Raw genomic sequence first — 72089 nt, forward strand, 5'->3', positions numbered from 1 at the left:
CGTTAATCCTTTCGGTAAGGAGGTTAACCCCGATGTACTTTGTGGATGGCCCGCAATATGGACAGGAGGGTGTTACCTTCTTAGCCTGATCCCGGGAGGGACCCTGGAGGGGCAAGCATGCACACACACACACACACACACACACACACACACACACACACACACACACACACACACACACACACACACACACACACACACACACACACACACACACACACACACACACACACACACACATCCATTTCAGCATTCCACAACTGCCTGAACAGCGGCAAACCTTTCTTGAGCCCTGAAAAGTTGATTTTTTTCCCTTCTTTTTCAAACATGTATTCATTTCACAGCATCATTCTGCATGTAAAAACAAATCAATGGGGGCATTTACGTTTGGGGTACTCAAGTTACGGGGGTTTGACTTTCCAATCTGATAGAGCTTCAGCCAAGGCTGAATCGATAGCAGTGAGCTATTAAGAGATTCCCTTTTGCCAAATTGGAGCGATCCTCCCTTGACCAGGTCGTACCCAGGGCTGGGGCACACAAAGTAATAGTCTTGGGGTTTTTTTCTGTCTGCCTGATTGTCTGTCTCTTCCTATCTGCCTGCTGTCTGTCTGTCCGTCTGTCCATATCCCCCCACCACCACCACCACCATAGATGACTCATAAACACGCCACATGGATGTTGGACCGCCGTGTCAGCCAAGCCGGCTATGAATTATTGACACCCAGACAGAGCCAGGGAGTACATGCGATACGTTGCCCTCCTCATCACCGGGCTATTGCTAAATGTTCACTTCCCACCAGATAGCCCCGAGGTGACGGCAATGCCACGCAGATAAACAACATGCTATATATCCAGTAATCCAAAAGTGAAAATCATTACCATTATTATTAGTAGTAGTAGTAGTGGTAGTCGTAGTAGTACTAGTTTTTTTATTTTTCTCCCCTTTTTCTGCCCAGTTGTATCCGGCCAATTACCCCACTCTTCCGGTCGCTGCTCCACCCCCTCTGCCGGTCCGGCAAGGGCTGCAGACTACCACACGCCTCCTCCCATACATGTGGAGCCACCAGCTGCTTCTTTTCACCTGACAGTGGGGAGTTTCACCAGGGGGATGTAACACGTGGGAGGATCACGCGATTCCCCCCCAGTTCTCCCTCCCCCCTGAACAGGCCCCCCGACCAACCAGAGGAGGTGCTACTGCAGCGACCAGGACACATACCCACACCCGGCTTCCCACCTGCAGACACGGCCTATTGTGTCTGTAGGGACGCCCGACCAAGCCGGAGGTAACGGGGATTTGAACCGGCGAGCCCCGTGTTGGTAGGCAACAGAATAAACCGCTACGCTACCCGGACGCCCCCGACATACAGTAAAGTTGTGCGGCCCTTTGATTCTCTACAAACAGACAGGAAGTCAGACGGAGACAAGAGAGGCACTCCCTGTCCAGGAGGACTCCAGATTAGTCAGCAGCAGGGGAATTCTGGGTAGCTGCTTTAATACAAAATCCTCCGACATGGCCGTCAACCTGGGGGCGGAATAATTCAAAATGCAAACTGGGCCCCAAACAATATTACTGTTTGATTCACATGCTGGTAGTAATGCACGATAATTTGTGCTGAATGTCCTTGACGGGGGTGCACACAAGCTGTTTGGAGATGTGTGTGTGTGTGTGGGGGGGGGGGGCAAGAAACCACTGCCACAGAAACCAGTGAAACCAGAAGTCTTTTTGTGGCAGCCAATCTACCGCTTGTGTGCATGTGTGTGTGTGTGTGTGTGTGTGTGAGAGAGAGAGAGAGGAACTAGAAAGTGTGCATCACTGTGAATAGGTTATTTCATTTGCAGTGACAGAAACAGCAGATGAGCACATCGTGAGTAGAGAAGAGAGAAGAGACGAGAAGAGAAGGAGAACAACCTAACATCCATTACACAGTACATGTAGTGAATACATTAAAAGCACATAAAGTCGTGAAGCGTTTACACGTCATGATGATTACCTCTCCTTGTCTTGGCGACTAGAGGGGGACGACGGCTACAAACATTATACAACTTTAGTGGCGTAGATGTTCGACTTGAACGACAGCTATAGGCTTATGTAACAACTTCTGCCTTCTTACCAAACCGGAGATGGCAGCTACTGGAGAGACCGGCACACTTGTCCGAGTAACCCAACAATAATGCAACCAGCATTGCGGTACTCGACGTGTCTGTACAGTTACTACACCAAAGAAATTAGTCGAAGCAACCGAATTAGAGCAATGACGAACCACGTCTTAACTAAAGCATTATCACCGTGTTAGTACTGTTAGTCTGGTAACTGATGCTTTCGTGCAATATGGGTTATAAGGCTGAGCTATGCTGTTTCAGAATCGACAGCACGGTACATGTGCAATAGTCACAGTGCAAAGGATGCAATGTAATGTGAAGCCAGTTGGGCCCATCGGTCATGCTGGGCTTAAACTTGCATTGCTTGATAGAAAATTAAATCAAGCAGTGTTCGCTTTTTCATGACTACTCGGAGGGAGAAAAAAAATCTCATGCAGCTGACAAATAATATAATTTACTCTGATTTAATGGCTTCCTGGACCGACTCTGAAATCCCCCGAATATTACTCGGCCATAACAGGCTGCATCTGAGCACTGACCGGTGAAAAGGAGACATCCTGATCGACCCAAGACTACTGAGAAGCCTATGATTTTTGGATAATATGAGTGTCAGAGGAAGCTGCCATTTACATATCACATGACAGAGCCTCTTTGGTGTATCCAATCTATTTCCAGTCTCCTTCTTCCTATTCCTTCTCTTCCTAGACCCAGCTCTGCTCATTTTCTCTCCTCTCCACTCATCATGCTAAAGGGTAAATGAGGACATATCAGTCTCACAACTCCCTTGTTCTCTCATTTCCTCCTCACTTCACCCCTTTGTCTCGCGGTCTCCTACTGTCTGTCTGTCACACCAACAGGCTGGACCACCACTGTGTCACTGCTGTACACTGTGAAAATGTGATGTAACACTGCTGAACTGGCTTTCTGATGTCAAGCTGTGGTGCACATACTAATCAATACTTTTCACAGGACAATGGCTGGCGTGTGTAAGCTTTATAACCCAGTTGATTGTTGGCTTACGCTTGTGTACGCAAAATCAAAATATGGAGGTATAGTGTGCACCGTGGAAAGGCATGGGGTAAAATGTAAACAAATAATTCGAGGCCAAACGTGAGTAAACTTAGTCTGTTAGTCCTTTCATGTGATTTAAGTTAGACGCCATTAAAAATGTGACAGCTTGCTGTTTGGCTTTCGGTGAATCTTTTGAAATTGAAGTTCACATAACGCCTCATCAGACAACAAGAGGCTAACCAACCTGGGTGAATGAGAACATTTTTTTTGCATGTTTGGGTGTGCAGAATGGCACAATGAGTAAGTCAGCCCAGCCTCATTAACATACAGGAGGACGTGGGATTCAACCTGCAAGTATACTTGGTCTGCTGCAGACCAAGTATACTACCAAGGTCTGCTGCAGGCTTCATAGACGCTGTGTTTTATCTGACCTCTGCTATGCTCCCCCTGTGGAGGTGGGGCAGTGAGAACAGGGCCAAATAAACTGTGACTTTATATTCTTGATGCTATTCTTATTACTACTAAGAGTGATCAGACCATTTGTTCAGGTGAGAATTCCTCTGAACTAGTGACGCTCATACGAATTTAGCACACAGTGTTGCCCAGGCCAATTTACAGCGAAAACAAAAGTATAGTAGAGCTTGTAGTCAATGACCCCGTCCTGTGAGAAAGGCAATCCCGCAAGGGTTGGATGCATGTCTCTGCGTGTGCCATGCTGTAAGCCTCTATTTTACTCTGTGCAGCAAAATGCATATCCAAAACGGCTTTTATTTAATCAGCCATCTGCAACAGTTGGAAGAACATGCCTAAGCCTCCCCTAGCGTGCATATAAACCTGCATGAGCCCTCACGTGAGCGGCGCTTCCCCTCTCTGGATTATTGCCAAATCCATTACCGCGCACTCTGATGCAAACCACAGCCTATACGGGCTATAGGCAAAGACTTGGCTGTTGTTGCCTATTGATTCGACGGAGAGCATGTGAATTACATAATTCATGTGACTGACTGCCTGACTCCTCTGGTTACACAGAAGTTTTAGAGAGTGAAAAGTGTCACAAAGCTGCAAGAGTGTCACTTTCCCCACTTTTCCGCGGAGCCGTCTGTATTCGCTGATTTGAGAAGCTGCTGACGCTGCAGAATCCTACAGCCAGCTTACACGGTCCACCTTGCACCTCTTAATAACTTCCTACCAGCAAATAACTCCTCACACACTATAAAGCGCAGACAACACGTCGATGGACAATTCCGCGAGCAACTCTGCCCAACCTGCCCTCGGCTCGCCCTCCTTCTGAGACCGCCTTTCTGTTGGAGCGACGACGGAGGGACTTGCACGTTAACCACCACAGACCAGTTCATAACTTCCCAATAATGGTTTCACGCCGTCTTCCTGACGTCAGGCGATTTCCCCAGTGGGCTTCTCCCTTTCCTCCCTTTTCCCCAAGACTGAAACTTGAACCAGATGAGCGGCCGCCTCATTACGCGACACGAGACCTGTCATGATAGCACGCGATGATAAAGACCGACAAAACATGGTTTAAAAGTCGACGGGCGGCCCGAGACGGACGGAGAACTTACGTATCTGCTGATGAGGGTCCGCAGAGTGCTGAGGTCCATCCCCATCCTGGTCGCCTCTCCTCACGGGACACTTCTTATTACCGAGGCGCGTCGTTTCCTCAGCGCCTGTAGACGCCTAGCTTCTTTCTTTCTTGCGTTTTCTCCGCGACTTTCATGATTGCTGCGCCCCCCCTCCTCCTCCTCTCCTTCTGTTCTTCTTCTTCTTCTTCCTGAATTAAAGGATCGCTCACTCGTCCCGCAAATCCTCATGGAAAAACTGGCATTAGGCTACGACGATGGGCTCTCGTAGTTTTTTGTTTTTTTGGGGGGGGGGTCAGTTTCTATATACATATATATATATATATATACATATAAGTGCAGAAACAAGTTTAAGGCTCCCCTTCTTCTGAGACTGTGTTTCTGAAACAAGATCTACACTACTATAAAGTCTCTCGCTCTCTCTCTCTCCCTCCCTCTCCCTCACTCACTCACTCACTCACACACACACGCACACACACACACGCACGCACACACACACACACCTACCCTTCCTGCGCTCGTAATCCTCTTGCTCTCGCCGTGGGGGAAAGGAGATTTTCTGTCATTTTACGTCACGGGGATCCAGGTGGAGGGAAGATGAGAGCGACTGCGCACTCTAGCGTTGTCTGGAAAATCATCGCAAGTCTAATGATGAATATCCATCCATGCCATTATCCAAACCGCCTGTCCTTACTCAGGGTCGCGGGGGTGCAGGAGCCTAACCCAGCGGTCACTGGGCGGCAGGCCGCCAGACCATCACAGCCCCCCCCCACACACACACACACACTTAGGGACAATTTAGTACGGCCGAGTCACCTGACCTACATGTCTTTGGGCTGTGGGAGGAAACCGGAGCCCCCGGAGGAAACCTGCGCAGACGCGGGGAGAACATGCAAACTCCACGCTGAGGAGTATACTGAATAGATAATGGCGTTGTTGTTCCATGTTTGCAGTCCCCCCCCCCCCGTTCTCTCTCTCTCTCTCTCAGTGTCTGTGTGTACGACACGGGTGCTTCACTGGAGATTGTGGACGAAATGGCAACCTAAGAGGTTACTCGGGCAAAAAGTCACTTCTTGCCACCACATATAAATTATCATGATGCAGATGTAATGGCACATTTGGTATTCTATATAGTCTATTACTTGTGATGCGTTGCATTATTTCTGTGTAATAACGCTCACGATTTATTATTTTAAAATACATGTTCATTTGTTGTGGCAAAAAAAAGAAGAAAGAAGAAAAGTTGTATTTGTATAAAAAAAAATAATCGTCAACCGTAATTGTGCGAGGTCGGAACTGTTTTTCGCGGCGTTGTGTTTTTAGGGGGACAATGTTTTCATTCATTTGTCCTTTCTGGTGTTCCGCGCTAGCAACGCCGCCGCTGGAGACGCTTTTCGGCGGGTCCGGTTAAAATGGCGTTGTCGACAGCGAGGGAGCGCAGCTAACACCAACCGTGGTATTTATTCCGTTGATCTCGAACGAAATATCAACCGCCGCCGCCGCCGCAATGGCTGCCCTGGACCAGAAATCACCCAACGTGCTTCTCCAGAGCCTGTGCTGCAGAATCACGGGGAAAAGCGAAGGTAACCACGGAGGGGTGGGGGTGGGGGGATATGATCTACGGTTGGTCGAGCCAGCCGGCCGACATCCGTCCATGTCGGTACGGGTCAGCGTGTAGCTGGCGGCCGGAGAGGTTAGCTTAGCTCAGCTGGCGCCGTGCTGTCCAGCGCGTCCATGAATAACCTCGTTTTATCTCGTACCCAGCTGCCACCACGTAACCCTCTCGAACGACACGTAAGCCTGCTAAAACGTTAGCTTTTAAAGTAGACCCGCGTTTGAGGCGAAGGCGGCAGCGCTTTCACCCCGGTTTCTTGGCCGTCTTCAGGGGAGCTGTGGTCGGTCCTGCTCACCGGCTGCAGGCCCCATCCTGGAGGAGTGCGTCGCTTGCTTGTGAGGTTGTGTAGGAAGAAAGCCAGAGCAATCCGGTGCTTCATTTTAAGTGAGAGTGCAAATACTAACCCAAACATTTCATTTTTCAATATCCGTTGAGCCGCTGAGGGAGAGAGATTGGTGGATGGCCAAGTTGATTCTTTATGCTCTTGTTTAAAGAAATGTGTCGCCACAATCTGTACGTTAAACTACAAGAGTACCTCCATATACATTTGCATTATTTGTTTTCATTTACTTATGGCTGCACAGATGATCTTACGTATAACATTCGTGCGTGCATGTCATGTAAGGGCCATGAATTATCTGATGGACACCGAGCTAATGTAAAGGGGCATTTTCTCTTGAGATTACAACGGTATTCATCCATCAATCTTCTTTAACATGCTACTATCATTTTTATCAGATTTTGTCTCATTTATTACTTCACACCCTTGTAGTTTACTGACAAGTGCCCCCCCCCCCAATTAACTCTGTTTTGCAAAGTTATGCAATGATGTACCGTTAATTTCCTAAGGTAGTTCATTGGTTATAGCCACATAATCCAAGTCAGGGTTGTAGGGGGGGCGGAGAGTTTTCCAGCAGCCAATACTATATAGAGTGAGAGGCTCCCACTTCTGACAAAATTAAAACGGGCTGGAAGAAGCAAAACCATGACTAAAATATACTGTAATTGCACAATTTGTGGTTATTATTGTCTCAAACCCACCTTTGTCTTTGGTCGTAAGTCCTTTTTGATCATCTGTCTTCAGCTGAAGTTGCCCACCAGTTCCAGTATGCAGTGCGAGTCATTGGAAGTAACTACGCCCCCACTATTGAACGTGATGAGTTCCTTGTGTCGGAGAAGATCAAGAAAGAATGTGAGTTTAATTTGAAGCAACACTATCCCCAACTGAAACAAATTCAGAATATTTTGATAGGAAGCAACAGTGTTTTTTACACGGAATCACACATCTTTAAATCCACATGTAAACACTGTTTTCGGCCCATTTTAAGGGGAATCCACTCCTCGTCTAGACAGTTATTTAGGCTTACTGGGTAGGGAAACTGCTGCACAGGCATTTTTAACCTCCATCATAATGCTGTATGAACAGGTAGCAGGCCAGTTGCAATAAGTTAACCTTCAGTTTGCCCAGAACTGGGTTTCGACCAGAATCATTGTATTATGTTATGCCACAGAAAAGGCTCTGTCTTATCCAAAATACCTTCTTATAAAGAATCGATGTCAAATATTGAGATTGGGATCATATGTGTTCCATAATGTTAATGTAGAAGTATCTTTATACAAGCATGCTATGGTTCATGACATGGTGCTAAACAAATTTAACTACCATTAACTATCTTTTGGTTAGTTCTTCCTCAACACATGTACATTTAGAACATTCATCATAGTTTATTTATGTGCCTTATACATAATGCTTATACTTAATGCTTTATACATTAAATATACTTTTGTAAATCTGAGTAGACCAGAAACACCAAGTCTAAATGAGATGTTAGTGCATCACAACATTTAAGCAAAAACCTGCTAGGGCAATGGCAAATTCTCTGGGCGGCCTTACTAAATATGGGCAATACTTTGGGAACACTGATATAGTAAAGTGAGTCAAATCTTATATTTCACCTGAGTATTCTGTCTGTGTGGGTGATAACTCTGCATCTTTGTCTCTCAAAGAGTAAAGTCTGTTACATCTCAGTAGTCTTCAGCTGTTTATCATGTCAACAGATAGTTTTCATATGTCCGCTCTGCCACTAAGTATCGAGAGCCCTTCTTTTTCTTATACTGTTGCCTCTGTAGGAAGTGTCGTCGTCTCGCCAGCTAAACCTTACTGCACTGCAACAACAAATCCCAACAGACTATCAAAGTAGTCAAAGTACAGCCATTAGTGGTATTGACTCAAGCTTGGATGTAGAAGACAGAACTGAAAAAGTCAGTATTTGTCTTTATTTAGTCTAAGACGAGACCCTGACTTACAGGAACTTGGTTAATGACATTTTAGCAAAGCTAAAGGGGGAGTTGCATGATCACGGTTAAAAAAACCCCAATCCTGTTTACTCAATGCTGCGATCAATATAATTCCCTAGAATTGCTGGGGTTTTTTATGTTTGTGGCTGGCAAGATGCTAGGATGCTGCGTCAGTCCCAGTCGTCACACCCTCCTGATAACGGATTTTATAATGCTTGAGCCCGTATGATCATATCCTCATATTAATTCAAAAGTGTTCATTGTAATCCATGTATTATCCACAAGGACAGATGATGGACCGTTCTTTGCTACTCAAATTAGGGATGGACGGTATTGGATTTTTGCCGATATGCCGATATTTTCCAACTCATTTTTGGCCGATGCCGATATATGCACATATTTTTCCACCTAATTTCAAAGAACATCACGTTTCTCCTGTAGTAGACTAAACTGAAGCTGTTACACTGACCACGAAAGCTGCGGGCATCACACTGCTGATCTCTATTTTTACACGGCTGGTCTATTTTTTTTTTCTATGTAGCCCTCCAACAGACGAGTACAATCTGTTTAAACGTGATTAAAATAAATACGTCATTGTACCAGAGGCAATGCAATGTAACCTTGTGGGGTTTTTTTTTAATTGCACATTAAAATGCTAAATCAATTAAATCAAATGTGTATTTATGATCATGTAGTGAAAATGATCTAGTTAGTTAATTTAGTAAAAGTTAAAGCATTTGCCTCTTAACTTACCCATTTTCCAAAGTATCCTACTTAAAATCTCTGAAAACTCCTCAGAAAACATGGGCTGGCGCGGAACAGATCCCGTTGGTATAGCAGGTTAAAAATAAAAAAAAATTCCACCTACGTGATGTGCTGTGTCCGTGCCTGGGCATGCCGCTTGCACATAATTAAAGCGTCGTCATATCGGCATTTTGGGCCGATGCCAATATTTCATTTTAAAGCCTTTATCGACCGATACCGATGACATGCCGATGTCATTGTTTAACCCTGACTCAAACCTCTTTTTTGTGTTTAGATTGAGGGAAAAGATGCGGTAATGCGGTCTAAACCAGTGTGAGCATTTGCTGACATGTCACTCAGTCTCCGTTGACTCTTATGTGATGTGATGTTGACGTGCTAGGCTTGTACTCTCACAGTTGACTAGATGTTTCAGCTGACTGAGATGAAAGAACTGAGTGCAGCTTTTTCCCCCACTGTCACAAATGTAGTAGTGAAATGTGCATAATTTTCCCACCTTTTTAACATTTGGGTTTACAAAAACTTTGCATTGTAGCTTTTGCACATGTGCAAAAAGAGGCTGGAAGGCTTGCTGTAGGAGACCTTGAGAAAATGTTCAGAATTGTCTTGTCAACATCCAAGCCCTGTCAAGAACAGGAATAATGGTTTTACCCTGTTGCTGTTCCAGTGCTCAAACAGAGAAGAGAGGGAGATGCCGCTCTGTTCTCAGAGCTCCATAGAAAGCTTCAGACTCAGGTTGGTATCATTTCTGCCTTCATTAATTCGGTCTAACAATCCAGACTGGATTGAATTGTCTCTTTGAAAAAATCCTTAAAGGAAGAGGGTAAAATTGATGTTAATCCTTTTTGTTTTGACAGGGGGTTTTAAAGCATCGCTGGTCTGTCCTATATTTGCTCCTCAGCCTCTGCGAAGACCCCCGCAAACCATCCAGCAGGGTGGGATGAACACATACAAACAAACTCATTTAATTACTCAGTCTAGGCTCTTTCATTCAATCTACATTTGCATGCCCTGTTACTGTGTGAACAGTCTTACCATATTCATACTCAGCAGGCTTCATTCTGCAAAAACAGGGTTTGGTTGTCTTCACATTCAGCACACAGTATTATGGTGATACGTCCATTAATTAAAGAATAAAAACAGGGATTTCTAAAAAACAGCACAGGTAGAAAATAAATGTGGAAATAACAAAGAGGAAACTGCCAAGCTAGGGGCAATCAAGGGGCTAGTTTGTTCAGATTTATGGAAATAATCAGATTGGGAGAAAGCTAATGCTTTAGTTTTGCTGCAGTTTAGTATCATTAAAGTTTAAAGAATGTGACATTGCTTTGACTGCCTTTTCATACAAGCTTTTCCTCCTGACTCTGCTCTCCATCATTCCCAGGTGGGCAACTATGGGGCGCTGTTTGCCCAAGCGCTCCCAAGGGATGCTCACTCCACTCCATTCTACTGTGCCCGGCCTCAGAGCCTGGCCCTCAGCTACGGGGAGAGGACAGGGGCCTCCGGTGGCACCACAGTGGTTGCTGGGGCCCCTGGAGCTGGGGGCCTCTCGGGTACTTTGGGGACAAGTGGCATCTCTAGTTTAGGAGTGTATTCACTCAACGGACCGACGCCAACGCCACAGTCACTACTGTCCGGGTAAGTAGATGCACGTAGGCCTACACCTGCACAGAGACACACACGCAGGTTAATGCTTCAGAGGTGTTACAGCCACAACAAATACACATTTGGCTCAGCCTTGTGACCAGCAACATATAAAGAGGGAACACCACAGAGCGTTGCAATTAAACAGGGAAATGAATTTATTTACAAAAAGAAATAATACATTACCAAAACCGTGGGAGACTGGAGGCCCAGCCAAACAGAACAAAAGGGTGGGGAATCCTGGGCCAACCAAACATTGGGCCGTCAGACCCAGAACCCCCTAAAGTACCAAAAACAGTGAATAACTAAACTAACAAAATACAGCCACTAAAACTGGACTTCCAGACCTCCAGCCTCAGAAGGAAATAAACACAAAATAAAGGGAAAAGAAACTAAAGTAGTTAGGGGTGGGAATCTTTCAGAATCTCATGATTCGATTTCGATTCTTGGGGTCACGATTCGATTCAAAATTGATTTTTTTATTTTTATTATTATTATTATTATTATTCAAAGGGATACCCGATTCAAAATCGGTTCTCGATTTGGTACATAGGGGTGCTAATTTCAGGATCTACTCCAGTCCGCTGTGCGCTAAGAAAGGCGGTGTGGCGAATGATGCATGAAAGCAGACTAAAGTGTGTATAAGATTATGTAGTTTTTATATGTGAAAAAGTTATATCAATTGATTGCAATAATGTGAACACAAAAAGGCAAACCTAACCTTTCTCAGTAAAAAACCGACGCGATGGTATGACGTACTTTGGCTCAGTTGTCTGGATCATAAATCTAAAGCCTTCGTTGTTGACTATGCTGTAGGGGTGCAGGTCTTTGGAAATGAAACAGGCGATAGAGCTAGTTATTTGCCCGTTCAGAATTGGCTGGAAGTTTGGTAAAGTGGTGCAGTGTGCGTTGGTTGTTTGTTTATGTTGCAAGAGGTCATTGCTGCACTTTTTTCACCTCTGGGTGATGGTGTATGATGTGAGACCTAACATTTGTAGTGTTCCTGAAATACTTAACTTGCAAATCTTGCATATTGAATGAGTCATGTCGAGCTCCTTCTTTCCCGGGAGATTGTAAAATCCAAAATGCGCCCAAACGCTTGCTCGTGATGGGACTGGCTGAATTTGTTGCCACTCCATTTTTGGAAAGGCTACCAAGAGCCAACGTTAGCAGTGACTGACTAGACACTGTCATGTTTTCCTGAAGCTGGAACAAGTGCGTGGCAAGTCAACACTGCCAGCAGCGAGGAGGCTACTTAAGACTGGAAAAACAAGTTTTTAAAAATGGATTTTTGGGATCTGTGAATCTATTCAGAATCATAGAAGATAGGAATCGCGATTCATACATGAATTGACCCCCCCCCCTAAAAAAACTAGCTACTTTGTTTGAGGAGCGCCACCAACTCCCTCTCTTGCAGCCTCTGTTATAAGCGGCAGGGCCGCCCACTAATACCACCAGATCAGGAACACCTGAGTGAGAAGGGAGGGGAGCGAGGGAAGAACACAACAAAGGGCAGCGGGTAACAAGAGTGTAGGATGAGTGCACTAGCTGTGAAAGCATAAAACAGTATTTTTATGGATCAGCCATTTCAACTAACTGTCTATTACATTAGTGGATTCTTTCATCGTAACTAAACCCACCTCTTTGTTCCTGATTTACTCCTTTTGGCCACACTAAGGCAGTCTCGCCTGAAAAGCTCTTGGAAGAGAAGGGTTATGTATTTGACACTTACTTCTAGGCAAAGACAGCTTCAGTTAACACAAGGAAAGGAGCCTGTCCCTCAGCAGTGTTTGGTATAAATCTGTTTATGATGCTATTAGTTTAGGAGGAGCATTTTATTTCATTTATCAAGATAGGTAATGCAAAAGTCCTCCACTTTTTTCTTTTTTTTTCATAATTTATTTCTGATTTTTCCCTTTTCTCCTAATTTAGTGGCCAATCAATCCCTATTTTAGTTCAAACACACACCCCCCGTACTGCATGTGTTTGCCAACTGCATCTCTCCGGCAGGCAGTCTCGAAGGGGACGCCTCACCACTTTCGTGACAAGGCGAATCCAGGCCGAACCACTGCTTTTTCAGACACACACAGACGCATTCATGTGACAAACACTAGCCGACTCTGCCCCCCTCCCAAAGACGGTGTTGCTGCTTCATCGAATCCGGCCATAGTCGGATCTGACGAGACTGGGGCGCGAACCCCGGTCCCCAGTGGGCAACTGCATTGACATAAACCAATACTTAGACCGCTACACCACCACGGACCCAAAAAGTCCTCCACTTAATAATGTCCACTGAGTTGTCTCAATGCTCATTTTGGATGGGAGTAGACTTTTTCATTAATCTGAGGATATAGAGTTTTTATGGCACTAAATAATGGTTAAAAATACCTCCAGAATCCACTATTGGGGCTTTAATTAGACATAGGTGTTCATTTCCAAGTAGACACACAATTTGTTTTGGTCATGTCATTTGTTTTTTTCTTAAACTAAGCCTTATTGCTGTTGAGTGCATCATCTTAGACTGTTAAGGAAATTTGGATGGTGTCATTGGAGGGATATTTACTATCTATCTATATATATCTATATATATATATATATCTATATATATATATAGTGTCAATTAGAACTCAGCAAAATGTTTGAAAAGGTTTTATGGCTGATGACACTGCATCCTGAAGGGAAACCGTAATTGTCAAGTTATTAATTGGTTTAATTTGCTCATTAATGTGCTCATTACTAATTAACAACAATTTATCAGAGTTGGTGTAACTGTCCACTCATAGGATGGTTTTTGCTGGTTCCAAATTACAATTTAACCTCAGGTCAGGTACAAAGGTGTTTCTAAAGTTTGAAAATAGGGGCTCAATGAGAAAGCTTAACAACACATTCTAATGGTGTAAGGCGGTAATACAGATCATTAAAAGTATATATTTGTGTGTGTGTGTGTGTGTGCGCGCGCGTGCGTGTGTGCGCGCGCGTGCGTGTGTGCGTGCGTGTGTGTCCTAGACAACCTCCCCAGTCAGCAGCGGGTGGTGCTCAGTCATTGGGATCTCGTTTGGCCTGGGCTCTTCCTATAAGCTCCTCTCCCTCCTCTGCCCTTGCCCCACCAACTTCACGGCCTCCAGTTGGACCTCCCACTCTCTCCAACAGGGCCCTCCGCCCACGCAGAGATGGAGACCCTAATTGTGAGTCCTCGTTTGGTCTATATGAGTTGGCGCGTTGTCGTGGATAGTTGACAGTGAAGCACAGCTTAGGTGTTTTAGGCTTCATTACTTAATTTATTCTTATTTTCCCTTGTTTTCTCAGCGAGTTACGTAAAAATAGCGTCTGCCGAAACGCCTTCAAGAACACAAATACACCACTTCCTGTTTCATTTTTGTCCAAAACTGGAAAATCTGCAAGCAATCTTTATCAGAATTACAAAGAAAGTGGTCATTAAAAAATACATCAATTGTGTGCTTAGTATTAAAAGTTCATGCTGATGCTTGCCAAGAAAAAGTATGAAAGTTAAGAATGACTAGAGCTGTTTTCCACCGTTGTCCTGTGCTCTTCATGTCTTTGGTCAACCAATTAAAGATAATAACTTGTCTGCTGACAGTTCCCCATGGCTCCATTAAACGTACAGCTGTGGACCTCCACCAGAACACCATGCTAAGTCCTTTCATCCTCTTTGTCACTTTTATTTCCTCGTCCTTTGTGTGTCCAGCGGAGGTGAGTGAGGCGGCGCTGGTGCGCGACATCCTCTATGTGTTCCAGGGCATCGATGGCAAGTTCATCAAGATGAGTGCCCAGGACAACTGCTACAAAATAGACAGCAAGGTACTCTACAATGAAGTCTAGTCAAGCAAATCAACAAGCCCAGGTTTTGAAGTTCTGGCAAATAGAAAGTCTTGAGTAGAGACAACATACTAGCTTGCAGATTTAATGTCTGGTCCACTGTTATTAAGTCATTCCTTGTTAAACTTGCATGTATAAATTAACACTTGCCATATGAGTTGACCATTGCAGGCTGGAATAGAAATGCTTAAGTCCAAATGAAACTGAAACTCTCTAGGTTTATCAAAACAACCATAAGTCAGTGTGTTTTTTTTATTTAGAAATATAATGTTATTTATACTGTCCTCTTGTTCAGGGGTAAGACTTCAAAAGTAGTCTCTCCACTGTTGGCCTCGTTTTTTCACAAGAGTAATACCACTGGTGTTCCTCTAAAACCTTACTCCCGAGTATCCACCCTTTTAAAAGTTATAAAGAGACTATCACTTTACCAGCCTCGCAAGTACACAGCTGGGTGTCTGTAATGCCAAACTATAGTAACAGAATTCCATATTTTTACTTAGAAATAGCTGTCGTCGAATGTCACAGCTCCCCCGTGACCAATTTGCAGTTACCATTTCATTCCCCCCATCTATGAGGTAGTAGTTTGATATGGTGAGACTTCAAAACTACTGCCGCTGCCATTATCGCAAGATGCAAGTTTTGTAATCAGACCTCCTGTTGAGAAGAAAACGGCGTTAAAATTCACCAGCCACTTTTCCTATTACTGGCCTGTCTGATAAATTCCTGCTGAAGCTGGTAAAAATCACTTCTTTCACAGCATGTTGAGATGCTTATTGAACTGTTCGCTATTTTTGTTAATTTATTTTAATTTCAGAGGCTTTGCGTTTCATGTCACACAGCTTTTCTTTTGGAGCACTGCCCCTTCTCTCTTTCTCTGTCACACACACATACTGATACAAGCGCACATCCAGAGCGAAGCTGATATCAAACCTGCCGTCGCTGATCTGGTACTAAGAGCTTCGGAAAGATTCAACAGATCAATAAGATGCTTTTTGGCTCCCTGCCATATTGACCAAACATTTCTATTTTCTTCTCTCTCTCTCTCTCTTCGCTCTGTCTTTGTCCCTCAGCCTTTTGTGTCTCTGCTGTCAATCGCTCTTTTTTATTGCCTGCCAACCCCACCGTCTCCTCCTGGTAGTGATATGTTGGGCTGAGCTCCATTAGTTCTATTCGGCAACCTTTCCTCGTGTTCTCTCAGCAGTGTTAAATGTAGGCTTACGATCAAAGTACCGCGACAAGGCTGTTAGACAAGATATCACTCGTGCCAAGGATCCTTTCAGATCAAGAATACCTAGATATTTTGAACTTTGAGTCTTTGGCTACTTAACCACTCTGTAAGTCACGCTGGATAAGTATGTCAGCTAAATCAACGAAACTTTAATGCATCTGTTTAATGCATTGTCATTACTGAGTAGATTACAAATGTTGTGTGCAATAAATCTAAGGGAAGATAATATAAAGATTAATCCGACATGTAGTTCTTCTCTTTGTATGGCTGCGGTGGGACAGTGGCTCTCCAAGTCTAATCCATTACAGATAAATTCGACCTGTTCACATTGTAATCACCCACCATCTTCCACAGTAGTGGGTGGTTGATGGGGTTTATAATTTTGACCTTTTTAAAAGGGCAAATAATGCAGTTAACCGCCTGCAAAAATGCTGTGGTGGGAGGAATCGGTTCTGCCAGTTTTGTCAAAATCTTGCTTCTTTTTTTTTTGTTATCTGAGATGATACGGTACTGCGTAGAAGAACAAAATTTTAATGTTTCTCAGTCATCAATTTCACAATTTCATTAGGGCAGAAAGGGCCAACTGGTGCACTGTAATCACTTTAAATTCAGTGGATTCGTAATGCTATGTGTGTGCAAGTGAAGGAATTATTAATGTTTTGAGATTCACTTTAACACCCAACTCCTGTTAAGTCTATCGGAATATTTTCCCAACTTCTCACCTGTTGTCACCTGCCTCATTCCACTTTTGCTGTATGTCAAGTTGTAATGTGCACTGTCTCCCCTAGGTGGTTTTGTTCAAGCCTCTGAGGGACATCAGCAGCAGGTTAGCTGAGCTGGGCTGGCTCCACAACAAAGTTAGGAAGTACACCGATGCCCGAAGTCTAGACCGAGCGTTTGGATTGGTCGGACAGGTGTGTGTGGGTGTATTGCTTTCACTCGCAGCAAGACAGACTGCCTTATTTGGTGTATTTATCATGAGAATGTGCACAAGTACTTATTAATCATCCTCCATGTTCACATCTCTCTCTCTCTCTCTCTCTCTCTCTCTCTCTCTCTCTCTCTCTCTCTCTCTCTCTCTCTCTCTCTCACCAGAGTTTCTGTGCCTCTCTCCATCAAGAGCTCAAAGAATACTACAGGCTCCTCTCTGTGCTCCACTCCCAGGTAACTCAAGTTGGAACACAGAATTAATGACAAATAAAGAAAAGAAAAGATGGATGCCTTACAACTGGGATTCCCAAAGTGTGGTTCACACACTGCTTAGGGTGCTCGAGCTGCCTCTAGGGGGTGCGTGAAAGGAAAAATGTAATGGTGGTGTAAGGGTACATTCACACATGCGTGAAATTAACATTGGCGAATATTCGCCTCCTGTTCACTTCTGTTCTATGTGAGCGAAGGAGCGAATAAAACATTTGCTTCCAGTAGCGAAGGAAATTTGCTTTGGGGTTCAACTTAGGTGAACTTTGACTAGTGAATCCACAGCCTCAACCAATAGCAAGGAAGTGTGTGTGGTTGACCCCACTTGGTGTCACATCCTGCTCTGCCCACATTCAGCATGACGATACGAATTTCGCCTCGGCAGGCGATGGTAATGCACCTGCACTCGCGCATGTGACTGTAGCCTAATTGTTCTTTATGTGGTGGAGCATGTGTAACTTTATAGCAGTTTGATTCAAATTACTGGTATTCTAATTTCTGTACCCGCTCTGTTATGTGTGGTTAATTGTAATTTAAACGATGCAATTTTTTCTTTAATGCGGCTGAAAATATGACAGCATTTGTCCCTACCTTCTCTCATGATGGGCCTATCTGGCTCTGAACCTGTGCGTGTGTCCTCACCCTTACTGAAACGTTGTTGCAGTGTAGTTTCAGTTTCATTCATATGTGAGTGCATTGTTGTGATCTCATGAATATTTTGTTATGTGTGTTGTGATTATTTGTGCATAATTAAACTTGATGCCTTTAATGCGGCAATAAATAGGCTATGTTGGGTTTTTTTGTTTTTTGTTTTTTTGAAGGTGTGGGGAATTGGGGGAGTGCGTCAGCCCGGTTGGAATGTAGAAGGGGATATGTTGCCGAAAAAGTTTGGGAACTGCTGCCTTACAGGAATAATGCAGATATTAATTTATGTGACCAGGTGGTTTAACACATCTGTTTAAATGAGACTAATCAACTCAAGGTTACCCTGCATTTTGATTTCAACAAACATCACATAGATGTGGTTCAAATCCCCGTGTTACCTCCGGCTTGGTCAGGTGTCCCTACAGACACAATTGGCCGTGTCTGCAGGTGGGAAGCCTGATGTGGGTATGTGTCCAGGTTGCTGCACTAGCGCCTCCTCTGGTCAGTTGGGGTGCCCGTTCGGGGGGGGTAGCATGATCCTCCCACGCGCTATGTCCCCCTGGCGAAACGCCTCACTGTCAGGTGAAAAGAAGCAGCTGGTGACTCCACGTGTATCAGAGGAGGCATGTGGAGTGGGGTAATTGGCCGGATACAATTGGGGAGAAAAGGGGGAGGGGGGTCCAAAAACAAAACGAAAAAAATCACGTTGGTGAGCAGTCACATAAAATCACCTAAACAGCGATATGATCTTTTTCTGTTTTCACAAAATAGTTGGATCAACAGTGTTGAGTAAATATTACAGATGTCGCCTTGTGCCACATCTCACCAGAAAATCCACCCACCTTGACCAGGCCACATTAAATTACAGATTGTGTAGCATTACTTCTTTGCTTGTGTGTGGTTGTATATGCCTTTTCACATTTTCTGTGTGGGTGCGTCTGTGTGTATGCTCTTGTGTGCGTGCATTGTAGCTGCAGGTGGAGGATGACCAGGGTGTGAACTTGGGAGTAGAAAGCAGCCTCACCCTCAGAAGACTGCTGGTGTGGACATATGACCCCAAAATCCGACTCAAAACGCTGGCCGCGCTCGTCGACTTCTGCCAAGGTAGGCCAGGTCTGGCTGTGTGCTTTGTGTCTGTGTGTGGGTGATGGAGTGCGTTTGGTTGGGCATGGGATGCATTGTGTTTGCGACTAGAAAAACATGTTTGCTCACGTGTTTCTCTGTTTGTGAGGCTGCTGTGTTTGTTTTTAGCTGTTCATCAGAAAAGAGGATTGACATATCAATAAAATTGTTATGGTGTATCAATTTTTCTTTATTAGCTTAAATTCTGTGTGTGCGTGTGCGAGACTACAACTGTATTTGTGCCCACTTGTTTCCATATGTGACCCATCTGTTTGAGAGCCCATTGGAAAAAAAATGTATTGATAACATTTTAATGGGAATATTATTTGTTTGAATTCTTTGTTTGTTTGTCTTTTTGTTTTGTGTGGGTGCGCGTATGTGTATTTGTACATCTTTGTCTCTGCATTTTGCTTTTGTGCACATTTGTGTACCAATCTACATCTCTAAATATGTGTGGAACTGCTTTGTGTGTGCGTGTGTCCAGGTCGGAAGGGGGGTGAGCTAGCGTCAGCGGTACACGCATACGGTAAAACAGGAGACCCCCAGATGAGAGCGCTGGTCCAGCACATCCTCAGTCTGGTGTCACACCCCATCCTTAACTTCCTGTATAGATGGATCTATGACGGAGAGCTGGAGGACACCTACCATGAGGTACATGCACACACAGGAAACGGGGGCTGAAGAGGTGACACTGGCTGCAGGTGAAAGAACAGATCATTGCAAAGTTTGGGTTGGGGTCTTTCAAATTGGTTCACTGTTGGTTGTCCATCAAAGCAGCAATGCCGATTTGACTGTAATACCACAGGTTAATTTTCCGCCCCTACTTTTTCAAATCACTGACCATATAATTAAATTACAAGCCTTCCACTTTTCCATTCCCATTTTGAATGTGTCAGAGGAAACTCAAGGTCAAACAAGGGTTTTCAATTTGGACCTTTTTTTTTTTTTTTACTAGAAAGTCGGTCCACTAACCGGAGTCATTCATTTGGTCTTCTATACTGAGTGAGGGAGAAAAGGACAAAGAGAGAAGGACAGAGAGAGGCAGCCTCTCAGATAAGGAGTGATGAGAGCAGGATAATGGAAAGTCATATGATATATGTTTCTTCACCTCTTCTCCTTGCTCTCCCTGCCTTTCTCGTGCGCTCACTCTCATATTATTAACACCCATTATTTTCAAAATTGTGTCATTGTCAATGTTCCCAGAGTTAACTGCGCAGTCTCTATAAAGTGCTGAGTAGAGAGAGAGCGAGAAAGAGAATAATGTATATCATAGTTATAGTTAGCACACGGCAAAGCACCAAGGAGAAAACAGACACGTGCAGACAGTAAGACACTATTTGTTCAAATGATTAAATGCCTATTCCTCAACACAAACACAACCAAGGCAAGAAGATCGTTGGCCGTAGCTCAGCTCAAACTCCGACATAGATTTTTAGCACTTTTTTTTTCTTTTAATAATGAACGAATGGGGAAGTGGGATGTAGAAATAGAACCATAGTCTTGCTGCCCCATTAGACTCGGTTTTACCATGATTTAGTTTACAGATTCTGAAACGCTGAAGATGGACTGGCCTTCACGGTGCCCATTAGAGATCCCAGAGTGAACCTGCTGCCCATTGGAGTCAATAGACAATCTAATAGCATGTGACGGGTGATGTCACTTGTTCAGTGACTCAGCTTACAGCTGTTAAAAGCCGCTGCTAGTAACATGGCTTGCATCGACTGTTTAAAACTGAGCTCAACAGGAAGTCCAGCTGTTGATACACTTATTTCAGCAGAGATGCTGTTGTAAGTTTGTTGTGTTTAAAAGTCGTAATAATCAAATTGGAGAGTGAGGGGGCGGTGGAGACTCATGAACAGAGCAGGAAACCAAAGTTTGTTACAACTTTCTGTATTGAATTGTGTGTGTGCGTGGTACAGTTCTTCGTTGCATCGGACCCCAACGTTAAGACGGACCGTCTGTGGCATGACAAGTACTCCCTCAGGAAGTCCATGATCCCCTCATTCATCATCATGGACCAGGCCCGCAAGGTACACCAAACACAACCACACACGTCTAGCCAAGATAGGAAAGGTGGAGGTGGTTGGTTGGGATCAGGCTGTCTCTCTGATCAGTGAGGGAGGTAGAATTCATGCTTGATTTGTGTGCGTGATGTGCACAAGCAGTAGGGATTACACACTCAAAGCAAAGTTGGCAGATTTATCACAGGAAGTACGTATATTATCACAATTGCATAAGAACATAGAGATTTTATCCAGGACTAATGTCTGTCATTGAAATGACACCATATATTCCAGTTTTTCACCCCAACATTTATTTAAGTGTGCATTTCCTCTTTAGAATATTTCTGGTCAATGGTTGTCCCTGTGCTTCCATAGTACCTTTTTATTTGAGGTGCTCTAACTACCGATTGACATTGACAGTGCAAACGATGACACTATCTTGGTAGTGGTACGTTGACACTGCTTTCCCAACTCCTCTAAAACACTCATCAAGTCTGTTCTGAAAAGTTAGCTTCAGCCCAATGTGTTTCAGATAGACAAAAAAATCTACACCCTCAAAATCATGATGTTCATAGAAAACTTTGTTTCCAGACTGTAAACTTTAAGCAAAAAGCCACTTCATGTTATTATTGTGCGGGTTACAATGAAATTTGTTCTCTGCATGTAACCCATCCTGTTGTATAGGAGCAGTGGGCAGCCTCAGAGCCCGGGGACCAACTCCAGTTCTTCTTTCCATTGCCTTGGGGGTTTTGGAGGGATTTTTGTATTGTGCATATGCTGTGCAGGCATCGTCATGTATCGAAACACCTGGGTCATGTTGGCCTTAATGCACAATGACACCCCATAAATACAACTTGTCTTAACTGTGTTAGTGCTGTGGCTAATAGCACTATTCATTTCATTACTCCCGCTAAAGATGTTGCATCGAGACAGTTATTTTGTGGTAACAGTAGCACTCCTAAATTAAATAATAGGGTTGTCACGAGACTCCAAATCCGTGATTCGATTTGACTTTTGATTTTAAGGTCACAATTAAATTTTCGATTTAAGCTTTTGTTTTCAGCACTGACAGCTATGCCATTGTTAGACCATCGAGTCTTGATTTTGTAAAGATCAACAGATCGTTGGTTTTATGCCCTGACAACTGTCTTACATTTTCAAATTGTTCTTTAAAAAGATAGGCTACATGGTATCAAGTGTGGTATTACTGCTGTGTAGTGAATGTACTACACAAAGGCCATATGGTCAAATTTAGATAATTGAAATGCAATATCCATCCATTATCCAAACCGCTTATCCTGCTCTCAGGGTCACGGGGATGCTGGAGCCTGTCCCAGCAGTCACTGGGCAGCAGGTGGGGAGGCGCCCTGGACAGGCCGCCACACATCTAGGGACAATTTAGTACGGCCAATTCACCTGATTACCTGGGACGACCCCCAAGATTGGACTACCCGGGGCTTGAACCCAGGACCTTCTTGCTGTGAGCCGACTGCGCTAACCACTGCGCCACCCTGAAGCCCTTAAATGCAATAATGATAACTTATTTCACCAGTCAACTGGGAACAAAGTAGTTTTTCTGTTAACGACATGTTCATTGTTGACATAACTCACGGGGAAGGCGAAATGTTGCCACACCGGTGACTTCAGGGAAGCGGGAGGATTTTCCAGTTCTGTCATTTCTCCGTCATCTCTGACTCTGGCAGTGGCCATGGTGTCTCAAAAAGTGCCGCTGCAGGCTATCGGTAAGCAACGCTGTGTCGTCTTTGAAGTGTTCCCCCCCCTTCTGGACATGCACCGGATGCACGCAAGAAGGTGGAGGTGGAGAAAGAAAATACAGGGAGACTCGCCGAGCCTACTTTTGATTTTGACCTTTGAAATCAAAAGCTCATTTCAATTGATTTTTGATTTAGAATTGAAATCATGACACCCTTATTAAATACCCTGGTTGCATTTCATCCTGTTTATATTCAGGTCGGCCTTTAGAGTCCTGATGCAATGTGCTCACATTGTGCTCACATGTGCCCTGTCTTCTCTCTCCTCCTCTCCCCTTCTCAGGTTCTGCTGATTGGTAAATCCATCAACTTCCTCCATCAGGTGTGTCATGACAGGACGCCCCCAGGCAAAATCACTCCAGCCTGCAAGTTTTCAGACACCCCCAAAGATGGTAGGTCTTAACGCTCTCACACCAAGTACTCACGTGCTTATTTAATTACTTGTGTGTCTTTTGTCGTCTGTTAAAATTGCTCCCCCTCTGTCTCTCTGCTGTTGCAAAACACCTCTTTACAGTCGCCGATAATGACTTGCGCTGTCTGCCTGCATGTTATCAGATCTGGCTCGGTGTGTGCTGTTCTCTGTTTTTATCATTGTAATGTGCAGGTGCAGAGCAGGCTTTGGTTTGTGCACCCCGGGTGCCAGTTCCTTTTCTGTATTTATTCATTTTTCCCAGTTCAAGAATTCCCTCTATTCATTTATGTCAGTACTGGATAATACTGGTTATTATTATTATAATGGCCCATTGGCAATGCTAATGTAGGGTTGGATTCGAAAGTGGGAAGATAAAACTTTTCATGATTCTCCCAAGGGGAATCATTAGCATTTCATCAGACCCAAACTAATGTATAAGTGTTGTTCTCACAACACCACGCTTCACAAACATGCACTGCAATGAAAAATGAGGATTATTTAGCCTTGTTAATCAGATACAACTCGTGACATGATCATGAAGAACTTATATCAACCCGCCAGATTTGTTTAGCTTGCAAAGCTAAACAATCGTGTGTGTGTGTGTGTGTGTGTGTGTTTGTGTGTGTGTGTATGCACACATACACACATAATATCCATCTATCCATTATCTAAACCGCTTATCCTGCTCAGGGTCGCGGGGATGCTGGAGCCTATCCCAGCAGTCATTAGGCAGCAGGCGGGGAGACACTCTGGACAGGCCGCCAGGCCATCACAGGGCCACGCCATATTTAACCTCAAAGAATTTTGATGTAATATTATTATAGCATTATAATATAATAACCTTGTATATGTTATTAGATTATTATTCCAGATCATATGACCATCTTTTTTTGGGGGGGGGGGATTTTCCCCCTTTTTCTTCCAATTGTACTGGGTCACTTACCCTCCTCTTCTGAGCGGTCCCCGGTCGCTGCTCCACGCCCTCTGCCGATCTGGGGAGGGTTGCAGACTACCACATGCCTCCTCTGATACATGTGGAGTCGCTAGCGGCTTCTTTTCATCTGACAGTGAGGAGTTTTGCCAGGCGGATGTAGCACGTGGGAGGATCACGCTATTCTTCCCAGTTCCCCCTCCCTCCTGAAAAGGCTCCCCGACCGACCAGAGGAGGCGCTAGTGCAGCGAGCAGGACACATACCCACATCCGGCTTTCCACCCGCAGACATGGCCAAATGTGTCTGTAGGGATGCCCGACCAAGCCGGAGGTAACACGGGGATTTGAACCAGTGATCCCCATGTTGGTAGGCAACAGAATAGACCACCACGCTACCCGGATGCCCCATATGACCATCATTTACTATATCCATATATGCCAAGAAAAGTTTGGTATTTCCCTATGAATAATTCACAATGCCCCTCCATTTCCATGCAAATGACATGTCACAGTGCACCATTAGCTTGCAGTTGGTGTGTGGGAAGTGGGTAAATAAAAGAGGAAATAGAGAAAACAAACACACCAAATATCCAAAAGTGTCATTTGCATTGAATAGTTCGAACAGCTTTGACTTGCATTTATAGTATGACCTAATGCGACATTGAATAACAACTACTTTAGAAGTACTCTTATGACTTACTACTTTATTATTCTTAATGCTTACTACTTTAGAAATATTCAAGAGTAAAGATGACGTCTTAGTTTAAGAATAATGACAATACTGATAAGAGCAGTTTCAAGTGCATTGATCAACAAGGGGCCATTTGTTTCCCACAATTCCTCCTCGCTGATGTCTGGTTTATATTGGCAGCAGAGTCTCTAACTCCCCATTGTATTGAAAGTGCTTGATAGAGACTAGTGGGCTGGCATTGATCAAGGCTTTTACTGCTCACTGGCCTTGTCCTCGTAGTCTTTTGATTACGGAGAGGAAATGGGTATATTTAGGCATATTCTATTGACTTCACACTCCTGTAGGACTTCATTTTCCCCCTAAAGGCATTGTGCTCTCTCTGTGTCTCTATCACATTGGCTCCATCAAGCTATTTTTATGCAAGGTCGTCACTTCCTCATGAACCAAAAAAAAAACATGATTGAACCTGAGTTTTAGCTTTTATGTTGTATCTCTTGGGAAAGGTCTCGTAAAAGCTTGTTCTGCCATATCTGCTTGTTATCTTCAACAACTTCACATCCTCTGCCTTGCCGCTATTCTTCAACTTTTGGCTGCTATAATGAAGCCATAAAACGCGATGCACAGTATTGTATTTCCTGACATTAACCATTAAAATGAGGAAATCCACAAGATTTTTCCTTGGATTCGCTGTTGTCTTAAGTATGCCAGTGACAGAAAGTATCTAAAAAGGACATTTGTTTCATGGAAAACTTTAGAATTGTAACTTTAACCTTTGGATGGAAACATAGCTGCTGTCTCTTCCCGTTCCTTTGCCATTTCTCTCACAGGCCTCTTGTTCCAGTGTTCTTGGTTGACCTACAGGGGATATTTCAGTTGAACATGGATGAGGTGTGCGTTGATCTCAGCAAGTGCCCCAACTTCAACTCTTTCTCTCTCCCCCTCTCTTCCATTCTCATCTCCTTCCCCCAAGCTGCAGAACTGTTGTCAGACCTGGAGGGGGCGTTTCAGGAGAAGATCGGCGCTGCCTACCTTGACACCAGCAAATACCTGCTCAACGTTCTCAACCGCAACTACCTGCTGCTAGAGCATCTCCAAGCCATGAGGAGATACCTTCTGCTGGGTCAGGGGGACTTCATCAGGCACCTCATGGACCTGCTTAAGTTAGTACTACTTACACAGACACGCACGTGCACACAAACCTTTATGTTGTGTTGTGATATCTGCCTCTTTATCTGATTTGCTTTTCAGTTTCAGTCAACATCTGGAAAGTTAAACATATTCAAAACCTTGAGGAAATGACTTTCAGATATGTTTATCACATTTTGCATCCTACCTTTTAATTTCAAACTTGATGGAATAGTAACCTAAACAGCAGAGTTTCTGAGTGCGTCAGTCTCGCCTGATAAACGGAGCTGTAAGTAACTGTCTGTGTCATTTTTCCAGTGTTGCGTCATATGCTTGATAGTAAAATGGTAGGGTTTCACTTTGTTTTGAAAACGAACTACAGCAGCACTTGTTAGCACTTGCCTGCTGGGTTTGTTAACTTGCTTCTAGGTATTTCAGAGGGGAGTCATTTAGGGAATCATGTTGTCACAGTTTGAAGGACTGGTTGTGTACCTTGCTTCTGTCTCAGACCAGAGCTAGCTCGTCCTGCCACCACTCTCTACCAACATAACCTTACTGGTATCTTGGAGACTGCAGTCAGAGCCACCAACGCCCAGTATGATAACGCAGAGGTCCTCAAGAGACTGGATGTACGCCTGTTAGAGGTAAGGTTGTATAGAGGCGCGTGTGTGTACGTACACTACTAGAGACAAAATGTCCTTATGGGAAAAATAACCTCTCCTCACTCAAAACAGGAGTATCTTACTTTGATATAAAGAAATGTAATCAACATAATCAAATATCAGGTACATCTGGGAATATATATCCGATTCTCGTATTAATTTGTCATGTGAGAAGAGAAAATGTTTATAGATTCATTGATTCAACCCACGAAGCCAAGCAAGTAATGGGGCTTTGGTGTTTCAACAAGGTGTGCCACACTGTCATTTTTCTTAAATATGTAATTGTGGGTTGGAATCAGTGTTCTGTGTTTGTTCCCTCAAGGTGTCGCCCGGTGATACAGGCTGGGATGTCTTCAGTCTTGACTACCATGTTGATGGACCAATCGCTACGGTATGCACACACATTCACCTGCTGTCTTGGAAAAATCTTTGGATTATTTCTATCCAGAAGGAAGAACTAGCTGGCATTTGAAGAGGTATCATTACTCTGACGTTTGCGTGCGTAGGTGTTTATTTCTATATTCATGTTATTATATTTATGTATAGGTTTTCACCCGGGAGTGTATGGGCCACTACCTGCGTGCATTCAACTTCCTGTGGAGAGCCAAGAGGATGGAGTACACACTGACTGACATCTGGAAGGGGCAGATGTGCAACGCTAAGCTGCTCAAGACCATGCCTGGTAGACGTCCTCATACATACATACACACCAAAATAATGAAAAACCAGTGTTTTTCTGTCCATGTGTGCGTGTATCTGTCCTCTGCTAATCTCGCATACTACTTACTGGGCTTGTCAGCCTAATCATTTTTGTGCACAGTTATGACTGTATGATCAAGGACCTCTCGTGGTTGCGGTGATTCAAAACCTTTGAAAAACCTGCTTTACACCGCAATTGAGTGCTACCTCCTCAGCTGGTTTTTCACCTAAGTCCAACCACCAGAGAAGGGGAGATACGCAGGCAGTGCCTCCGTATTTTCCCTTCTTCCGGTAGGTGAAAAAAGGAGTGGTTTGTCACCAAGTCCGAGCACTGGAGAAGGGGCAATACGCCTGGCAGAGAGCTGCACTCTACTGAGGGCACCCTTCTAGTTTAATGTGATTAAATGTCACTGTTGTTTAACATTAACAGTACCACGTCCAGGTGACGTGGCGGTCTATTCCGTTGCCTACCAACACAGGAATCTCCAGTTCGAATCCCCGTGTTACCTCTGGCTTAGTCGGGCGTCCCTACAGACACAATTGGCCGTGTCTGCAGGTGGGAAGCCAGATGTGGGTATGTGGCCTGGTCGCTGAACTAGCACCTCCTCTGGTCAGTCGGGGCGCCTGTTTGGGGGGAGGGGGAACTGGGTGGAATAGCGTGATCCTCCCATGCGCTATGTCCCCCTGGTGAAACTCCTCACTGTCAGGTGAAAAGAAGCAGCTGGCGACTCCACATGTATTGGAGGAGGCATGTGGTAGTGTGCAGCCCCCCGCAGATCGACAGAGGGAGTTGAGCAGCGACCGGGACGGCTCGGAAGAGAGGGGTAATTGGACAGGTACAATTGGGGAGAAAAAGGGGGGGGAAATCCAAAAAAAAAGAAGAAATTAGCAATACCTCCCCATCCACTTGAAAATTTTCAAATCTCTCACACATTGTGACTTGACTGCCTTAGACAAAATTAACTTAATCAACCAATTAATTAATTGAAATGTTTGAAGTGTGGCTCCTGTATTGCCATGTTGCTGTTGGAGAGTTCTTTGTGAATTGTTCTGTGTTGAAAGTGATATCGCATGTGTTTTTCCAGAGTTATCGGGGGTGCTTCACCAGTGCCACATCCTGGCCTCAGAGATGGTCCACTTCATCCACCAGATGCAGTACTACATCACATTCGAGGTCAGACAACTGGTTTAGTATATTTTCATCAAACTATTTTAGAAAATAGTCTTAATTCTGAAGTTGCCATGGTAAAAAAAAAAAGAGCTGAAAAAGAGCCTCAAAATGTTAAAGAATTAATCATACTTATGAGCCATAGCCAATTACCCTCTAAAGTGTCTGTACCTATATTCATTTTTTGTTGGCAAATTTTTGTTTTTCTAAAAAGATGGCACTTTCAAGGTTGAATACTAATGAAACGCCACCCAGAGGTTACATTACATTGGAAAAAAATCAGCCAGTCTTAGTCACATGATCTGCAGCTCACTGCATTTTTAGCCTAGAAGTATCTTCAAGTATATATTCAGTTGGCATGTTAGTATTTACTTAGATTAGTTTTTTCAGTGTGTGTATGTATGTGCTTACATGTGTGTATGTATGTGTGCGCGCAGGTGCTGGAGTGCTCTTGGGATGAACTGTGGAACAAAGTCCAGCAGGCTCAGGACTTGGACCACATCATCTCTGCCCATGAAGTCTTCCTGGATACCATCATCTCTAGATGCCTATTGGATAATAACAGCAGGGTAACTTTTTTATACTGGGGTTGATTTGTCTTTTCTGAAGGAAAAAAAAGAAAAGAGACCAGTTGAGTGGAAATGCACAAAACAATTCACCCTCAAAGCTTGCTGCAGGTTAACGCATACACAGGCAGGTACATTCATACAACACACACACACACACACACACACACACACACACACACACACACACACACACACACACACACACACACACACACTGAAATTCATTCCGCAGAAGTAGGTGAGTTGGAAGTTGTTAAGTTGTTTTTTTCTTTCTGCTCAAATTTAGTACTTTCATCCCAACCCCCAAACCTTTTCACACTGTCCCACAATCCCCATTGACTTCTCAGCCTCTCTCTCTGCTCTCTCTGTCTCTCTCTACTCTCTTTCTCTCTCTGTCTCTGTCTGTGTAGTCCCTGTTGAACCAGCTGAGGGCCATCTTTGACCAGATCATTGAGTTTCAGAACGCCCAGGACACACTCTATCGCTCGGCCCTGGAGGAGCTAAGTCTACGACTGCAGTTTGAGGAGAAGAAGAAGCAGAGACAGGAGGAGGTAGGGAGAGAGTCGGGTGGATGGAAAGTTATACAAATATATAATATGCTCTATAGTGGGTTCCTTCATTTCTATGGGGAAAAGTGAATGGGGTTTTCACATTAAATGAGGTCTGCAGTCACAACAAGCACCGTGTATATGAGCGTTTTGTTTAGTGATATAAAGTAACCATCATGTTTACAGGTTTTAAGCATAACTACTATTTATGAGTAAAAAGCAAAGGCTTGGCTGAATGGTGAAAGGTGTTTATGTGAAACTTAGTGATTTGTCAGCAAGTTACTTTTCTATATTATGTAAAAGCTTCAAAATTCACAAGACTACTTTACTGGCCAATTTCATTTCACAGAGCAAAACATCCAAATCTTGCCAGCTGGCGTTGACTACAGATCTTAATTGAGGCCTTTAACTGAAACAAACAAAGACAAATTTCCCTAGAGAAAAAGCCAGTGGAACCCATGGCTCAGAAATGAACACTAACTTACTTGGGACACTGTTACTCTCATTAGTGGGGCCTTCTGGGTAATGCTGCTTCACAAGAAGTGTATCTCCAATCACAGTGCAAAATGATGGGATGGGGCAAAGGAAGAAACTTATGTGGAGGTCCTTTAAGTTAGTTATTCTCTCTTACAAGGATGATGAACTGATCTGTACTTTTGTCACCTGTCTTGTCACTTCAGGGGGTGTGGGGAGTGACAGGTGAACAGGAAGCGGAGGAGAACAAGAGGATTCAGGATTTCCAGGACACCATACCAAAGATGCGCTCACAGCTCCGCATCCTCACACATTTCTACCAGGTATTTATCGATCGATCTATATGCCTATTTCGTTAAGCTGGGGACAACAGCCAACAACACCGGGGCTTCCGGTGTAGCTGCTGGCTCGCTTCAGTTTCCTATGAAGACTTCCTTTTCCGTGCGCCCGTCATTGTTTACAGTCAGATTAGCAACTTGAGACGCAAGAATGGAGTTGGAGTTGAGAGATGACGTTAACGACCGGATTGTTTCACAAGTAGTCTACCCGAGTTGAATGTTTCTCCACTCAATATACAACCACCGAAACTTTTTATAAGTGTTTTAGGTCCAGACGACATTTCGGCCAATGCATTCCACCTCCTTCGCTCATGCAACATGCAAACAATGTATGTTCCTGTAGAAATCACCGCCTATTCAAACGTGATTGGTCAATACTACTCAGAATAAAACGGAAACCAGAACGCTTCCAACATCACAATCTTTTCCTGTGCCTACAGATTCTATACAGAATCTGTTCTGTCTGTCTGTCTGGATATGTAAACATCTGTCTGCACTCAGCAGGTAACTTTGTAGTGAAGACCAGTCGGTCTATGTAAACATGCAGCTACCACATTAATGTCATACCCACCAGCTGAAGTCACCAGGGAATCAAATTTTCTCCTCATATCATAACTGACAGCAGGGCTCAACCATCTCAAGAATTTCTTCCTCTGGAGCCTCAAGTTATGTGTTATTCTCCCATACTATGGAGTAGCCACAAGTGCTCCCCCCATGACTGAAATGTTGGGGCAGTGGGTTTTACCCGGTTTACAGTGGTTGCTTTAATGGCTGCCACCAGGAAAATCTGGAGAAGATATGACTGACTTCTGCTTTCAGTTCAGTTGCCCCGGGGAGAACTCCCAATAAAGCAACCAAGAGGTTCTTGGGGATTTGTGGTTTGAAAATAGAATTGAGAGCTATATGAGTCTCGTCCCAGTATCGCTTCATTTTGTTACATGACCATAAGGTGTGGACAAAAATTGGGATCTGTTTCCCCACAGTTTCTGGTGACCCAATCTGTCCTGTTATGTGTGGCGTTCCAAAATATCTCGCTATAAGCTTCCATTTAGATTCTCTCCAGCTATTACCGGGTGTGATTCGGAACACATTTTCTCCCAAGTCTCCACAGAGATTCCTTGCTGTATTTCTGCTCCCCACTTTCTTTTCATGTAAAATGAGTCATCTTATTCCATCGATTTGAGAGTACGATAAGGATTGGAAATCACCTTCCCATCAGCGTTACCAAGCTGGGTGCCAATAAAGTATTGCTGATGGCGATTTTATTTTATTAATTTCCTCTTGTCTGTTAATAAAGTGTCTAATTTGTAGATACATGAAGAAGTCAGTGTCTGGGAGGCCAGACACCTCTTTAATCTGAGCAAATGACCAATGACTTACTGTTATTTGAGTCTATTAGGTGATGTGTATAGATATACAATATAAGACCGTATCTAGCCCAGTTTTTAAAACCTAAATCTAGTTGTAGTGGTGCAAAATATAGATATGGATTTGTTCCTTGTTAAGGTCGTGAGGATATGAGTCATTTTTATGTTTTCTGTATTTTTCTCCAGATGGGAGCATGTTTATTTGTCCATATACTTGCTTTGCATGATCCCAAGGGTATATTTGAGGATGGTATTTGTTTGATTGCATGTTCGCATTTTGATTCTCAATCATAGATGTGTTGACATGCATGTTTTAAGTTTTGTTTTTGTTGAAGCCGATTTTATTGTAACTCTGCTCAGCCACATTAATCATGCTAGGCCAACTAATCCGAACCAGTGGTGCGAAAAGTCCCTTTAGCTCAACATGTTTAGTTGTGAAGGCGCTTGAAAGTCTGGATCAAACTGTGAAAGTTCATCACAATGCCTTTTAATGATGCCATGACTATTGTGTGACCCTGGCACATCTTTAAAAGTAATCTGTACACAGAGTTGATGGTGGGAGTTTCTCTAATGTGAACTGTCTGTTTTCCATTCCTTTCATTCACACCACCCACCCACCCCGTGTCTGTCTCTCTCAGAGCATAGTACAACAGTTTCTGGTGTTGCTGACGACCAGTTCGGATGAGAGTTTGCGGTTCCTCAGCTTCAGACTGGACTTCAATGAACACTACAGGTCAGTGGTCCAAAGCCTCTCCTGCACAACAAGGCACCGTATAGTCTCTTACCTGTTAAACCAACAACCAGTAGGACATGTGGCGGTCTTTTGGGTGTATCTTTCCTGAAACAAGTCTCGAATCCACTTTGTCTTAAGACCAACTTGGTCATAACAAATGCTATTTGATTTCAAACATTATTTGTCCTTTTTGTGTAACAATAATAGGAATAATAATTATAATAGACTACTGTACACACTGTAGCCCAAACTGCTTCACATAATAATAAAAAAAAAAAAGCATAATAGATGGCCTTTGTGGCTGCGTTTAAACAAAAGTTGATGTGTAACCTCTGGCCAGCTAATAACTACATCAGTAACCATGGTTACTGATTTAGTTTGCATCCACGATGTTTTTGCCGGGATATCACTTAGATTTCACAAATGCATCCTCGTGACAATAATGCTTAGTAGTGTTGCATGTTTTCCAGTTGTTTTAAAGGGTGCTGTGCAAAAACGTGTCTGAATCCCACTGCAGGGCCAGAGAGCCGAGGCTGCGAGCCTCGCTGGGTGCCACTAGGGGGCGGCGATTATCAAACATCTGACATCACAGCGAACACAGTGAGGACGACAGTGATGTCACAGTAAGGCTGGAAAAGCAGAACTTCCTCTGATGGGAGATTTTTATTTTTATTTTTATTTTTTGTACATCACCGGGAGTGATCGTGACATAAGCAGGGATTGGACAGTCAGAAAATTGTAAAACAGGCAGACCAACAGCACTTCCTGTGGGGATGAAACCATCAGAAAGCTCCAGTGCTGACCTCACGATGCTGAAGGTCCAGGTGGAAACTTTTAAGAACTAAAGACTTAATGGTGGCTAAAACTCAACGTGGTCAAACGGCACCTATCCAAAATTGTGATAAACGAATTGCAAAGTTGAGCAGAGTCCTGTGGATTAAATGTTTTGAGACTGATTTTGTGGCGTGGTTGGAAAGCTGAGAGTAAGTAAACTTTATTTATATAGCACCTTTTAAGAGCTGAGACATCACAAAGTGCTTCACAGAGGAAATAAAGCGTAAACATGCATACAGACATAAAACGCAATAAAAACAAATAGAAAAATTACACAAAGGCAAGTCTAAACAAATGGGTCTTGAGCTGCTTTTTAAAAGTGTCCACAGATCTTAAGAATTTGATGGGGAGCCAGTCAAGAGCAATCAGAATCTGTCACCTGAGACCTTTTTGAGGACCTGGTCAAGAGTTTTAGCAGCAGCATTTTGGACCACTTGTGAACGATCCAGGGTAGGGCTGCACGATATGTCGTTTCAGCATCGTCATCGTGATGTGCGCATGCGCAATACTCACCGCAGGACATGCGATGCGAGGGAAGGCAAATTAACTCTAAACACCTCTCGACACAACTTTTTGTTGCTTGATACAAAAGGGAAACTCACGCGGTTCTCACCTTCCATGATTAATGTACAAGAGGAGTCTGTTACATAACATAATGTTCTCCGATTTAATGCTCGGACTTTAATGTAAATAAACGTATCCAAATGAACTGGTCAACCTTCTTCGGCTCAGACCTTTGTGATTTTACGCTTCGTTTTGGACAAATGACACATCGATGTGTTCATCTGCTCCTTGGCTCGTGATGGCGCGGATTGCAGTTATATCCTCAGACCCGAGCCCGGCAGGGCTGTGGTCCCTGGGCCCACCGGATGCAGCAGACCAGCCCCCCCCCAACCAATCCAACGCCAGCTCCCCCAGCCAGACACCGCAACACCTCCCCACACTCCACACGACGACCACACTAAAAACACAGTCAACGCTAGGTGAGGCTGCCGCCAGACCGCTCTCCGTGTTATCAGAACTGCTGGTCTGCGTGGGCTAGCAGTTAGCTTAGGCTGCCCCGCTTCCGCGTCCTGTCAGACCACCCTTGGTGTTTCCTGCTCAGGTGCAGCTCCGGGCAGGGCTGCAGTCCCTGGCCCCATTGGATGCAACGGACCAAGCTCTCCCAGCCGATCCAGCGCCAGCTCTCCCAGCCATCAAACAAAGACACAAACTTAGACGTGGGCAAAGACACTGCTTGGACGGTACTGGGTGAAGCGCCACAAACCTAAGTTCGCGCCGCCATCTTCCCACGCCGGTACTGGGTGAGGCCGCTGCAACGTGAATTTGCGCCGCCATCTTCTCACACTCCCACACCAGTGTGCCAATATGAAAACATTATCAGATATCGCAATGTGAGTTTTCCCCCAATATCGTGCAGCCCTAATCCAGGGATGTTTTGCTGAGGCAGGTGAACAGGAAGTATTTTCACAAATGAGCATCAACACTTAGTGTAGGAATAACTTGAAACATAAGCCCTTGATCTTTTCTTATTATTATTATTATTTTTCCAGTTGAAACAAAGTAGAGTCGAGGGTAAACGGAACAGGCTGTTGTGGTGTTTAACTGTTTATGAACTCCATTAGAAAAGTGTTCACAAAATAGGCAAAAGAAGAAAAAAAAATCTGCCAGAGTTTGATGAAATTTTAAAACTGAACTTGTGTCAGCGTTCCCGCACTGGAATTCTGCGTGTCTTTCTGTCTCCTCCATTGTATAGCACATATGTATAGAATATATGGAAACGAAACGTGTCACTTCTTTAATAAATTAACCTTTTTTTAAGCCGGCGGTGGGTTTGTGTTTCTTTCATAGGTTGGTAAGTACTTAGCAAAAGGTGGGATTAGAAATGTAATTGAAGGTCGAGTGTCTGGTGCTGACAGAATTTCTCCCTGTTGTAATCTAAAGAGTAGAAACCAAAATCTATGGACATACGCCTTCCTCGGGCTCCTTTTAAAGCTACATCTTGAAGATTGAGGTTTTTTTTTTCCAGATTAATTTGACATCTGTGGGGATACTTGGTAGCAACATTGGAGTTAAACCACTCAAAGTAGATACACAAACAATACAAAGTGTGAAATAGGACGTTTGCTTGCATGTAAATCTTCAGGATTGCAGTTTCAGTCGGTCCAGATTCAGTGTCTATAGAGGTGAAGGGTTAATGTTGTGTGTGCCTGAGTGCATATATGTGTGTGTGTCTGTCCAGAGAGAGAAATGGGTTACTACCGTGAAGTATGAACAACTAAACTGTACAATATCAGCGGGTTACTTCCAGGCGCTACATTGCATTAGTCTGCTTTAAGGCTGATTTCTTTATTTCAGTCTGCATGGATGGACAGACATGTGACACCTGTCAGGTGAAATGACTGAGAGCAAAGTGTACAAATGAATTAGTTTTCTATAAACATAATTTTTTTTTAAATTCTTCCTCCTTTTTCTCCCTGGTTGTATTTGACCAACTACCTCACTCTTCTGGGCCGTCCCGGTCGCTGCTCCACCCCCTCTGCCGATCCGGGGAGGGCTGCAGACTACCACATGCTTCCTCCGATACATGTGGTGTCGCCAGCCGCTTCTTTTCACCTGACAGTGAGGCGTTTCGCCAGGGGGACGTAGCACGTGGGGGATCACACTATTCCCCCAGTTCCCCTTCCCCCCTGAACAGGTGCCACAACTGACCAGAGGAGGCGTTAGTGCAGCGACCAGGACACACACCCACATCCGGCTTCCCACCTGCAGACATGGCCAATTGTGTCTGCAGGGGCGCCCGACCAAGCCGGAGGTAATACGGGGATTCGAACCGGCGATCCCCATGTTGTAGGGCAACAGAGTAGACCGCTACGCCACCCCGATGCCCAATCAACATAATTTTACAGGTTTACAGATGCGCACTAATCTCAAGCGTAAATAAGACCCAGAGACCGATCTTTGTTATTGTGCATCTGGAACTGAGTTTTGTGGAAACCGCCTAAGTAGTGTCTGAGTGGTAATGGTGGACTTCTAGTGGACATTAGTAGCTTTTTTTTAATAAAATAAAGAAGTGGTCTATTCTGCCTTCTCCCAAAATGTTCTCTTTTCACAAATGCTTGTATGGGAATTAGTGGCTGTGGTAAATTGAGTCATCAAGTTTGTGTTCCACATATTGAAATCCAGAGTTCTTGGAAATGTAGTTTGATGGAGCCAAAGAAAATGTCAGGCAATGACGCACAGCCAACCTGGGCTGCCCAAATGTATGAAAGAATATTTGGTCTTTGTGTTTTAAAGAAATATTCCAGTCACTGGACCTGCTGAGACCTCTTGAAATTGGGTTCACAAATGACAGGCCTCACTGGGTGCAACGATGAGGTGTTTTGATTTGTTAAAACATGTCAGTTATATTTATTTTTTTAATTTACTGTTTGCGGCACGGTGGCTCAGTGGTTAGCACGGTCGCCTCACAGCAAGAAGGTCCTGGGTTCCAGCCCCAGGGTAGTGCAACCTTGGGGGTCGTCCACTGTGTGGAGTTTGCATGTTCTCCCTGTGTCTGCGTGGGTTTCCTCCGGGTGCTCTGCTTTCCTGCCACAGTCCAAAGACATTTAGGTCAGGTGAATCGGCCGTACTAAATTGTCCCTAGGTGTGAATATGTGTGTGTGTGTGTGTGTGTGTGTGTGTGTGTGTGTGTGTGTGTGTGTGTGTGTGTGTGATGACCTGTCCAGGGTGTCTCCCCACCTCCTGCCCAATGACTGCTGGGGTAGGCAGGATGGATGCCAGCTCAGTATTCATGGACTTGGGCTCATGCCTGTCACTATCATCTCCAACAGAATACCTAATGTTTAGCATTTCTAATTTTATGCCTCAATTCAACCAAATCTATCTGACTGCCGCATCCTGTCTGAAGCGGCATGTTTTAAAAGTGTGGTCACGAATCTGACGGATCACAGATTTCAGTGTAACACCTGTCCAGTGTCATTGCGAATCACTGATCTGAACTAGCCAGAGAGAAATACAAGAAAGCTGATTTGAAGATACATCCCAGGACACTTGTGAGGTCTTCGGGTGTTTCGGCTGTACAGGGCACACTCTCTCTCTCTCTCTCTCTCTCTCTCTCTCTCTCTCTCTCTCTCTCTCTCTCTCTCTCTCTCTCTCTCTCTCTCTCTCTCTCTCTCTCTCTCTCTCTCACACCTCTGAAATTGTGTCCTCCGGTAACGTCACTGGCCCTTACCCATGCAACTTATCAGCTTTGTGTGTTCACACTTATGTCCCTCAGGACAATACTATCCGGATCTTATTAGCTGCCATATAAAGATGGCAACCTTCGTACGCAGTGGTTGAGGGGGATAAAACACCTTGTGCATGATGGGAACATCCTGGCATGTACTGTTAAAATCATGCACCAAGGCATGAATGGTATCTAGAAACGTACTTGGCCAATAAATCTGATTCTAATCTAACCCCGGATACCATGTGCCACAAGCCCCATGACAGACGGCTGTGATAACAAGTACCCGTCTGATGACACATTTAGCACATTTTTTGTGTGTTTTGGAAGTGGCTGAAAAAAAAAGACACTGTTTACTTGGCCAGAACAGTGTTTGTCGCTTTAACTTGCTGCCAAGGCATTTTTTAGATTCTGAGAACACACTGATGAGCCAAAACAATATGACCACCTGCCTGTTATGCTGTTGGTCCTCCGTGTGCCGCCAAAACAGTGCCAACCTGCCGAGGCGTGGACCCTACAAGACCCCTGAAGGTGTCCTGTGGTATCTGGCACCAAGACATTAACAGAAACTCCTTCAAGTCAAGTCAATTTTATGTGTATCGTCCATTATCACTAATTACAAATGTGCCTCAGGGGGCTTTACAGCAATATAACATCCCATCCTTAGACCCTCGCATCGGGTAAGGAACAACTCCCTAAAAATACTCTTTAACAGGGAGAAAAAATGGGAAGAAACCTCAGGGAGAGCAACAGAGGAGGGATCTCTCCCCCAAGATGCACAACGGGCAATGGATGGGTGTTGTGTGTACAGAATAAAACACAATTTACAGAATACAACATTGAAAGAGCATAACAGAATTATATTGGAATTATAAAATATATAAAGAATGTGAGGAGGAGGATGCCAAGCAGTGTCCAGATGCCACTGGAACAGCCCAGGACCTGAGCCACGCCACCAGCATCACCATGGAGACCTGACAGGAGGACAGGCTACACATGCACACAGGGGAGACTCACCTCACACCATTCACATACACGGGAGAAGAGAAAGGAGACCTGAGATGTGAGGAATTTGGAGGCCAGGGCAACACATTGAACACTTCATCGTGTTCCTCAAACCGTTCCTGAACAATGTGTGTAGGGTGCATTATCCTGCTGAAGGAGGCGACTGCCACCAGGGAATACCATTGCCATGAAGGGGTGTGCCTGGTCTGCAACCATGTTTAGGTAGGTGGTACGTGTCAAATTGACATCCACATTAATGGCCGGACTTAGAGTTTCCCAGCAACATTGCCCAGAGCATCACACCCCCTCCACCAGCTTGTCGTCTTCCCACAGTGCATCCTGGTGCCATCACTTCCTCAGGTAAACGACGCACACACACACGGCCATCCACGTGATCTAAAAGAGAACGGGACTCATCAGACCAGGCAACTTTCTTCCACTGCTCCAAGGTCCAGTTCTGACGCTTGCTTGCCCATTGTAGGCACTTTCGACGGTGGACAGGGGTCATCATGGGCACTCAGACCGGTCTGCAGCTACGCAGCCCCATACACAGCAGGGTGCGATGAATTGTGTTGTGACACCTGTCTATCATAGCCAGCATTCACTTTTTCTGAGACTTGTGCAACTGTAGACCTTCTGTCGGTTTGGACCGGATGAGATAGCCTTCATTGCCCTTGTGCATTGATGAGCCTTGGGCGCCCAACACCCTGTTGCCGGTTTGTGGTTTGTCCCTCCTTGGACCACTGTTGGTAGGTAGTCACCACTGATGACCGGGAGCACCCCACAAGCCTTGACATTTCACAGATGCTCTGACCCAGTGGTCTGGTCATAACAATCTGGCCCTTGTCAGAGTTGCTCAGGTCTTTTACTCCTGCCCATTTCTCCTGCATTCCAACATGTTGACTACAAGAACCGATTGTTCACTTACCATCTAATCTACCCAGACCTTGACATGTGCCCTTGTTTGGAGATGATCAACATTATCTGGTTCACCTGTGAGTGGTCATGATGTTTTGTCTCATCAGTGTATACTATAGATATTGTTAATGGCTTTGAAATTATTCCAATTGCCAGATTTTTTTGTTTACTACTGTAGGACCTACTAATTAAACCCAAGTGATGTGACATACATACTACATACCAGCTTGCATGTTAGGATGTATATATAAGTCTGTGAAGGTATGCCTTAAAAAGTTGTGAAGTTTTGAGATCTTTCGGTACTTACGACACACTGAGGATGCCGTCATGTTGTGCTTTGTTTGAGGAGAAGTAGCATCTGGAACACACTGTTTTAGAAATGCCCCATGAGGGAACATGAGGGATGCTACCACAACAAAGACAACAATGCAATGTGAATGAAAGAAAAGCATCACTGACAGAAAATGGGCCCCTGTGTGGTGTCACTATAGAAGCAATTTGAAATTATAATGTGAAAATAGGTTAGAAAGGAAAATGCAACTATTATCCGATTCTCTGCAGCTGGTATGGATGCTGAATGAATAAAGCGATACAATTTCATTATTTTGCCATATTGTTTTCATCTGATGTTCTATGTGTTGGTTAAGGCGATCTTATCATTTAGTGCAATGCTTTTTGTATACACAGGTCATTCCTATTACTTTCATAACCTGTGACAGTAAGCGTTTAGTCAGTCTGGAGGTGTTGACTGATTGCCTTCATGATAAAGTCAACAAAAAGTACAAGACGAATGATAAACTGCCTCATTTGTGACGCACCCTGCTCGCTTTCCACCCCCCCCCCCCCCAAAATCAGTTCAATCAGACAGCTTTGACCTCCGAACTGTGTGTGTGTGTGTGTGTGTGTGTGTGTGTGTGTGTGTGTGTGTATGTGTGTGTGTGTGTGTGTGTGTGTGTATGTGTGTGTGAGAACCAGGGTTTTCTGTCCTAATGGGGATAAAATGTCCCCATCAGGACAGAAAAACCTGAAGCCACCAACCTTGTGGGGACATTTCATGGGTCCCCATGAGGAAAGGGGTATATTTTAGGGTTGGGACTTGGGTTTAGGGTTAAGGTTAGGATTAGGGCAAGGGTTAAGGTTAGGCATGTAGCAATGATGGTTAAGGTTTGAGTTGAGGGCTAGGGAATGATGAATGTAGTCAGTGGGGGGGGGGGGGTCCCCACAAGTATAGGGTGACACGGTGTGGGCGCACGTGTGTTTGGTAAAGGTCGACAAGCCTGGGACAAGCTGCTGACATTTCATGCTGCCGCTGGTCCCAGGTGTGTTTGAGCGAAGCTTATCGAGAAGATTGACATCACGCTTTTCTTTTCCTTCCACTAACGTTCATCTAATGTCCCCGGCAGGTGGCAAGGTAATGATCCGAGCCGTGATTGCCTGTATGTATCACCTCTGGTATAGATGGTCTTCCGCTTCTGTATGGCGAGCGTTTAAAATGTATGATTGACAGGACAAAGAGCCAATGGGGAGCGGGGAGGAGGAGGCGAGACGTTCGAATGAAACATTTGGAGCCTTGGTGAAAGCTGGTAATGTTTGTTTTTTAACCTCGAACACCTTACTTTGCCCTCCCCCGCCCCCGCCCCCGCATCACTTTATATTCCAGAAGCTAAGAGCGCAAGGCCTTTCTCTCTCCTACCTCTTCTTAGCACTTTACTCCCCTCTTGTTCTCCCCTCCACACCTCTCAAACCCTTACCCTGTCGTTAGCGGACGAGGTTAATGAGCAGTTATGCAGCCTGTATTTGCATTTATTTGCATCTCCAAGATCCTTATCAGGCTAATTGGACCGGCAGGTGCTAACGAGCTGGGTGATAACGACGTGTTCCGCCCGTGGCTAGCTTGTTGAAGGCGTTTCACGACTCCACTCGGTTTACATTTATCACTTCACCCATTCCGACTCTGCGCCCTTTCGTTAACGATCCTCAGTGATGGATTAGCTCTAAATGGGGCGGCCATCATAATTGGATAATGATCATCCCCAAGTTGTCTTCTGGTGTTCAGTGAATCCTCTCTGTCGAGGCGGGTTTACTTTATCGACGCATGCTATGAGGAAATATTCGTCCGCGACCTCACTACGCGGCTGGCGACTAAATACCGACGCACCTTCGGCTCCGTTCTGACGTCAGTCAGGCAAAATGGCGGTCGGTCGCACAGACGTGAGCAAGAGCTGAATTGTGAACGAACCCGGATGGAAACGGCAACAAAATGACATTTGACCCTTTGATATCGATATTTATTTAACACGCGTGTGTGCGTGTGTCGGTAGATCATCGTTGACAGACGTGAGAGTTGGTTTCATCGCGTGTCTGGCTTTTACCATAGAAGAAGAGGGTGATCATTTTTCGTTGCCCCCCCCCCATCATCGAAATTAACACCACTGTCTACATACTGAAATACACAACTCAAAGTAGCAGGAGTTCTTGTTTTTGCAGGAAGCTGATCACGCTATTCTGATCACGCTATTCTATATTATATGATATAGTCCATTTACAACGCCTCTTCTAATTGATTTCCCAGACCCCCATAGTTGATATGGGTGTGTATTTGCAGACTTCCGAAATTCCGCAGAAATCCCACTTCTGATGCTTATTTCCACCCTAAATCAGTGTTAAAACCTCTCATCACATCAAATATTGGTATATGAAATTTCATGTAGCGTCTGCTCATCACACATGGGGTAAACTTATATTAATATAGGACTTATATTCATTATGAACATGTGTATTTTGCGCCAAGACAGTCTACTGGTCCAACAAATCCTGCTAGCCTACTCAGGCACGTCTTGTGATACGAATGAATGAATTTATTATATATATATATATATATATATATATATATATTGGCCCAGAAAATGTCAAACACACTTGGGAAAAAAAGGAAAAAAAATATTTCCGGGTGCCGTTTCAGGCTAATAGGAATTTAGGTAAGCTTAAACACTCCACAAGCCCTTTCTGCCACGAAGATAAAATATTTATTCAGCTTAGGTGGAGAAATATATTGATGGACGCGCTGAAGGACAAGCAAAGAGTGGTTGACAACCAGGCACGCATACATAAGAGTTGGGCTGTCAGTCACAGGGGTTGATGGGAGAAGCTGTCTGTAGGCTGGAAATGCCAGCGTCCTCTCTCTCGACAGACAGGAAAAGGTGAGAGAGAGAGAGAGAGAGAGAGAGAGAGAGAGAGAGAGAGAGAGAGAGAGAGAGAGAGAGAGAGAGAGAGAGAGAGAGACAAAGAGATGGAAGAGACAGAACGATAGAAGCGTGAAAGAGATAGAAGAGAGAGAGAGTGAGATCAAAAAGAGAGATAGGAGAGAGAGATCAAAGACAGAGCGATAGAAGAGAGATAGAAGACAGAATGGAATCAGCGACAGAGAGAGATAGCAGAGACAGCGATAGAAGAGAGTGAGAGAGAGACAGAAACAGAGAGAGTGAGCTAGAAGAGACACAGCGAGAGAGAAGAGAGAGAGGGGGACAAACATGGGAACAAGTGAGAGACGATGAGAAATGGACAGTTCGGGACACGTAGAGAAGAGAGAGGTGGAGGAAAGGAAAGTAGGATGCATTGGAGAATGGTACAAATGGGCGTCCGGGTAGTGTAGCAGCGGTCTATTCCATTGCCTACCAACACGGGGATCGCTGGTTCGAATCCCCGCGTTACCCCCCAGCTTGGTCGGGCGTCCCTACAGACACAATTGGCCGTGTCTGCGGGTGGGAAGCCGGATGTGGGTATGTATCCTGGTCGCTGCATTAGCGCCTCCTCTGGTCGGTCGGGGCGCCTGTTTGGGGAGAGGGGGAACTGGGTGGAATAGCGTGATCCTCCCACGCGCTACGTCCCCCTGGTGAAACTCCTCACTGGAAAGAAGCGGCTGGTGACTCCACATGTATGGGAGGAGGCATGTGGTAGTCTGCAGCCCTCCCCGGATCGGCAGAGGGTGGAGCAGCGACCGGGACGGCTTGGAAGAGTGGGGTAATTAATTGGACAGGTACAATTGGGGAGAAAAAAAGGGGGGGGGAGAAGAGTATAAATCAGCCTTCTGCATCCGGTACTGAATAGTGAAGATGCCGTGATCGACTCACCTGTACCAGTTTGTCTTAAATCTGACCAGAATAAAACCTGTCGTTTCTGCTGTAGCTGTCGTCGGGTCACTTGCCCCCCCCCCCCGGGCCAATTAAGTCAATACAAGTCACCGGATGTGGGCAAGTCAACACAAGTCGTTAGCCACATGTGTTTGCTCTTATAGGGGATCTGAATCGGCTGTCGTGACGGAAGCACAATCAAATAAGTCGAGTTATTGAACGGACAGCTTGGTTAATCCAGTCCTGCCCGTGCTGATTGTAAAAGCAGATAACAGATCATCATACAAAAAACAAAACAACACTTATTTTAAACCATAACACGTCTTACCCCTTTGTACCCCATTGTCTGTCTCTCTCTCTAGAAACCTTTTCACAGAGCGGGCTGCAGGGTACCGGGTCTGTTCTATGGAAAGGATCAAATAAAACGTGCGTTTCATGTGTGTGTTCACCAGTGTGTCTTATCATATTGACGGCTGCCAGACACACACACACACACACACACACACACACACACACACACACACACACACACACACACACACACACACACACACACACACACACACACACACACACGTCTTATACACCGCGGTCCTTCGCCGGTTGTCAAGGTCACCAAACGTGCACACAACACACTTCACGAAAGCCCAGAAAGCCACTTAGTTTCTGTTTTTAATGCCGCCGTCTGGCATTGATCTCCCTCAGTCAGGGCTTATTGTGTCTCCTTCACCCCCGGTCCAAGCCACCTCCGGTCTCTCCCTCACAGAAGCAGAGATAGACCTTAATAAAGCATCTTTATTCCTGCACCCCCTCCTCTCCATCCTGCTATCTTCCTCTCTTTCTGACATGCATCCTCCCAATCTCCCATTTTTCATCTCCTTCAAGCTGCGGTTCCATGACATTCAAAAATCCCTCAATGAACAGAAAAATGGCGTCGCGTGGAGTTGGAACAGCGTCACCCATTTGCTTTAATCAGATTTCTGAGTCAGGTTTGGCCTCTTTAACCCTGTGCACGTCCAGTGCGCGCTGGTGGCGTAGTCTTTTCAAACTACAGCGACACTGGTGCGATTCTTTCTTTTTTTGTGACCCCCCCCCCATTTTTCTCCCCAATTGTGCTTGGCCAACTTCCGAGCCGTCCCGGTCTCTGCTCCACCCCCTCTGCCGAGCCGGGGAGGGTCTGCAGACTACCACATGCCTCCTCCGATACACGTGGAGTCACCAGCCGCTTCTTTTCACCTGACAGTGAGGAGTTTCACCAGGGGGACGCCGCCCTCCCCCTCCCCAAACAGGCTCCCCGACCGGCCAGAGGAGGCGCTAGTGCAGCGTCCAGGACACATACCCACATCCGACTTCCCACCAGCAAATGTAGCGGATAAGAATTTCGAAATGATTTAATTTAAACAATTTAATTCCCTACAGAATTATGTAATTGCCCTCCTTGTATTCCATTTTTCACAACATTTGATTTCATTGTTATTTCGCCTACGTTGCTAAAGTTATTTGTACAAGGTTAGCGTAATTAGCACAAATAGGTAATGCGGGTTCTTGCCTGGGTTCATTGTGCGTCGATCGATTGGTGATGCCTCGGGGCTCCGGCGGGGAGACTCGGCGCTCGCTGGTGATGCCTCGGGGCTCCGGTGGGGAGACTCGGCGCTCGCCTCCGTCAATCAGTACCGGCGAGTCAAGGCGGGCAGTGTGCGCTGTGTTCTTCATTCCTCTCTTCTGTTTAAGGTAATTACCGTACACAAAGCACTATGAATTTAGCGACACATATTGATAATTGTTCATTGTGAGAGCCAGAGGCGACTTTTGTACTTTTATTTAGTCACTTTTATGTTGTTGTTGTTTTTAAAGAGTTTCGGGCTAACTCGGTCACCGTGTAAGCTAGCTACTGCTGTTGTATCGCTATAGCGTCCGGCTCGTCCACCATCGCATTCAAGCTAGTCACAGAGACTTTCTGTAAGGTGCTTAAAAACATTATTTCACAGCTATAAGAAGTCAGCTCATGTGTCAGTTACAAGTTAAAAAGGTAAATGTATTTCATGTAAGTTACTCCATTTTGTACACTGGTTAAAAATATAATTTACGTTATTAAGAAAAACCTAGAAGGATCACTTTGTTGTGGAAACTGTGGACCTGAGACTGTGTTTATACCGAAAAATATGTGAATTTGGTTGTTCTGTACGAGTGTTCCCCTGTTTAAGGGCACAGCACGGACACGGCCAATTGTGTCTGTAGGGACGCCCGACCAAGCCGGAGGTAACACGGGGATTCGAACCGGCGATGCCAGTGTTGGTAGGCAATGGAATAAACCGCCCACTGGTGCGAGTCATTTTGACAGAGAAATTGACGGTCCCCTCGTCAAGAGAGCTGCTCTACATAGCCTATATGTGCCAGTGCACATTTTACAAGAGTTTCTCGTTAGAAAACGAACATCTTAGCCTATCAGCCTGATATGTCTTTATGCATGCTCAATTTCAGTATTCACCTCGTAGTTTCTTCTTTAAGCGTGGTGCAGGATGAGGGCCGTGTGGCAGTGGTGAGGTGTGCGGTTGGAACGACAGATGGGTTCAAGGTGGAGGTGGGATTACATCAAGGATCGGCTCAGCCCTTTCTTGTTTGCAATGATGATGGACAGGTTGACAGACGAGATCAGGCAGGAGCCTCCGTGGACTATGATGTTCACAGATGACATTGTGATCTGTAGCGAGAGTAGGGTGCAGGTTGAGGAGAGCCTGGAGAGGTGGAGGTATGCACTGGAGAGAAGAGGAATGAAAGTCGGTAGGAGCAAGACTGAATACCTATGCGTGAATGAGAGGGAGGACAGTGGAATGGTGAGGATGCAAGTAGAGGTGATGAAGGTGGTTGAGTTTAAATACTTGGGGTTAACTGTTCAAAGTAACGGGGAGTGCGGAAGAGAGGTGAAGAGAGCGCAGGCAGGGTGGAGTGGGTGGATAGGAGTGTCAGGAGTGATTTGCAACAGAAGGGTACCAGCAAGAGTTAAAGGGAAGGTTTAGAAGATGGTAGTGGGGCCAGCTATGTTTTTGGTTGCAGATGGTGGCACTGACGGAAAGACAGGAGGTGGAGCTGGATGTGACAAGAGTTGAAGATGCTAAGATTTTCATTGGGGTTTTTGGTAGCATCCAAACAAGCTGTCACCAAATGTAGGCTGCAGAGAAATCCTCCAAATATGGACCTTTTTACTGGAATTGTCAATTATATATATGCTCCATGGAAAAGATGACTTTCACCCTTCGTCTACAGAAAGACAAAGGGAAAAAATACTGGAAAAAATCGGATTGTTACTTAAAGGAAACTGTTGTTGATTAGGGTTTTTTTCCCCTCTCCTCTTACTCATTAGGCAACGTTGCTGAAATCCCTGTGTGATGACCTGTACCTGAATATCTGTCTTTGGTGTTTGATGATAACAACCAAGACCTCTTGTTCTGTATTTTATTTGTTTGTATTTTAAATTTGAAATGCTGTTAAAAATAAAAAGTGAAAAAAAAGAGATTTTCATTAGGAGTGAGGAAGAAGGACGGGATTAGGAATGAGTGTATTAGAGGGACATCTCAGGTTGTACGGTTTTGAGACAAAGCAAGCGAGAAACAAGACTGAGATGGTTGGACGTGTGGAGGAGAGATGCTGGGTATATTGGGAGAAGGATGCTGAATATGGAGCTGTCAGGGAAGAGGAAAAGAGGAAGGCCAAAGAGGAGGTTTATGGATGTGGTGAGGGAGGATATGCAGGTGGCTGGTGTGACAGAGGAAGATGCAGAGGACAGGAAGAAATGGAAACGGATGAACCGCTGTGGCAACCCCTAATGGGAACAGCTGAAAGTAGTAGTAGTAGTAGTAGTAGCAGTAGTAGTAGTAGTTTTCTCGTCCGTCTTCTGATGTCATCGGATGGTGTAAGTACATAAGCAGCTTTGCAGTAGGAGAGTTTGAATTTAGTTTCAGCAGTAGTTTTAATGCAATTTTTTTCTTTTTATTTAATCTTATTCTTTTTTATTCAGTTTATGTATTTTTTCATTATACAGAACAATTATATTTTAAATGGGGAGTCTGTTTTGTTCATTGTGAGTTTCTGTTTTCTGTTTGAAGTTGTATATACGTTGCTGTTATGTTGATTCCTGTATGTGTATTTTTTGCAGTTAAAAAGAAAAAAAAGTTTTGCAGTATCGGGGGCGACGGTAACAGATGACACTGGCAAGTATTGTGTACTATTGTGTACCGCTGCTACGATTAATACATGGCAATAAGGTTGAAAATAGGCAATGTTAGGTTAGTCTGAGGATTTTTCTGTTTTGTTCAATTCAGTACAGCACTGAATAACTCTTAGTATCACCTTCTTCACCTTCTTCTTCTTTTGGCTTGTTCCCTGTTTCTCAGGGGTCACTGTGAAGGGCACAGCACCGATGGCGGCCGTTGTTAACCCGGGCCTCAGCCAATCCCGTATGGAGCCTCGACCAATCCAGCATGGTCTTGTCAGGCCGCATACCGATTTGGCAAAATTTTACATCAGATGCCCTTCCTGACACAACCACTAACCCTATGGACGGGGGCACAGGTAAAGCACTGGATGCCATCCCAGTATTCATGGACTTGCGCCCATGCCTGTTGCCATTACTCTTAGTATCACCTATGAGCAAGGAAACAGTTGCTAAGAGAATAACATACATATCAGGATAATGCAGATGTTTATTTAGTATACTTTGTGCTCATTCAATATGCATTTTTTTTATTGTAGATAGATCTTATTCACATCACCGTCCTCAGTGAGTACTTAATAATAGCGTTGACTGCATTTTATATGACTGATTCTGAGTAGATGCATTGAATGATTTGAATCCATGCACATCTCTTGCTATATGACACATGCATCAGATACCGAATCTCAGTAATCACCTGTGAACCGCAGTTTTTTGAGTCTCTTGTTTCCCAGTGTAGCTTTGCCCTGTCATATAAGCTGTTTACATGCCGTGCCTCCACTTACCTCACTTGCTGAAAAACATAGGGATAAATACACCGATCAGCCAAAATATTAAAACCACCTGAGGCCACTGCCATCAGGGAATACCGTTGCTATGAAGAGATGTACCTGGTCTGCAGCAATGCTTAGGTAGGTGGTACATATCAAAGTAATGTCCACATGAATACCAGGAGCCAAGGTTTCCCAGCAGAACATTACCCAGAGCATCCCACTGCCTCCGCCAGCTTGCCTTCTCCCCATAGTGCATCCTGGTGCCATCTCTTCGCCAGGTAAACAATGCACACACACCCGACCGTCCACATGATGTAAAAGAAAATGTGATTTATCAGACCAGACCACCTTCTTCCACTGCTCCATGGTGCAGTTGTGATGCTCATGTGCCTATTGTAGGTGCTTTCGGTGGTGGACAGGGGTCATCATAGACACACTGGCCGGTCTGCAGCTACGCAGCAACATACACAGCAAGTTGAGATGCACCGTGTGTCCTGACACCTGTCTATCATAGCCGGCATTAACTTTTCTAGCAATTTGAGCTACAGTAGCTCTTCTGTGGGATCGGACCAGACAGGCTAACCGTCACTCCCCATGCACATCAGTGAGCCTTGGGCGCCCATGACTCTGTCTTGGACCACTTTTGGTAGATACTGACCACAGCATACTGGGAACACCCCACAAGACCTGCTGTTTTGGAGATGTCTGACCCAGTCGTCTAGCCATCACAATTTGGCTCTTGTCAAAGTCACTCAGATCCTTACGCGTGCCCATTTTTCTTGCTTCCAACACATCAACTTCAAAAACAGACTGTTCACTTGCTGGCTAATATATCCCACCCCTTGACAGGTGCCACTGTAACGAGATAATCAATGTTATTCTCTTACCGGTCAGTGGTTTTAATGTTTTGGCTGATGGGTGTACGTGTTCCAGATATTGAAAAGATGGAAATGGTCTCAGAAGAGATAGGAAGTCAAGAGTAAAACAGACATTAGTATTCTGATTGACAGCGTTGATTCTAATAGGATGAGAGCTTATCAAGGTAAATGAGGTATACTGTTTACATACGCCAATTTTCAGACTACCGGAGCATCCTGAATTATGATGGGGTGTTGCTCTGCGGGCCACATGAATAAATCTGAATATAGATATGAAAACGGTATTGGTATGAAATAGTACATTTATGAGTCATGATGCTAAAGGCTCCCCTCTCACGTCAACATTAAAACCCAGCAAGGTGCCCTTCAGCCTCTTAAATCACCACCTCTCTCACGCTCTCCCTTCTTTCCCTCCTCTGCTTCGTTCTTCAGCCCTCTCTTTTGGCACCCTCTGTCTGTGATTGATTGCTTCGTGCGTGCTACTAGTTTAACTTTTCACATGGTTAGATGTGACAGCTTGGATGCGTGTGTGTGTGTGTGTGTGTGGTGTGCCAAAAGCCTGCACAGGTTTTCTGTCTCAAATGCGTGTTTGCTTGTTTGCTGAGTAGATGGGCAAATACAGTAATCTGCATGGACAACTGGCGACGAAGAACCCTTTGACGTTTATTGGTGAAATGAAGCAGTGGGTAGCTTAATAGTCCTCTGCAGGGCTGTGGTGTGTGTGTGATTTGGCAGGTTTCCTTCAGAGGAAGAGTTTATTATTGACTTCAGACTATAAAACGTCTCGCCACTGTTTGGCAGTGACAGGTGGCAAATAAGACCAAACAGCATGGGGGGCCTAAACTGTGAGATCTCTGCCAGAGAAACAGATTAAATGTGTCTATTGTGTGTGTGTATGTGTATGTGTACACCTTTTATTATGATGTATGATAAGCCTAGCCAAGGCGCTGCTACCTGCAGTACCGCCTCTATGCTACTTTTGTGTGTCTTTATCTTTATTTGCATAACAGTTACTAAGAACTATAAAAGCATCAAGGTTGAAGATGTCTTTTTGATCCTTATTCGATTTCTCTGGTGATTTACTCGTTCACAACCATGAGCCGTTCTGTCTTTCTTTCGCTCTTTCTGTCCCTTCCGTCATTCTGTTCTTTCTCTTTAATCACCCTCTCGCTCTCTCTCTCTTTCTCTCGCCCTCTCTCTCTCTCACTCTCTGTCCCTCTCTCTTTCTCTCCCTCCCTCTCTCTGTCTCTGTCTCTCTCTGTCTCTCACTCTCCCTTTCTATGACTCGCTCTCTCTCCCCGTCTGTCTCGCTCTCTTCCTCTCTTTGTCTCTCTCTCGCTTGCTCGCTCCCTCTCTCTCTCTCTCTCTCTCTCTCTCTCTCTCTCTCTCTCTCTCTTGTTTCCCACTTTCTGATCTCCCGTTGTTACCAACAGTCTTACCAAGAACTCTGGCCTTTAGATCAATAGTGATTCAGCACCGCGCCCATCCAGTTGCGGGGCCGGCGGCAACGCCTGTGCCGTGTTCTTGCGGTCGCCATGGCAACGGCCCGTACACACCGGATGCCGGTATACGTGCCTCGGCACACCGCCCTGATGGACGCAGCGACAGAACCCTGGACAGACAGGCCGAGAGGCATATAGTCAAGATAAAGAAGGGATAAAGGTAACGAACAGGTCGACTGACAGGAAGCCAAGTGGGGCAGAGGGAAGGTCAGATGGGAGTGATTGGGCATAACTGCTCTGTCCCGTCTATCTCTAATCCCACCACGTGATCCACATGCATCCACAGAGCAAGAAGAGCAAAGTGAGAGAAAAATCATTCTTATTGAAAGATTGGATATTCACACTCTTTCGTGACCAGTACTCCCAAGTGGACCAGAGTGATCTGAGTCCATTAGCTAAATATACCTTCATTTGTGGGTGACAGGTAGATAGATGCTTCAATTTCAGTACTGGGGAGTTGTGTAAAAACTTTTATTTTGCTTTCATGCAGTGTTGCAATGCCTGACTGCATGTCGGCAAACCGTTAAGGCGAATGATAAAATCAGTTTTTCACATTTTCTGATTAGCAGTAATGTCATCCATGACAGCTCTGAATACAGATCTGAGATGAGGTCTGGTCTTTTATCAGACAGGCTCTGGCCTGGAAGAGGCATAATTTGACTTCATCTTCTAATGCCTCTGGTGTCCTTTTGTCGCCTGACTACTGACAAGAGCCGTCTGGTACTGACAGCCTTTCTCTCTTCCTCTCCATCCAGCTATGACGCTTTCTCGGTTGCCATGGCAGCCAACAAGTATCTCTGGTGCCGGGCAGGGATGGGCTCTGATTGGTTGATCAGTATTCAGTTGGGGGTTTGTTTGTCTGGATGCTGCTCTGTCCTGCTTTGTGTGTATGTGCGAGTGTGTTTTTGTGCGTGCGTGTGTCCACATTTGATAATTCAGGCTTCCCTGTGTTGAACAATGTGCATTTTTTTAAGTAAATGGGCGTGCATATTTGTGCAAATTTGTGCGCGGACACATGCAGCTGTGTGAATGTGTGCTCATCCAGTCTTACTTATCACTTTCTTTTTTTCCCCTTGTCTGTCTTCACTTCCTCTGTTTGTCTTCTGTCTTGTGTTTCTCACTCTCCTTTGTTCTTACCAGCTCTCTCTTCTCTCCCTATCCTCCTCTGCAGGATTCAGGGAGGAGAGAGAGAGAGATGGATGGATGGAGGGTTAGTGAAGTAAAAGAGAGAGAGAGACGGATGGATGGAGGGTTAGTGAAGGAAAAGAGAGAGAGATGGATGATGGATGGACGGTTAGTGAAGGAAAAGAGAGGTGGATGGATGGATGGAGGGTTAGTGAAGGAAAAGAGAGAGCGTTGGATTGATGGAGGGTTAGTGAAGGAAAAGAGATGGATGGATTGATGGAGGGTTAGTGAAGGAAAAGAGAGCGAGATGGATGGATGGAGGGTTAGTGAAGGAAAAGTGAGAGGTGGATGGATGGATGAAGGGTTAGTGAAGGAAAAGCGAGAAGGAAGAGAAGTGGAGGAAAAAAAGGAGGTGGAGAGTGGTTGTTAGGTGAGGGGGAGAAGAAAAGAGAGGGGTGGGAGGAAGTAAAAGAGTGTGTGGCGGGGGAGAGCAAGACAGGAGGAGGAGGAGGAGAAGAGCAAAGGAGAGTGATGGAGCGAGGAGAGGAAATAGAAGGTGGAGGAGAAACTGATGGGGGTGGGGGGGGGGTGATAGCTTTGGTCTCTGCCCGCCTGATGAATATGACCCCAGCTCTGAGCTTTGACCTTCTTTTATGTCCGTGAGAAAGAACAGGCGACGAAAAGAGGACAGGGAGACCAAACCGGTGAGTAGCGAGAGAGAGAGAGAGAGAGAGAGAGAGAGAGAGAGAGAGAGAGAGAGAGAGAGAGAGAGAGAGAGAGAGAGAGAGAGAGAGAGACAAAGATGGTTGACATGAAGGGAGAAAGGAAAGCTGAGAGGTGGAGGGAGGGATTGATCTTTGCTTCTTACGGTGAGTGACAGCAGGAAGGTTGCTATAGCGTTGCTATAGCGACATAATGGAACCTCAAACTGCTTTACATAAGGGGCACAGTGGCTTGAAGTGGCTACGATTATGATCAAATCCATCTGTGACGTGTGTGTGTGTGTGTTTTGATCGCCTGTTAGCTTTGATGATAATAAGGGAGAGAGGAAAAAAGGGCGCTCAAGTGAGCTCTCAATACCACCTCAAACACCCGCTTCTGGCAGTAGCTCCACTGTGTGTTTTCGTGTGTGTGTGTGCGTGTGTGTGTGTGTGTGTGTGTGTGTGTGTGTGATAAGGACACAAACAGCAACTTGTTGCCGTTTTGCTGAAATTGATCAAAGACGGGGGGGAAATTGGATCAGTTTGTGCTCCGTTCGATAGCAAAATGGAAAAACTCAATTTGTTTTTCGGGATAATTGGCTTTCATTTATTAGGGAGGAGATAAGCGTCCAAATCTCTCATTTTCATTTGCGTCACTCCGGTGGAGTTGGTCCTGTCACTGTTTGTGTGTTTTATCATTCCACAGTATCTAGTTTTCCCTCCTTTTTTCCTCCTAACCCCCTTTATTTCTGCTATGCACGTGCACCCACACACACCATGTCTCCCTGTACTTGTGGGGACCCCTCATTGACCACATTCATCCCCTACCCCTTAACCCTAACCTTAACCATCATAACTACATGCATCACCTTAAACCTTACCCTAACCTTAACCTAATCCTAACCTTACCCTTACCCTAACCTTAGCCTAATCCTAATTCTAACCTTAATCCTAAACCCAGGTCCTAACCCTAAAATAGACCCTTTTCCTCAAGGTAGGTGGTTTCAGGTTTTTCTATCCTGATGGGGACATTTGGTCCCCATCAGGATAGAAAAACCTGGTATATACACACAGATACTACATGCACACAGACTGATATCAGTTTTGCATCACATCTAAAATCTATTAATTAGTTGCATGTTTGTTTTTTTTCCCAGAAGACCGCTGGACAAACACATCCGTCTGCATAATTCATTAGTTTTATCTGGAAACCAGCTCTGTGAGTGCGAGCCGGTGGGAATTCTTATGGATTAACAGCCTTCGCTCAATATTGAAATAGACGCACAACCCAATAACAAAAATGAACAATAGCAGAGGCAAACATTTCGATATCGATAATGCCTGTTCACAAATTCACCTGCAGATGTGTGTGAGGGCGGGAGAGGAGAAGTCCTTTGTGCTTTTATGCTCGCACAGTGACACAACTTAAAACGATAGTGACGCATCTATTAAACAATTATAGAAAAATAGTAATAAAATATAAAATAATAATATAAATATATAAAATATAAAAACACAAACCATAGACCTCAAAACAACACCGTATGAAGAAATAAGTGAACTGGCTGCACACACACGCACACACACCCCACAGTGTGGTTGAGGAAGGCTCTTGTGTTGGGGTACATGCATGCGGATGTGTGCTGGTTTGGTCGGTGCACGGGTATTGACTGGAACCTCACCACTGTGTCGCCACCGCCGACCCTTGAAACGTGGAAGTTTGCACAAGTGGCCCCGGAAGAGACGGGGGCATGTGGCATTTGAATGGGGACAATTAACCGCATTAGTGGAATTATGGTGTGGTATTGTCGACTCCTCTCCCTGCTTAAACACGGTGTTGTCCTTGAAGCGACGGCTGATTTACATGAATTTTACATATGCATAATTTAATTACAGACCCCTAATTAGTTGGCAGTTTGATCCATCATGTAGAGAAGGCCGGGGGATCTGTGTGTGTGTGTGTGTGTGTGTGTGTGTGTGTGTGTGTGTGTGTGTGTGTGTGTGTGTGTGTGTGAGAGAGTGAGGGGTGTGTCTCGGTCTCATTTTCCCTTCCTGTCAGATGGCCTGTTTCGATGCCAGTGTGTGGTCCCGTGTGTTTGTCTGTGTTTTAATATTTTATTATTTTGTATTTCAGTGTTGCGCTGTGAAGCACTTTGGACACAGGCGTGAAAGGGGTACAAGAAGGTACAAGTATCACTTGGTTATTTAAGCGTCCCCGTCTTCACATTTGTCAGAACAAGTCCCTGTCTCTCCCGTTGTCTTTCTTGCAGAGACACAGTGTGTTGTTAGCACACGGTTTCTGTCTTTTACCCTTTAAAATGTTTTTTACTTCCTTGTTTCGGCACCCCGTTGGACTCCAAACAGTGGATAGGTGTGTGTGTGTGTGTGTGTGTGTGTGCGTGCGTGCCTCTATGTGTGTGTGTGTGTGTGTGTGTGTGCATGCATGCATTTGTGTTCATTTGTGTGTGCATGCGTGTGTGTGCGTGCATGCATGCATGTGTGTGTTTGTGTGTACGTGCATGCATGTGTGTGTGTGTGTGTGTGTGTGTGTGTGTGTGTGTGTGTGAGAGAGAGAGAGAGAGAGAGAGATCCTGACAGGTTGGCAGCTGGATAATATCCAAGAGAGAGCTGATTTATATCTGTGAAAACCTGTGATCTGAATAAATAAGGAAGCCCCTGTTGAGGTATATTATACAGTGAATTCTTCAAGCAGTCACCATCAGTTTCACCACCTCTCCTTTCTATAAATCCTTTATTCAATTTCATCTTTTTTTCTGTGTGTATACAACGGACTGGACACAAACTGTACAGTGCAGACAAACTCTTTTTTGCATAATATGTATGTAAAGATAACTGTACATATGCTGACTGACAGAGTAATCATCTTTAAGGATAGCACCAGTACCATTTTGCTCTCGGGTCCACTGCAAACATCAGTTTACACGAGCGAGGAAACCATTGGTGGCAATGAAACGGGGCTGTAGATACACTCGACTGTCTGACGTTTACGCGTTGAGAGCTGATTATGGAGATGGGCCCTGACGTCGTCACACTTGCTGTATGTGCACGCTTTACCTGGACGTGGCGGCGTCTCTGCCCCCCCCCCTCCCCCGTGGCTGTATTTATTTAAATGTGTCTGCACCTAGTTTCCTGCATCGCTTCTCCGTCTTTAGACACTGCTTCTGTACACATCTCAGCTGGAGTATGTAGGATCAATGAAGGTATCAGGGTTTTGAACAGCACTAGTCTTCCTCCTCTGACTGGTTTTGATATTGATCAGACACACCCCCGACCCTATTTTGCACTTTATTTGGCTACCGATCATCCTTGATAATGCTATTGCACATGGTGTATTTCAAGTATGTGTTGAAAGTATGTGTAGATGCTGATTAATTCCCGCTCGGGATGAATAAATGTTAATGAATTGAATTGACTGTGATCCCAACGTATACTCGACCCCCATTTGCATGTATTTTTTTTAATCAGTGTTTGATTGAACTGTAAGCAGGGAGGAATGTTTTCATGAGTCCAGCCTGCCACTTAATGTGTCAAGGTGTGTTCAGATCATGAGCCAAGTGTAGCTGTAGCCATACTCACTGCAGTTAATTTTCTGTCTGTCATTTACAGACTCAGTCGTCCATCCATCCATCCATCCATCCATCCATCCATCCATCCATCCATCCATCCATCCATCCATCCATCCATCCATCCATCCATCCATCCATCCATCCATTATCCAAACCAGTTATCTTGCTCTCAGGGTTGCGGGGATGCTGGAGCCTATCCCAGCGGTCATTGGGCGGCAGGCAGGGAGACACCCTGGACAGGCCGCCAGGCCATCACAGGGCCCACACACACACACACACACACGCACCTAGGGACGATTTAGTGTGACCGCTTCACCTGACCTACATGTCTTTGGACTGTGGGAGGAAACCGGAGCACCCGGAGAAAACCCACGCAGACACGGGGAGAACATGCAAACTCCTCACCACACAGAGGATGGCCCGGGACAACCCTCATGGTTGGACTACCCCGGGGTTCGAACCCAGGACCTAATTGCTGTAAGGCGACTGCGCTAACCACTGTCGCCCATGCCGCCAGACTTGGTTGTCATGTTCAAAAAATAACTTGGCGACAAAATCCACGTATGTAAAAGAACAGACGCAGGGGCCGAAAATGTCAAATGTGCAGGGCCGAGGCATAAGGGAACTAAGCAGCTAAAGTGGTGCTGGCACGCCGGGGGGGGGGGGGCAAAAAAGGGGGCCCCAAAAAGGCCTGGTTCAGCCCTGCAAAAGCACTTGTTTGTGAGGGGTCGTTGATCTCTGTTGCACTTTGCTTGGCCTTCCCAATTACACAACTGCGGTGCCGAGAAGAGGCTCCTCGAGAGGGTTGATTCATTCTTCCCCTGCTTTTATGGTAGATTATATGAGCTGTGAGTTTCTGCAAGTTATTTATCTGATGCTGTTGGGTTCAGAAAGAGACTGACCTGGGTCTAGAAATGACACAGATGACAAAGATGATGTGTGTGTGTGTGTGTGTGTGTGTGTGTGTGTGCATTTGAAAGTGACCAGTGCCTCTCTTCCAATACAAACTAACGTTGGCCAGAAGCAATGTTCTACTGGTGCTATGCTTTGAAATGCTTGTTTTGATAACACATAAGCCTACATTACCACATGCATTATCCCATCTGCTTTCCTCTTTTTTAAAAACCATGCAACAAGTGGGAAACAAAGAGACAGAGAGAGATAGAGAGAGAGACAGACAGACAGAAAGAGAAAAAGAGGAGGTTCGGGAGAAGAAAGAGGCAGAGTGAGTACATGGTGGATAGATACTGTTCCTGGATGCATGATTACACAAACTGAGCATTGCAATAGCTTGTACAGTTAAGATGAACAGAGGATCAGGGATAAAAAAAAGAAGATGAGGTGTTTGTGTTTGTGTGTGCGTTTGTGTTCGTCATAAAGAGAGAGTTTGAGAGAGAGAGAGAGCTTGAGTCTTTGGAAATTAATGTTTGTCTGTTCAAAGAGAGAAGCTCACAGTATTTGCAGAACCAGATGCAGCTACAGTCTGAAGTCCTTTGTGTAAGCTATTGTGTCCTACATGGTATAATAGCAGCAAGAAAAAAAAGGAAAAAATCTACATTATGAGTACAGTGATAGCCATCATAGAGCTCCCCCATGCATGCATCATGCTTATATTTTGTACCATCACTGCAGAGGATACCAGGACCTATTTGTTTTCTATGTAGAACTTAAAACAGTAAAACTTGTTGTCTTGGGGAGGTGAAGCTACAGTATAGCAATGGTTCCCAGATGCATGCTTTCTAAGATGGCTTTGTTTTTACCCAACTCAAACACTGAAGTGACCCATCATTGCTGTTCGGGAAATTAAAATCTGGATTTTTGGATCCGCTTCTGATTGTTCTGCATTAGCATGAGTGCTAAATTTCAAATCAAATCAAATCAAATCAACCCTTCTCTACCTGCACTTAGAACAGGGATGGGCAGTCTTATCCAAAAAGGGCCGGTGTGGGTGCAGGTTTTTGTTCCAACCAAGCAATTACACACCTGTGTCTCCTAATCATGTTCCTTAGCAAAGACTCTTCTGGTTGATTAGTGGGATCAGGTGTGTAACTTCTGACTTAGAATAATGCTACATACCACATTATTGTTACCTTGGCACTTGTCTTACAACTTGTAAAAGTAAATTATTGTAGAGATAATGATGACAGTTTTTGCTTCTTCCAGTTGGGACAAGGAGCTGGAATCATCATCATTCAAAGACACTTTTCTACCAGTGTTAATGTGTCTTCGGTTGCTAGCCAGGAAGTTGAGCTACTTCAGTTAGCTTAACAGGAATCGTTTTTGATATTTTAGTCTTTGCTTCAGAGCTACAAGTATCTTAAGTTACCCTGACATCCTAGACTTCCTTGACCAGAGCCAAAGGAGAGTGGATGCCTGTGCAATTAGTCAAATGAGCCGGTTCATAGCATGATTTCAATGAAAAGCACTCCTGCAGCGGTGCATCCTTAACAACCGTACCCTCGATCCATACAACGGAGAATTGAGAATGTCGGCTCCTACCGGTTCCTTAGTTGTTCTCCAGATCAAAGAGGCTTTGCAGAAATACTCTGGGTTAGGATCAGACAGTCGAGGCACAGCAGTTTACTTTCGATAAAAAAATTAAAGAGACGCTTTACAAAAATTAAAAAGACGCTGACAGAACACGTAACGGTATCTTAAATACAGGCCTTTTTTTCATCATTTACTGACACAAGGTAACGGTGACATATCTCATTGCATGACACATCAAATGGTTGATAAACATTACATCCACATTTCCATGACGTGAGACAGGCAGAACAGCTATCTGGACTTTGCTTCTTCATGGTCAGTGTCCTCAGTGCCCTTGAGACCACGAGGGAACTGTTAATTACATGTTGTGTAATGCAGCATCAAGACTTTCAATTTCAAGATAGCTTTTGAGCACTTGGGAATCTGAAACAAAACCCCGCCCAAGCCCGGGAAGCCTGAACATGTAGCATTTAGCAACAAAGCTGCCTTAGCTAGCGCTCGCAGCCTGAGCTCAGCTAGACACCAATGCCACTTTTCAGCAATTGATTACCAGCGTTACAGTTTTAGTTCACGCCATTGTGAGTGTTACAGTTTGGGGCTTTTCTGTTTCACAACAAAAACCAGGAGGGGATGGTGAAGTACAGATGCTGCAGCTTAGCAGACATTTTTACAGCCAATCTAGCTAATATATCTCCTTGCTAATCTTGCCTACTTGCTAATCTTCTGAACCACCACGACAGGTTGTACTCTTTGGAAACATTAATTGTCCCAACTAAATGTTTGGTGTAGCTAAATGTCTAGTGTAGCTAGTGTGTAGCTAAGTGTCTAGTGTAGCGGGCAAAGTAAAACAAGGCGATAAGAATGAGAGTGTAGAAACCACTCGTGGTCCAGAGCAAATTGGTGTCTTGTTGACTGTCACAGTGAAAGGGCAAACAAACCTTCAAAGAGGGTTTGGGAATATTTTTGGTTTAATTTCACGCCATGGAATAAGTTTTACACGCTCCCACCATTTTGGGTTTTAATATGCTTTACAGCTCAATATTACATTGTACGACTGCGCTGGTTTTGGCTTGGCTGTTGAATGTCTTGAAACAATACAAACACAGAGACAACCAAGAACAGCAATGGTTTTTCAGACACTTCCATAGAAACTACATATTCATTCTTTTCTTTTTTTTTCTTCTAGTAGCCCTAATCTGATTTTGTTGACTAATTTGCAAACTAATGTACCATGATTTATTCTATTCTTAGTCCTGGAACCTGCTATCCATTAACCCCGCTTTGCATTGCAAGTGAGCAGTAAGGCATTGGAAATAAAATGCGTTTGAAAACAATGCTAACTTTGGATAGCAATAACTCCACATATTGCAATCCAAAGCTCGAAACTTTCCATGAAAGGACTATACGGTCCCGACGCAGCTTCTCAGAATGATCAGTCTGCAGCGTCTGCTACACTTTGCAACCAAAAGCTGCCAGGTTGCTTGGACAGCTTGCACGCCCCCCCCCCCATATACCCATGTCTCCATGTTGCTACAGATAGGGGAATGACAGTGAAATTGCTCTGGTCTCTGCACTTAACACAAAAATACAGCCAACCGCAACGGCTGCCCTCCCACCCGTGTATACCAGCTGCCCAACAGTCCCAAACAATTTGATGCCAAAAGACTTTAAATGGACAGCTCAGTCGATTTTCTTTCCCCCACTTTCAAGCTACAGTTCTGTCTGTGGTTTTGAAATTAAAGCACAAGTAAAGGGAGGCAGACTAAAGCAGCAAAAGATAAATGGAATGAGAGATAGAAAGAGAGAGAGAGAGAGAGAGAGAGAGAGAGAGAGAGGTAGAAACCAAAGGGATCTCCTCTTGTCTTGTGTCTGTATAACGATCTCTCCAGATCATCACTAAGTGCCTTGTTTATGTTAGAGTAGTAAACCATCAAACAAACTTATAATTAAGAATATAATATTGAAGAATTGATGAAAAGACAAACATGCTATAACATATGTGGTGATCAAACAGCATTAGTGTCAAACTCTCTTTTCTAGATTATAGTCCAGGGGGATAGGTCAAATTTGAATCTGTTATATATGTGGTTGAACTCAGGTCAGTTCAACCTGTGATTAGACTTCAGGGCATGTCTGTTTGCATGTACCCTACACTGCATCTTGGCTAAAATACATTCCACTGGAGACTTGCACACTCTCGGCATCGTTATCGGAAAAGTAGGGAATGTGTGGGTTTAAATTTGTTAACTTGTTGCTGCAACACCACAGAGATACATTTAAACATAGAGTAATAAAGAGAGAGGAACAGAGACCGAGTGGTGGAGTTTGTAGGTTGTGTGCATGTGTTTGCGTGTGTTTAATAATTGTGTTCAGTTGTGTGTAGCCATCAGCAAGCAAGGCTACCCGGCAAAGGAAAGGAAAGTCTACCTGGAGAGGAAAAACGGTGCCTCATTCTCACAGATTGTCACAGAAAAATATCAGTAAAGACTATTTGTCTGTTTGTTATTTAAAGGCATTCCTTTTCACGTAGCTAGGGGCCCCTACTGTCCCCGATCCAGTTTGTCTGTCCTCTTCCATTTTCTTCCTCCTCCTTCCCCTGTCCACCAATTGGAGCACTCGTTTTCTTGGGCCCTGCCCCGCTGTACCGGATCCGTCCAATCGGGAGAGAGGGGAGGTGGGACATAGCCCCACTGCTGACCAGTCAGAGCGAGAGTTTTGAGTGCAGCGGTGGGAGGAGTCTCTGACAACCTGGCCTTTTTGGACGGCCGGGAGAGGGGAGAGAGGAGGGGGCAGGGTTATGTCTCCTCCTTGTCTGGCTTGTTGATTGGCTTGCCGCCGTTCATGACCACTGGTTCGCTGGTTGTGCTTTTGGAAGGGGGGCCGCCGATGGATTTAGGGACTGCCTCCCCAACGTCGTGCAAAGAAGGCTCTCTGTACATTGCAACTAGAGGGGAGGCACGGAAAGGAGAGAGAGGGTGGGGGGTGCGAGGTGGGAGGAAAGCGAGAGAGGAAGAGGGAAGGCAAAATTGGGGCAGAAAAGTGGAATGAGGTTAATTTTGTGTGTGTGTGTGTGTGTGTGTGTGTGTGTGTGTGTGTGTGTGTGTGTGTGTGTGTGTGTGAGAGCATACATGTAGGCATGAGGTTTGTGTGAAAGAGTGTGTGTGAGTGATAATGAATGTGTGTATGCATGCGTGTAGGTGTGAGTGTGTGTGTGTGTGTGCACGTGCATGCCTGTGAGTTCATGTAAAGTACCTTCTATGGGTTTGGGCAGAAAGTGCGCTGCCGGTTTGGTCTTTTTCACCCTGTTGCCCTTCATTGCCTGACCTTCTTTGTTGAGGCCCAGAAACCAGGCCCTCCCCGACTCCTGCTGTCTGTAGAGCATCGAGCTGTAGATCACATAGTAGTTCTCAAACACGGACTCCTTAAACTTACACTCGGCAGTAAACAACTCCTGGAAGGGAAGGGAGAGAGAGCGATAAAGAGAGAGAGGCCGGCCACATGATTCGACAGTAGCGGTAAACATGTTGTGGTCCTTTGATAGCAACAGGTGTCATTCGTAGCTAGAACAGCTTTTAACTGGTGGTGCTAGTCAGAAGACTATCTTAATGTTGTCATGGCATCCACTTGGACTGAAAACCAACCGCAAATAAAGACAAGACCAGGGGGGAAAAAATTCCTGTTTTTATTCCGATGACAGGTAGCCTGTACAGATCCGGCCCTCCTGCCTGTGTAAAACTGCCGCTATTCATCAAAACCGTTTCCATGGGAGCCAATACCTCCCACTAAGTGCTTCTGAGAAGAGCTGCAAGGTGTCATAACACTTCTTATCGAGAAAAAAAAAAAGAGAGGGAGAGAGAGAGGAGCTGCTCTCTGACGGCCGCTAGCACTACCCGGAGACAGCTACCGCAGAAATGGCCTGAGATGAAACAGGTCCCCTTATGGCCCTGGGTCCTGAAAATAAAAAAATAAAAACATACACACGAAAGAGGGAAACAAACAAGATGGGTGATGGGGGGGGTGTTATCTGGGGACTTGTGCGAGTGGTCTTGCAGAATGCACTGCGATAACATACGGAGAGGGTGGTTAGCTCACAAGAGGCTTGCATAAAACATATGGGGCAATTTACAACTTCAAGGTTAATATCGAGCACTTTCGAAATACAGCAGTACCAATGCTGTTGTACAACTGCAGCAGCACAACTTGTCCTAAACTCCCTCAAGACCCCCCTTGGTCCTGCTGGTTTTCTATTCTGACAGGTGTGTAAATATATTCACTCGTATCAGGCGCTCCACCTGACAGAATATAAACAACCAGGCAGAACAGGAAACCAGCAGCGCCGCTGGTACCCGAGGACCGGATCGAAAATCACCACTTCAGACAACAAGTTGCAATTCGTGCACAGTGTTCCTCAGGTGGCTCTTCTCCTTGATATCTGTCTATCTATAAAGCGATTTGGCTCTGGCGGTTCCTGCGTTCCGGGCGAAAGGCGATGATGTCATTGTCTAGACCTTCCTGTTATCAGTTCTAGGTCCTCTCCCGAAGCCCGAGCCGCATTGTCATTCTGCTCAGGTCTGCTGGTCCAAGTCCCATAGCAACATGGGGAGGGGAAGCGACACTGGCTCTCTTCTCGCACGTTGATCTGGTCTCCGTAGCTGTGGCAACCAGCCGGCGCTGGGAGGGTGGGGGTGTGTGCTGCAAGTGAGGTGTGTGTGTGCGTGTGAGTGGGGGGGGGGTGCAGTACACAAGGGATCAAACATGGCTGAGAGACACATGCACGCACACGCGGTGACACATGGACACCGTATGACTCCAATACACTCTCATGGGGTGTGTGTGTGTGTGTGTGTGTGTGTGTGTGTGTGTGTGTGGATGCTAGGTGCGATAAGCAAAAGAGAGTGATTGAAGATAGCTGATTACAGTTACACATACACAAGTGTACTTATACACACACACACACACACACATCTCCAATTGTGCTGGGAGCTACTGAAATGATTGGATGGCAACAAATCCCCATTGTGGACAAGTGACAATGAATATTTGATTTGTTTGTCAATAATGTCACACATTCATCAGCCCGGTGCTGTAATTCCTCTGTGTTAAAAACATGATTTAACTCCTGGTTTGCAGTACATAGTGGTAATGTGTCTGAAGTTTGCGTGGATGATGATTATTTTTTTCCGCCTGCAAATGAAATAACTAAAGGGAATGTATTTTGCGTTGGAGCCAGGCTTATTAAAACTTTTGAGTCATTTGAGTGATGTTGTGAAATCCACCAGACATAATATGTGGGAGTGAGTGAGCCTGACTGAAAACCAACTCGTAGACTCGGTTTCCTCTTTTTCTACTTTGAAGCCACAATCCTGAACACTTCCATGCAAGCATAGCTAATCCACGAATCTCCGAGTCACGAACGCTTTTCCATGCTTTTGTTCACTTTATTGCAAAGGTCGTTATTTTATTTTATTTTTTTTGTTGATGATCGGAGTGGATTCGACGCCTTACGAAACAAGTCAATAAATCGACATAATAACTTGAAACTACTTTGACCAGACTGCTTGCTATAGAGTTAGCTTGCTAACATCAGCCTACAAATCCTGTGCATTCATCTGGAACGGGATCGAGGGCCGCAGGCGTGACCACAATCCATCCATCCATCCATTATCCAAACCACTTATCCTGCTGTCAGGGTCGCGGGGGATGCTGGAGCCTATCCCAGTGGTCATTGGGCGGCAGGCGGGGAGACACCCTGGACAGGCCGCCGGGCCATCACAGGGCCGACACCCACACATCCGCAGAATGCATTAATTGACCAGACAGAATTGAGTCAACGTAGCCGTGTACTGAACACTGACGAGCCGTGGTTAAAGGAACACTCCGGAATATTGTGGCATCAACGCAGAGACACCAGGCGACAGGGTGGGCAGCTTCTCCAGAAATACATTAAATTATGAACATCCCCAAAACGGAGACCAAGCAGTGATATGGTTATGAGAAAGAAACAAAGAAGGTCGGTAGGTGGGAAGGAATCACACCAGGAAAAAGGCTGTCAGGCTCGGCTTTGCTCCCCTTCGTCGTTTTCAAATGCGGACCACCCGGCATGACTAAGATGCATGAGATGCATCCACGTGGCAGCTGGAGCTGCTAAGCTGTGAAAATAAATGTTTCGTGTTAAGAATCCTAAAGCCTTCCAACAAGGATCATCACTCCATCCCGCCTGTCTCTCTGTCTCTCTGTCTGTCTGTTTATCCATCTATCGGCCTGTCTCCGTCTTCTCGCTTCCCTAGCTGTCTGTCGGTCTGTCTCTGTCTCTCCATCTGTCCGTTTGTCTCAGGACTAGTTCTAAGAAACCTCGATAGCAGATGTGCAGGTTTACCAGCCGGCGATGAAAAGAAAACGGATAGAAATAAAGAAAATGGGAAAGGAGAGAAGGGGAAAAAAGCAAAGGGAATCTTAAAGGGTGCGTGACCGAGAGGAGATGAGAGGAAGACTCCTCAAGGGAGAAATACAGCTCTCCCTATTTGTCTCGCTCTCTGTTCCTCCTTTCTTCTGTTTCTCCTCTCTCTATCTCGTCCTGTCTTTCGAGATGCAGTGACAATGAACAGGTGCACAGTCTGCACACTTATGTGCATGTACACACACATACACACACACACACACACTTTCTTTAGCCTGCTCTGACACTTTCATGCACAATTAGGCACGGCTATCTGTGAGTTAGAAGTCAGCTAATAGTGGCCATTTGATATACAGTATGTGTGTGTGCGTGTGTGCATGGTGGTGATGGGGGGGGGGACTTAATCTTGAGACGTAACAAAAGCAATAAATGTAAAAATTGATTTTGAATAAATAGCTGAAATTGCTGACATGGAGGATACTGTAGGGAATCCAGGGGGCAGCCAGGAAGTGAACCCGGGTCGCCCACACCACGGGCAACTGCGCTAACCACTCAGCTATAGGGTCGGAACCGTTGGACATGGGCTCGCGAGTCTAGTCGTCCGTGGTCATTGCAGTACTTTAGCGTACATCCAATAAAACTGTGGTCGTGGGATCAGAGGATGTCCTGTTCGGTAATCTCCTTTCAGACATCCGGATTGGGAAATTCTGCACCCGAAATTTTTTGAAACTGACGTTTCGAAGACTATGCCCACTTTCTTTAGTGAATGGCCAGGTGTGCGTAGGTGTGTAAACTCTATTCTGTTCTTTCTGTAAAACTACTTCCACCATTCACCATGAACACCGTCGAGTAAAAAACCCTCAGTGTTCACCTTCATCCATCCATCCATTTTCATCCATCCATTATCCAACCCGCTTATCCTGCTCTCAGGGTCGCATGGATGCTGGAGCCTAGCACCTTCACCTACATTTTTTTGTCTGACTCTTCGCGTTTTAATTACAAAGACTTCCTGTTTGTAGTCCCGCCCCTCTCTGTGACGGACAGCTTCTCACCCCGCCTTCGAGTTTAGCTAGTTTGGAAAAGGAAGGAAAGCTATGATGAAATAGTTTGTTTGAAGCATGAAGAAACTTTAAAGCTGGCGAGGAATTTGTTCCTCCATAGCAGATTATGTAAGTTAACGACACAACCCTGGAATAAGTTCAGAGATTTTAAAAAGCGTGTCATGTGATGCTTATTCCCCGCTCTGGCTTTCTGCTGTTTTGTCAACAGATTAGAAATAGTGTTTGTCACAGTTTGTGTTCCACAATAAAGAGGCGCGAGCCAACATCTGAAGGACATCGATCTGAATTTCATGTTCGAGCCATTTACCATGCTCCGAATCGCCAGCCCATCAGGCTTATCAACCGACTGAGTTTGCGGTATTTACTGATGGCCACAAATCACGAACCCTTGTTGTTCCAAACAGACATTGTTATTTTCAGCAACCCTAAGCACATCACACTTCACTTGCCTCTGTTTACGGAGTAAGAGCATGTCTTCTTCTCTCTGCAGTTTTTACTGCTCACCCCAGCCTGGAGTCTAGTGATACTGACAAGAAAGTACAGGTTTGTGCGCTCGAGGAAATAAAGATATTAGGAGCGGCATGACTCAGGGGCCAGAGCGGGTCGTCTAGTAATCGGAAGGTCGCTCGTTCGATCCCGGGCTCCCCCAGAGAGCCTGTCCTCGAGCAACACACTGAACCCCTAACTGCTCCTGATGAGCAGGTTGCCACCTTGCGTGGCAGCCTCCACCAATGGTGTATGAATGTGTGTGTGAATGGGTGAATGTGAGGCATACACTGTAAAGCACTTTGAGGTAGACTAGATAAGCGCTATATAAATGCAGTCCATTTACCATTTTAGATATGGATCACACTTGGGGGGGGGGGGTCATCCTGATACATGTATATGTAAATTGCAAATGTAAATATGTACACACACACACACTGTCGAATTATGTTGTTCAGATGAAGGGATTTTAGGCTCATGTTCACATCTCAGTTCATTACATAGAGACATTTATGCAACAGAACCTGCAGTTTAATTATTGCTGTCAAAGTTAACTTTGGTTTGAACGGCGGGCAAGCCCCACAAATGCCAGAATCGAGCTATTAAATAAAAACCATCTGTATTGTCTACAAAGCTAGCAGTACGTTTTACTTGTGCACAGTATGTATATATCTTTTTCATCATTACTACTTATTTGGTGACTCTCCATATGTGCTCAATGGTTCAGTCTCTTTCTCCACCCTGTGCAAAGTCCTTGAACTCACCAACTCTTCTAATCGCTCCGGTTAAAGATGCAATATTCAGCTGTGACTTTTTTTGAAAAATTAATACAGCACTTGAAATGGTTTCGCTTGGCATTTACAAAATTGTAAAAAAAAAAAGTATTACAAAGAATTATAATTTCACTGTTTGTTTTTTTTTTCATTTTGAATATCAAAAGGGCAAAAATAGAGCCTAAAATATGATTTCCCCATACTGAATAGTGGAATGGTGTTGGCTGTGCGCCTATGCTTATGGATTTTTTTTTTTTATGTTAACAGTCTTTCTGCATGCGCCTCTGTAAATTTATATGAGTGTGCGCGTGTCACTCAGCTAGCAGGCGTGTTTGTTTCCAACACCAGTTATTATCACAGCGCTAATTACCCCGAGGAATTGTGGGTAAACAAACAAAACACTCTAAAGAAAGGAAGCAGCGAGAGATTAGGAGTGGTGGGGGTGTGTGTGTGTGGGTGGGGTCCTCGCTCCAACGATTGAAGCGAAGCCTGACACAGGGTTCCGCTGTCACGTGTCATGTGACCAACACATGGGTCCGGTGTCACGTGACTCGGCACGGTCTTCTGCTGTCTCCTCTGTAGCCCGTTTACCTTCTGCTCGTCGGTTGTCAAAGCCACACAAGGCAGAGGTACAAGGAAAATATACTTTCTCATAGATGAGTGATAGCTGACTCTGTTATCCCGAACAAATTGTGACAAGAGTTCAGCTTCAGAAGCAAGGGACTCAGTCGCTACTTTCCCCAATGACGCCATTTTTATTAATGAACTATAAGCTAAGTGAAATTGCCAAATGGACACTACTTAAATATCGCAAAAAAAAAAGTTTTAATGCGTGTTTCGGTGGAGGTGATGTGTCGGCACAGATTTATGGGCAAGGAAGTTTAAAATTTCTCCAGTCAGTTTCAGTGAGTTCGGTTGGGGTTGGTTTGGGAGACGAGTGGGCATGTTGAGCTTTTTGCATGTACAACGATTTTCCACAACATTCCACTCAGCAGTCAGCATTTCGGTAGTGCTGTAGTGCGTTTACACACCATTTGTAGTAGTCGAGGCAGACCGGCTGAATCATCTTCTAGGCCTCGCCGTGCAAAGCATCGTTGCCGGAGCAGCCCGGCCTACGTGGAGTTGGTGTGCAGCGAGTGAGGCAAAACGCACAAACGACTCAAATCCATTTAACAATGTCAGGGGAGGCATCCCATGACACCTTTGCTAATGATTATATGTGGTTCTGTAGAAACGGCGGAGACGTTATCACAGACGATAACATCTATTCCCACCGTCCCTCACCCACATCTATGATTATGGCTCAGTGAGCAGGATGTCTGTCCCTCCATGCTTGAATGGTCATGGTGTTTATATGTTTGTATTTATGTGTATCTCGACACACCTGGCACACACTCATTCTCTCCATATTTTATTTTCTTATCTTCTTGGATGTTGGATAGGACTCTCTCTCTCTCTCTCGCTCGCTCTCTCCCCATATTAAGGTGGTGTCTGTGTGGGTGGCATCAGTGGCATTCCTCCCGGGCATTGTACCCTTTGGAGTGCCAATGGAAATACACAACCAAACAAACCCACAGACACGCACACATGCACGCGCAGCTACGCCTTTTGAATATGTCCTGAGCAAGAAAACAGATGCTATGACTCAGATATGATACAAAGGATTCAGAAGCGGACAAGGCGGACAGAAGACATTGACGACCGTTGAGGGGACAGCGGCGGGAAGGACGGAGATGGAGCAAAGGGAGAGATGGGGGGGGGGGTGCGCGGCACTGACATAGACAACAGAGAACGAGAGAGAGACGGGGATGGACCTGTGATCCAGCCTTGTGTTTGGGTGTCTTTTTTTAAATGGCATGACTCACACAAACAGAGAAAAGAGATCATCACCGCCACACCTGAGCTGGTGCACAATTCAGCTTTCTCTGCGGACTGGAAACACATCAGAATTCAGTCCTGTTGATGATATTTCCTCGTTTTGCTTATTTGAAAATTGTAAACCTATATTTTGAGCACCAAATTTCCTGCATGCATCAGGATTTAAAGATGTATTTGCCGGGTGGGAGGAACACTAGATTAAACACAGCCTTCATTTTGATTGGCTCTTAAAGTGAGATATTTGCGAGCAGTAATCTGTATCAGCAGTAATCACTCAGCTCCACACGAGTCCCCGTAAAACCCTCAAGGAAAGCGCAATCACGCTATGCTTCTTCCTAGTTATCTCTATCTTTTTCTCCTACAACTTCTTCTTGTCTTGTCATGACTGCTGGGATAGGCTCCAGCATCCTGCGACCCCAGTTGGGATAAGCGGCTTGGATAATGGAATGGAATTTCTTCTTGCCCCCATCTTCTCCGGCTTACAATTTATTATTATGTGTTTTGTGAAGCCTCATGTCATGAACGTTCCCCTTGTACATATACACGGATGAGCCAAAACATTTTGACCACTCACAGGCGAACCAAATAACGTCGATCATCTCCAAACAGGGGACACATGTCAAGGACTGGGGCGTTTACATGGTAAGCAAGCGATCAGTTCTCGTTGTCAACGTGTTGGATGCAGGCGAAATGGGCAGGAGTAAAGACCGGAGTGACTTTGTCAAGGGCTAAATTGTTATGGCCAGAAGACTGGGTCAGAGCATCTCTGAAACGGCAGGGCTTGTGGGGTGCTGCTGGTCAGCAGTGGTGAGTACCTACTGACAGTGGTCCCAGGAGGGACAAACCACAAACCGGCGACAAGTCACAGAAAATTTTAATGATGGTTACGGGAGGACTGTGTCACAACACACTGTTGCATCGCAACCGTATGGGGCTGCGTAGCTGCAGACCGGTCAAAGTGCCCATGATGACCCCTATACACCATCAAAAGTGCCTACAATGGGCATGCAAGCGTCAGAACTGGACCTTGGAGCAGTGGAAGAAGGTCAGCTGGTCTGATAGATCCCGTTTTCTTTTAGATCACGTGGATGGCCATGTACGTGTTCGCCGTTTACCTGGGGAAGTGGTGGCACCATGATGCACTGTGGGAAGAAGGCAAGCTAGTGGAGGGAGTGATGCTCTGGGCAATGTTCTGCTGGGAAACCCCGGGTCCGGCCATTCATGTGGACCTCAATTTTGACACATGCCACCTTCCTAAACATGGTTGCAGACCAGGTACACCCCTTCATGGCAACGGTATTCCCTGATGGCAGTGGCCTCCTTCAGCAGGATAATTCGCCCTGCCACACTGCACACAATGGGCCTCATGACATGCATGGATGTTTTCTTATTTCTCTTATATTTGTTCTTGCACAAAGCAATAAGAGGAAGATAAGAAAATCCTGCGTGGGATTCATGAAACGTGCACACCAGCCAGTTTTGTTCATACCCACCCGAGTATGTTGATGAATCTCATTTGATCTGAAATTGGATGCGTGTGCCAGGCGTTTTGTAATTAGCATAAGGAAACGCCCCTGTAAACCTATGTAAGGGCAGCAGACTTTAAGTGCCATGTGCAAACCAACAAGCCGCTGCAATTTGACAGGTAACGGACAGACGAAAGAAGGAAAGAAAGAAAAAAAAGGAGACAAATATAACTTTGCTTATCTTTTCTTTTTTTGTGTGTAAAACACTTAAGGTAAGGAACTTTTCCCCAATGGTCTTAAACAAAAACAACATTTAAGATGTGCAAATCTTAAAATGTATAAAAATATATAGAATATATAAAATATTCAATGTTAAATTAACGTGCAATATGAGGAATGGTACCTCCTTCCATTAAATGATGCAGGAGGCTTTTCGTGTTCTTCTGCTCCTCTGCTAGCCATAACTGCCACTGTCCTTTTTGCAACGCGAGTATTGATTGGTTGGGATTCAACATGCCCTCTCGTCACGTGAACACACAACAGCTTTTTTTTTTTTTTTGCATAATCAACCAATCATTGTACTGCAGTGTAAAACACACCACGCATCTGTAGCAGTAAAAGCGTATTTCACTATGACAGCTAAATTTTGCAATTAATCCGCGGTTCACATGCGTGCCGAAACACGGGGTGACGATCCGTACAGATTGACTACATTCCACTACACTACTATTTTTCATCATCATGCAACTTGGCTTTTGTGCGTATTGGCTTGCGTGTGGCCTAGGGCGCTCTTAAATTGTGATCTTACCTAAGAACAAGCAGGAAGTATGCATGGTTTAAGATCAAAGCTGTGCGTATGCACGATTCCTGCGCGAGACCCATTGTTCAGGAATGGTTTGAGGAACACGATGAGGTGTTCAAGGTGTTGCCCTGGCCTCCAAATTCTGCAGATCTCAATCCGACTGAGCATCTGTGGGATGTGCTGGACCCACTAGTCTGATTTACGGCGGCTCCACCTCGCAACTTATAGGACTTGAAGGATCTGCTGCTAATGTTTTGGTGCCAGATACCACAAGACACCTTCAGGGGTCTTGTAGAGTC

General features: G+C 45.0%; 3 protein-coding genes across 3 annotated transcripts in view; 1 reads left to right on the forward strand and 2 right to left on the reverse strand.

The window, feature by feature from the left end:
- Positions 1-5063, reverse strand: part of atp11a (ATPase phospholipid transporting 11A) — a 63667-nt gene extending 58604 nt beyond the window's left edge. The window contains exon 1 of the mRNA XM_056301147.1: positions 4686-5063. Within this exon, the coding sequence (XP_056157122.1) occupies positions 4686-4730 (45 nt within the window). The 5' untranslated portion in view covers positions 4731-5063. The remainder of the gene's footprint in view (positions 1-4685) is intronic.
- A 1041-nt stretch (positions 5064-6104) lies between these two features.
- tubgcp3 (tubulin, gamma complex associated protein 3) lies at positions 6105-35178 on the forward strand. The gene is made up of 23 exons (XM_056301342.1): positions 6105-6286; positions 7403-7510; positions 10046-10113; positions 10236-10313; positions 10763-11016; positions 14029-14207; positions 14729-14841; positions 16876-17001; positions 17183-17251; positions 18901-19033; positions 19536-19702; positions 20971-21081; positions 23110-23218; positions 25831-26020; positions 26494-26629; positions 26970-27038; positions 27194-27329; positions 28432-28520; positions 28952-29083; positions 29494-29634; positions 30312-30428; positions 32449-32543; positions 33061-35178. The coding sequence occupies exons 1-23, from the start codon at positions 6211-6213 to the stop codon at positions 33125-33127; spliced, it is 2763 nt and encodes a 920-aa protein (XP_056157317.1). The 5' UTR covers positions 6105-6210; the 3' UTR covers positions 33128-35178.
- Positions 35179-61722: 26544 nt separating this feature from the next.
- The window catches only part of LOC130131482 (fibroblast growth factor 14-like), a 57656-nt gene continuing 47289 nt past the window's right edge, over positions 61723-72089 (reverse strand). Inside the window, exons 4-5 of the mRNA XM_056301172.1 lie at positions 62180-62378; positions 61723-61871 (exon numbers count right to left, since the gene is read on the reverse strand). Coding sequence (XP_056157147.1) covers positions 61723-61871; positions 62180-62378 — 348 coding nt within the window. The remainder of the gene's footprint in view (positions 61872-62179; positions 62379-72089) is intronic.

This window comes from Lampris incognitus, chromosome 21, assembly GCF_029633865.1.
Source record: "Lampris incognitus isolate fLamInc1 chromosome 21, fLamInc1.hap2, whole genome shotgun sequence".
NCBI classification, from domain to species: Eukaryota; Metazoa; Chordata; class Actinopteri; order Lampriformes; family Lampridae; genus Lampris; species Lampris incognitus.

What these genes read in the sequence shown, in the direction of transcription:
- tubgcp3 (XM_056301342.1), top strand. Translation starts at nt 6,211, where the DNA reads ATGGCTGCCCTGGACCAGAAATCACCCAACGTGCTTCTCCAGAGCCTG. An exon ending in TCTCTGTGCTCCACTCCCAG is followed by an intron (nt 17,252 to 18,900) that starts GTAACTCAAGTT and finishes CGTGCATTGTAG; the next exon opens with CTGCAGGTGGAGGATGACCA. An exon ending in GCTCGTCGACTTCTGCCAAG is followed by an intron (nt 19,034 to 19,535) that starts GTAGGCCAGGTC and finishes GCGTGTGTCCAG; the next exon opens with GTCGGAAGGGGGGTGAGCTA.